Source organism: Mya arenaria, chromosome 14 (assembly GCF_026914265.1).
Source record: "Mya arenaria isolate MELC-2E11 chromosome 14, ASM2691426v1".
In the NCBI taxonomy this organism is placed as follows: domain Eukaryota; kingdom Metazoa; phylum Mollusca; class Bivalvia; order Myida; family Myidae; genus Mya; species Mya arenaria.
Genome location: NC_069135.1, coordinates 35,479,465 through 35,537,075, shown reverse-complemented (window position 1 = coordinate 35,537,075; position 57,611 = coordinate 35,479,465). Strand labels below are relative to the sequence as shown.

At 38.0% G+C, this 57,611-nt stretch overlaps 3 protein-coding genes across 3 annotated transcripts; 1 reads left to right on the top strand and 2 right to left on the bottom strand.

The window, feature by feature from the left end:
• The first annotated feature begins 14,429 nt into the window (after positions 1–14,429).
• LOC128218498 (sodium- and chloride-dependent glycine transporter 1-like) lies at positions 14,430–42,957 on the top strand. Its single transcript, XM_052926172.1, has 17 exons — positions 14,430–14,796; positions 15,675–15,812; positions 16,170–16,336; positions 20,913–21,055; positions 21,616–21,765; positions 23,104–23,272; positions 23,886–24,018; positions 27,865–27,999; positions 30,020–30,123; positions 32,319–32,443; positions 33,075–33,187; positions 33,467–33,595; positions 33,950–34,049; positions 34,515–34,615; positions 40,059–40,232; positions 41,205–41,372; positions 41,646–42,957. The coding sequence occupies exons 1-17, from the start codon at positions 14,776–14,778 to the stop codon at positions 41,787–41,789; spliced, it is 2,214 nt and encodes a 737-aa protein (XP_052782132.1). The 5' UTR covers positions 14,430–14,775; the 3' UTR covers positions 41,790–42,957.
• Positions 42,958–43,088: 131 nt separating this feature from the next.
• On the bottom strand, positions 43,089–46,463 carry LOC128218497 (collagen alpha-2(VIII) chain-like). Its single transcript, XM_052926171.1, has 2 exons — positions 46,407–46,463; positions 43,089–44,346 (listed from the first exon to the last, which is right to left on the bottom strand). The coding sequence occupies exons 1-2, from the start codon at positions 46,441–46,443 to the stop codon at positions 43,928–43,930; spliced, it is 456 nt and encodes a 151-aa protein (XP_052782131.1). The 5' UTR covers positions 46,444–46,463; the 3' UTR covers positions 43,089–43,927.
• Positions 46,464–49,101: 2,638 nt separating this feature from the next.
• On the bottom strand, positions 49,102–50,870 carry LOC128216413 (caprin-2-like). Its single transcript, XM_052922972.1, has 2 exons — positions 50,606–50,870; positions 49,102–50,195 (listed from the first exon to the last, which is right to left on the bottom strand). The coding sequence occupies exons 1-2, from the start codon at positions 50,868–50,870 to the stop codon at positions 49,777–49,779; spliced, it is 684 nt and encodes a 227-aa protein (XP_052778932.1). The 3' UTR covers positions 49,102–49,776.
• Positions 50,871–57,611: the final 6,741 nt, after the last annotated feature.

The window sequence follows — 57,611 nt, the reverse complement described above, 5'->3', positions numbered from 1 at the left end:
CCTTTTACAGACAAGAATAGCACACAACCTTATAGCCATCCCCATCTCTGGCTACCTTATTCCACTGACAAGATCATCTCGACATTACCACAGCTCCTCTTACAGATAAGTATAGCACACAACCTTATAGCCATCCCCATCTCTGGCTACCTTATTCCACTGACAAGATCATCTCAACATTACCACAGCTCCTCTTAGAGATAAGTATAGCACACAACCTTATAGCCATCCCCATCTCTAGGTACCTTATTCCACTGACAAGATCATCTCGACATTTTCACAGCTCCTCTTACAGATAAGTATAGCACACAACCTTATAGCCATTCCCATCTCTGGCTACCTTATTCCACTGACAAGATCATCTCGACATTTTCACAGCTCCTCTTATAGATAACTATAGCACACAACCTTAAAGCCATTCCCATCTCTGGCTACCTTATTCCACTGACAAGATCATCTCGACATTACCACAGCTCCTCTTACAGATAAGTATAGCACACAACCTTATAGCCATCCCCATCTCTAGGTACCTTATTCCACTGACAAGATCATCTCGACATTTTCACAGCTCCTCTTACAGATAAGTATAGCACACAACCTTATAGCCATTCCCATCTCTGGCTACCTTATCCCACTGACAAGATCATCTCGACATTTTCACAGCTCCTCTTACAGATAAGTATTGCACACAACCTTATAGCCATCCCGATCTCTAGGTGCCTTATTCCACTGACAAGATCATCTCGACATTTTCACAGCTCCTCTTACAGATAAGTATAGCCCACAACCTTATAGCCATCCACATCTCTAGGTACCTTATTCCACTGACAAGATCATCTCGACATTTTCACAGCTCCTCTTACAGATAAGTATAGCACACAACCTTATAGCCATCCCCATCTCTGGCTACCTTATTCCACTGACAAGATCATCTCGACATTTTCACAGCTCCTCTTACAGATAAGTATAGCACACAACCTTATAGCCATTCCCATCTCTGGCTACCTTATCCCACTGACAAGATCATCTCGACATTTTCACAGCTCCTCTTACAGATAAGTATAGCACACAACCTTATAGCCATCCCGATCTCTAGGTGCCTTATTCCACTGACAAGATCATCTCGACATTTTCACAGCTCCTCTTACAGATAAGTATAGCCCACAACCTTATAGCCATCCACATCTCTAGGTACCTTATTCCACTGACAAGATCATCTCGACATTTTCACAGCTCCTCTTACAGATAAGTATAGCACACAACCTTATAGCCATCCCCATCTCTGGCTACCTTATTCCACTGACAAGATCATCTCGACATTTTCACAGCTCCTCTTACAGATAAGTATAGCACACAACCTTATAGCCATCCCCATCTCTGGCTACCTTATTCCACTGACAAGATCATCTCCACATTTTCACAGCTCCTCTTACAGATAAGTATAGCCCACAACCTTAAAGCCATCCCCATCTCTGGCTACATTATTCTACTGACAAGATCATTTCGACATTTTCACAGCTCCTCTTACAGATAAGTATAGCACACAACCTTATAGCCATCCCCATCTCTAGGTGCCTTATTCCACTGACAAGATCATCTCGACATTACCACAGCTCCTCTTACAGATAAGTATAACACACAACCTTATAGCCATCCCCATCTCTGGCTACCTTATTCGACTGACAAGATCATCTCGACATTACCACAGCTCCTCTTACAGATAAGTATAGCACACAACCTTATAGCCATCCCTATCTCTAGATCCTTATTCCACTGACAAGATCATCTCGACATTACCACAGCTCCTCTTACAGATAAGTATAGCACACAACCTTTTAGCCATACCCATCTCTGGCTACCTTATTCCACTGACAATATCATCTCGACATTACCACAGCTCCTCTTACAGATAAGTATAGCACACAACCTTTTAGCCATACCCATCTCTGGCAACCTTATTCCACTGACAAGATCATCTCGACATTACCACAGCTCCTCTTACAGATAAGTATAACACACAACCTTATAGCCATCCCCATCTCTAGGTACCTTATTCCACTGACAAGATCATCTCGACATCTTCACAGCTCCTCTTACAGATAAGTATAGCACACAACCTTATAGCCATCCCCATCTCTAGGTACCTTATTCCACTGACAAGATCATCTCGACATTTTCACAGCTCCTCTTACAGATAAGTATAGCACACAACCTTATAGCCATCCCCATCTCTGGCTACCTTACTCCACTGACAAGATCATCTCGACATTTTCACAGCTCCTCTTACAGATAAGTATAGCACACAACCTTATAGCCATCCCCATCTCTAGGTGCCTTATTCCACTGACAAGATCATCTCGACATTACCACAGCTCCTCTTACAGATAAGTATAACACACAACCTTATAGCCATCCACATCTCTGGCTACCTTATTCCACTGACAAGATCGTTTCGACATTACCACAGCTCCTCTTACAGATAAGTATAGCACACAACCTTATAGCCATCCCCATCTCTGGCTACCTTATTCGACTGACAAGATCATCTCGACATTTTCACAGCTCCTCTTACAGATAAGTATAGCACACAACCTAATAGCCATCCCCATCTCTAGATCCTTATTCCACTGACAAGATCATCTCGACATTACCACAGCTCCTCTTAGAGATAAGTATAGCACACAATCTTGTAGATATCCCAATCTCTGGCTACCTTATCCCACTGACAAGATCATCTCGACATTTTCACAGCTCCTCTTACAGATAAGTATAGCACATAACCTTATAGCCATCCCCATCTCTAGTACCTTATTCCACTGACAAGATCATCTCGACATTACCACAGCTCCTCTTACAGATAAGTATAGCACACAACCTTATAGCCATCCCCATCTCTAGGTACCTTATTCCACTGACAAGATCATCTCGACATTTTCACAGCTCCTCTTACAGATAAGTATAGCACACAACCTTATAGCCATACCCATCTCTGGCAACCTTATTTCACTGACAAGATCATCTCGACATTACCACAGCTCCTCTTACAGATAAGTATAGCACACAACCTTATAGCCATCCCCATCTCTAGGTACCTTATTCCACTGACAAGATCATCTCGACATCTTCACAGCTCCTCTTACAGATAAGTATAGCACACAACCTTATAGCCATCCCCATCTCTAGGTACCTTATTCCACTGACAAGATCATCTCGACATTTTCACAGCTCCTCTTACAGATAAGTATAGCACACAACCTTATAGCAATCCACATCTCTGGCTACCTTATTCCACTGACAAGATCGTCTCGACATTTTCACAGCTCCTCTTACAGATAAGTATAGCACACAACCTTATAGCCATCCCCATCTCTAGGTACCTTATTCCACTGACAAGATCATCTCGACATTTTCACAGCTCCCCTTACAGATAAGTATAGCACACAACCTTAGAGCCATCCCCATCTCTAGGTACCTTATTCCACTGACAAGATCATCTCGACATTTTCAAAGCTCCTCTTACAAATAAGTATAGCGCACAACCTTATAGCCATCCCCATCTCTAGGTACCTTATTCCACTGACAAGATCATCTCGACATTACCACAGCTCCTCTTACAGATAAGTATAGCACACAACCTTATAGCCATCCCCATCTCTAGGTACCTTATTCCACTGACAAGATCATCTCGACATTACCACAGCTCCTCTTACAGATAAGTATAGCACACAACCTTATAGCCATCCCCATCTCTGGCTACCTTATTCCACTGACAAGATCATCTCGACATTTTCACAGCTCCTCTTACAGATAAGTTTAGCACACAACCTTATAGCCATCCCCATCTCTAGGTGCCTTATTCCACTGACAAGATCATCTCGACATTACCACAGCTCCTCTTACAGATAAGTATAACACACAACCTTATAGCCATCCCCATCTCTGGCTACCTTATTCCACTGACAAGATCGTTTCGACATTACCACAGCTCCTCTTACAGATAAGTATAGCACACAACCTTATAGCCATCCCCATCTCTGGCTACCTTATTCGACTGACAAGATCATCTCGACATTTTCACAGCTCCTCTTACAGATAAGTATAGCACACAACCTAATAGCCATCCCCATCTCTAGATCCTTATTCCACTGACAAGATCATCTCGACATTACCACAGCTCCTCTTAGAGATAAGTATAGCACACAACCTTATAGATATCCCAATCTCTGGCTACCTTATCCCACTGACAAGATCATCTCGACATTTTCACAGCTCCTCTTACAGATAAGTATAGCACATAACCTTATAGCCATCCCCATCTCTAGTACCTTATTCCACTGACAAGATCATCTCGACATTACCACAGCTCCTCTTACAGATAAGTATAGCACACAACCTTATAGCCATCCCCATCTCTAGGTACCTTATTCCACTGACAAGATCATCTCGACATTTTCACAGCTCCCCTTACAGATAAGTATAGCACACAACCTTATAGCCATCCCCATCTCTGGCTACCTTATTCCACTGACAAGATCGTCTCGACATTTTCACAGCTCCTCTTACAGATAAGTATAGCACACAACCTTATAGCCATCCCCATCTCTAGGTACCTTATTCCACTGACAAGATCATCTCGACATTTTCACAGCTCCCCTTACAGATAAGTATAGCACACAACCTTAGAGCCATCCCCATCTCTAGGTACCTTATTCCACTGACAAGATCATCTCGACATTTTCACAGCTCCTCTTACAGATAAGTATAGCGCACAACCTTATAGCCATCCCCATCTCTAGGTACCTTATTCCACTGACAAGATCATCTCGACATTACCACAGCTCCTCTTACAGATAAGTATAGCACACAACCTTATAGCCATCCCCATCTCTAGGTACCTTATTCCACTGACAAGATCATCTCCACATTACCACAGCTCCTCTTACAGATAAATATAGCACACAACCTTATAGCCATCCCCATCTCTGGCTACCTTATTCCACTGACAAGATCATCTCGACATTACCACAGCTCCTCTTACAGATAAGTATAGCACACAACCATATAGCCATCCCCATCTCTGGCTACCTTATTCTACTGACAAGATCATCTCGACATTTTCACAGCTCCCCTTACAGGTAAGTATAGCACACAACCTTATAGCCATCCCCATCTCTGGCTACCTTATTCTACTGACAAGATCATCTCGACATTTGCACAGCTCCTCTTACAGATAAGTATAGCACACAACCTTATAGCCATCCCCATCTCTGGCTACCTTATTCCACTGACAAGATCATCTCGACATTACCACAGCTCCTCTTACAGATAAGTATAGCACACAACCTTATAGCCATCCCCATCTCTAGGTACCTTATTCCACTGACAAGATCATCTCGACATTACCACAGCTCCTCTTACAGATAAGTATAGCACTCAACCTTATAGCCATCCCCATCTCTGGCTACCTTATTCTACTGACAAGATCATCTCGACATTACCACAACTCCTCTTACAGATAAGTATAGCACACAACCTTATAGCCATGCCCATCTCTGGCTACCTTATTCTACTGACAAGATCATCTCGACATTTTCACAGCTCCTCTTACAGATAAGTATAGCACACAATCTTATAGCCATCCCCATCTCTGGCTACCTTATTCCACTGACAAGATCATCTCGACATTACCACAGCTCCTTTTACAGATAAGTATAGCACACAACCTTATAGCCATCCCCATCTCTGGCTACCTTATTCCACTGACAAGATCATCTCCACATTACCACAGCTCCTCTTACAGATAAGTATAGCACACAACCTTAGAGCCATCCCCATCTCTAGGTACCTTATTCCACTGACAAGATCATCTCGACATTTTCACAGCTCCTCTTACAGATAAGTATAGCCCACAACCTTATAGCCATCCCCATCTCTGGCTACCTTATTCCACTGACAAGATCATCTCGACATTACCACAGCTCCTCTTACAGATAAGTATAGCATACAACCTTATAGCCATCCCCATCTCTAGGTACCTTATTCCACTGACAAGATCATCTCGACATTTGCACAGCTCCTCTTACAGATAAGTATAGCACACAACCTTATAGCCATTCCCATCTCTGGCTACCTTATTCCACTGACAAGATCATCTCCACATTACCACAACTCCTCTTACAGATAAGTATAGCACACAACCTTATAGCCATCCCCATCTCTAGGTACCTTATTCCACTGACAAGATCATCTCGACATTACCACAACTCCTCTTACAGATAAGTATAGCACACAACTTTATAGCCATTCCCATCTCTGGCTACCTTATTCCACTGACAAGATCATCTCCACATTACCACAACTCCTCTTACAGATAAGTATAGCACACAACCTTATAGCCATCCCCATCTCTGGCTACCTTATTCCACTGACAAGATCATCTCGACATTACTACAGCTCCTCTTACAGATAAGTATAGCATACAACCTTATAGCCATCTCCATCTCTAGGTACCTTATTCCACTGACAAGATCATCTCGACATTACCACAGCTCCTCTTACAGATAAGTATAGCACACAACCTTATAGCCATCCCCATCTCTGGCTACCTTATTCCACTGACAAGATCATCTCGACATTTTCACAGCTCCTCTTACAGATAAGTATAGCACACAACCTTATAGCCATCCCCATCTCTGGCTACCTTATTCCACTGACAAGATCATCTCGACATTACCACAGCTCCTCTTACAGATAAGTATAGCAGACAACCTTATAGCCATCCCCATCTCTAGGTACCTTATTCCACTGACAAGATCATCTCGACATTACCACTGCTCCTCTTACAGATAAGTATAACACACAACCTTATAGCCATCCCCATCTCTGGCTACCTTATTCCACTGACAAGATCATCTCGACATACCACAGCTCCTCTTACAGATAAGTATAGCACACAACCTTATAGCCATCCCCATCTCTAGGTACCTTATTCCACTGACAAGATCATCTCGACATTTTCACAGCTCCTCTTACAGATAAGTATAGCACACAACCTTATAGCCATCCCCATCTCTAGGTGCCTTATTCTACTGACAAGATCATCTCGACATTACCACAGCTCCTCTTACAGATAAGTATAGCATACAACCTTATAGCCATCCCCATCTCTAGGTACCTTATTCCACTGACAAGATCATCTCGACATTACCACAGCTCCTCTTACAGATAAGTATAGCCCACAACCTTATAGCCATCCCCATCTCTGGCTACCTTATTCCACTGACAAGATCATCTCGACATTACCACAGCTCCTTTTACAGATAAGTATAGCACACAACCTTATAGCCATCCATGTCTAGGTACCTTATTCCACTGACCAGATCATCTCGACATTATTGCAGGTCCTCTTACAGATTAATTGTGCCACAACCGACTACTACACATTCTCTTTCCTCCCAAGAGCTGTCTTCCATTGGAACAACCTCCCACCCAACATAGTGGCCTGCCCTACCCTGGAGCAGTTCAATCAGGCTATCTGCCAGATTGAACATGTCTCGCCACAGGGAGCTATCAAAACTTTTTTTACTTTTTAACCTAATCTGTACCTCCATATTTCAACTTATAAAAATACTGTTTCTTTCACAACTTTTACTAACATTCCTGTAGCTTGACGCGCAAATTTCTACTTCAACAGTAAGGGTTTGCTATTAATGGAAAATGGATGGACAGAACAAGACGATGCTGGTTGACTCAAGATTATTAGGTTTAATTTTGAAGTTCGCAAATATAAAACATGTCTGAAGAAAAAACACATGAAACTTTAAGTATAGCCAAGAAATGAAATTGAAACACGAGCGTGATCTTCTATGGAACGCCTCAACTCTCTTATGTTGTGACATCTTATGTTTATTTTTAACTGACATTCCATTATACATTGTATATAACAAACATGTTATTATGTCTAAATGAACTGTTATTTGTTATTTTGTCTGTCTAGCTTGTTATTATGTCTAACAAACATATTATCTGTCTAAATGAAAATTAGTATGTCGAACTGACATGTTATTATGTCTAAGGACACGATCTGATGTCTAAATAGCATGTTCGTTTGTCTAACTGTCAAATGACATGGTTTAATGTCTAATTAGCATGTTATTTTATCTAGCTCACGATGAATAATGGCCAACCGAGGTATTGTCAATATCCGTCTTATCACGTCAAGAGACGCTATGTTGCTGTTGAAAAAATACCAAGAGACTAAAGCTATTTGATAATCATTTGAGTATCAGGCGGCGATAATTAAAACAAAAATTTATATAATTATCTACATTATAAGAAAATGGTTATATATACATTTAAAAACACCTGGAAAGAATTTATGCTGTACGGAATCGTATAAGTCCCATCGCGTTCCCACCCCTCGTCTTTGAAAATGCCCAAGAAGAAACCCCCACGATATTTGTTTGCTCAAATGTTGCATATGCAAGGCGGGGAATCCACGTGACCAAATGGTAGGTTTCAGTGCAAGATGGCGTCACCAAAACGCTCGACTCGAGCCGAAAATCAAGGCAATACATATAATTATAAAAGTTTCTTTATTTTTTAACATAGCCTTTCATATGTCCACCTACCTAGTGTGTAATAGCATATCCATGTTTTCCTTGAAACTTTAACCGTTCTCGAGAACACTTCTGCAATGATTCCAAAATGTACGAAATCCGACTGGTAGGTTACAGTTCCATTTATCATTTTGGCTCGGATTTAGCAGAAAATGAGGTTGTAATTTGGGAAAATCGCAAAAACACTTAAGTTTTGTTTAAACATAACAGGCATATGCATTTGGCAACGAATATTTTAATGATTTTAAAAGATATGAGGACGAAAAGAAAATGATAGGTTGCAGCTCCGATTTTTGAAGAGATAGGTTGCAGTTCCATATAAAGGTTGTCGTCAAGACTGCAAATTATGTAATGTGATTGTATCACTGATATTGTATACAAGCATGGAGGAATTGAAATGTGACAAACTTTTTTTTTATGAATTAAAGATATATATATATATATATATATATATATATATATATATATATATATATATAGGATTATTGAATAATATCACGTTTAATATATAAATAAATGTTAAACATCCTGATATTATATACACGTCGTGTATATAATATCAGGATATTTAACATTTTTATTTATTTACTGCCGATATATTATTATGTGAAGTATTATGGATACAACTTTTTTACCACCTCAGATAAGTACATCCAATAATTTAACCATGCTAGATATTCTTATCTTGCCCACGGGCAAAGATAAAATGCCCGTATGGAACTCCTTTTTAATGGTCACCACATTGTAATTACCTCCCTTGTTGAAGACTGTCGTCTGTAGCATCATGGAAACCTTGTCTTGTGGCAATATTTAGAATGCTAGTTAATTATTTCTCGCTTCGAATGTCACCATAAAACAGTTTTCACGCACCATTCAAGAAATAATGGTTCACTCTCCTTAGGACTATTTAAAGACCGATTTTACTATTGATTTAATCGGAATCACTGCGCGCATATCCATGACAACCACGAATTATCTCATATCCATACGCAATTATTTTCACTATGCACAAAAGAGTTCCAGCAAAAAACTCATTTTTACTTAATTATTTTTAACTGAGGTGGGAGAAAAACCATCTACCATAGCCGCTCGCGTATGAAAGGGTAAACCTCGTTTCCGCAAAACACCCTACGCTCGGGACGGAATGAACCTATCTTACACTCTCGGCCATGGAAGAAACTTATAACCTTTATCCTGATCAAGTGTTAAAGATTTCTTTAGTTGAAGTTACCTTTAGGTTAACACAAGGTTTAATAAACAAAAAATACCAATCACTTGTTTGGTATTTGTTCATTTAAACTAAGGTGGTCTCAATTGGTCCAATGGAGGAATAAGCTAGGTTTAAACCACATCATCCTGCGATTAAACAATATTTTTGCATATAAAATGCATGTTGACATTGAAAACTAGTCGAGTTTAATTCGTTGATATTGTTCAAACGCAAGCAACAAAGTTAAACGTTATACTTAACTAAAATGACAAACATTGCCTTTCATGAGTTCTGCTTACATGAACTGGTGACCAAATATGTATTACATGTAATATGTAAGGAGCGATTTAAAAGTTCAAACGTAATTGGGTAATAAATATATATAGCTTTATTTTCCCCATTTTCTGGAGATGTACATGGTATATGGTAATACATACATAAGCATGAATATTTACAAACACAATACAAATTTGATAGTACATAGTAATGAAAGAAAGTCACAGTAACATAAATTGCGACAAGTTTGTTTTATACGCATTAAGTTGGTCTCGTTTATAAATTATAATTTAGCCGCTGCATACAAGTCTGATCTTACAAACGATAAAGAACAATGATAATGCATCGGCTAAAATCAATAGACTATTTCCTATTAATTTAAGCAATATTTCTTCGAAAGCGAAATAGAAATAGCTGTTTAAGGATTAGCTCATTTTGTCTAGTGGCATTGTCATTGGTGAAGTGCACGCATCTAAATGCGTCTTAGTTTAACACATCATTGTATAATTTAGCACAGTTGATAAGGAAGTCCGGGTATAATTGTACATCGAGTACCTTTATCAAATGTTCGTCGATTTTGCCAAGTGTGTATATAATGAAGGACTGTCTCGATATCGTACTAAGTAAGTCATACATCGGTCCACTCAAACTTTTAATCGCCACCAGGAATAAATGTCGCGAATAGCTATTGTTATTTGAGCAACACTCGAACATCAAGTGCTCGAGCTCATGGCTGCATTGTCGATGGCATAAACGGCAATCAATCGGCTGGTCTGGGGGACGCTGGCAGCGAGAGGGAGAGGCTCTCGGGACGAGCTCTCGCGACGGACCACACACTTGATAGGCACAGATGCGGATAGATCTGTTTAAACAGATCAAAGTCAGAGCTTATGTCCATTCTCGCTTTCCATGCATTCACTTCGTGGTTGTAGACAGCTGTTTTGCAGACACGTTTCCAGATGTACTTGTTTGGGAATGACACTTTGACTAGGTTCAATATATAATATTACAACACACACACATATATATATTAAAGCTAAAATATCAAATGTAAGAACGGCATCAGCATAACATGAACTTTTTACTATGATATTTACAGTGAAAATGGATATATTTGTCGTGTTTTTTTGTTATGAGAATGGCACATGAGTCTTTTCCGATGATCTTTGTTGGAACCTGTTTCGACAAATTTCATCTAGCCTTTTCCCAACGTACACCTAAAGTTTCCCTTTGTATTGCATTTCTGTCTGTGGGTGCTGTCGCTTTCTTTCTGCGTGAGGCCAGTCTTGACCTCACCTTGTGATCAAACGAATGCTCACTGAACACTTCTTTTGTTTTGTTGTATCGCTGCCATTTTTTTTGGTTGGCTGTTTAGATATCCTGCATTCATTTCGTTTAGGTTGATGAAGGGAAAGACTCTCTTATTCGTGTCATTGGTCTAAAAGATAAAAATGCATTCCATATGATATATCGAAAATTGCAAAACATCGATTTACACGTAATACAATAAAAGTATACTAGTGTGCAGATTTTATCACAGATAATGGTTTAACAATTCAACTCTAAACGTGTAATACATCAATTTGTCACAGAAAACAAATCATTAATGATGGTAACCTTATAAATTTGTAAGCAGAAAAATCAAAAGTATAAAAACAGCAGTCTCGATGTGATTTTCAATGATTTTATAATTTTAGATTATGTTATAACTATGTAAAACGAACAATGGTATAGAAAAATATCAGTTGAGTTTGATGGGAACCTATATGTTTGGCTTGAACACTAAAACTAAGTCAAAGAATCTGCAGTCCAGACGGCAACCTAAATATGGAACTGCAACCTATCTCTTCAAAAATCGGAGCTGCAACCTATCATTTTCTTTTCGTCCTCATATCTTTTAAAATCATTAAAATATTCGTTCCTAAATGCATGTGCCTGTTATGTTTAAACAAAACTTAAGTGTTTTATGCGATTTTCCCAAATTATAACATCATTTTCCGCTAAATCCGAGCCAAAATGATAAATGGAACTGTAACCTACCAGTCGGATTTCGTACATTTTGGAAACATAGCCGAAGTGTTCTCGAGAACGGTTAAAGTTTCAAGGAAAACATGGATATGCTAATACAAACTAAGTAGGTGGGCATATGATAGGCTATGTTAAAAATTAAAGAAACTATTATAATTATATGTATTACCTTGATTTTCGGCTCGAGTCTAGCGTTTTGGTGACGCCATCTTGCACTGAAACCTACCATTTGGTCACGTGGATTCCCCGCAGTGATATGTTTTGTACAATAATTTGTGCCGCATTTTTCTCCAGACAAACGTATTAAAAAAAAAGAAACACCGAAGTAAATGTCAAATCTCTCAAATTTATTTTTATTGAATTTCTAAAGTTTATAATATTATTCTTATGCAAAGTACTACAAAATTGAAAAATAATTATAAAAATTGTAACAACAAATGTCGCTTTTTTCTTGGGCAATATTTGAGACGAGGTGTAGTATCGCGATGGTCCTAATCAATATTGAAAGGATGTTATTATTTTGAGTTATTTTAGATGTTCGTTCTTGAATGAGAAATATTTTAAACAGCAAGACAAGAAGAGTGCATTAAGTCGAGGGAGGCTATACTTACATGTAGGTGTACATATAATTTTCTTCTCTTATAACACGTATACAAATATAATTGTCAAATGAGCGTGTTATAATGTGCAAAGCACATGCCTTTTTGTCCACAATATATGTTAAATTGCCAAATGAACTTGTTGTTATATTGACCGTATTATGCACCAGTCAATTGTAACCACGCCCCCCCCCCCAGGTCCGGGGGTATACCGGGGAAAGCCGGGGAAATGCGCCGTGTTTTGACCTTTCAGGTGGTCCCGCAGTGCCGGGTGAATGCGATGGCGGTTAGACATAATTACATGTCAGTTTGACATAATCACATGGCGGTTAGACATAATTACATGCCAGTTCGACATTATCACATGTCAGTTCGACATAATCACATGTCAGTTCGACATAATAGAATGCGATGTCAAACATACGACCGTCGTAGCGTTCCATAGTCTTCATTATATTTAATGCGTTCAAGATGAGTTCACCAGTTTTTTCGACACGTTTTGCATTAAGGTAAAAGGTTACTACCCTTAAGACCAAAGGCGATATGTGTGCTTTGGTATCAGGGACAGGGAGTGACGTTAAGCATGGGTCTATATTTATATATTTACACCTCAACTTCCATTCCTTAAATGACTGCCTTTCGGCAATTGCGTTTATCAATCGATGAACGCAACATCTTCGGATATGTTCCGATCGCAATTCATCGCATAACAATATACATGAAAACTGTTGATCTTGTTAATGTTTGAATTGTTTGAATTGTGTCAGCAGGTCCAGTAAATTATAAATCAACGTTTTAGAAAGTGTTAAGTTATCATATTTTGAAACGTATTGTTGCCAATAGTGTTTCAATTTTACGTTTAAAAGTGATTCGGACTACGCAATCATTCCTTAATTAAACAATTTAGATCTGAAATAGAGAGGTTAGCTAACGTTAGCATTCGATGCAAGCGGGTATTCAAATCGCAAAAGTTAGCTGCAAGCACTTCATAGTTACTTGACCTAGGGAGACGTAAAAAGAAAGCCAACAATTTTTCGCATATATATTGCTATTAATAAATGCAAATGCATATATTTATTTATTGACATGTACATGTAAGTAGAGATTCCCGTAGCTGCCGTTTGATGAGCATACACGATAACGATTTTTGATCAGAAAAGCGATTTTCTTTCAAATAACTTTTGATTTAATCAGATCACTTGACTATTAAGTTTGAACAAACTTTACAATGGACAACGTATCTCTTAATAACCGGATGTAGTTATCACTTTTCTTCTTATAGACTGCGCTATGATTTCGCCTTTAATTTCACGTGATACCTATTCGATAAAATGGGGGGAAAAAGTACATGTACACTGATTTTCTTTTTTGAACTGGGTGCATTTTATTTCACGGGGTACTTAACAGTGACGAACAAATACGAATTATGTTGAACAACGCATACTTAGTTTATTCCTTCCTGGAGATTAAATGGAGCAGGGAGATAACTCAAATTTGCCTTAAACATATACAAACAGTAGTTTCATACCATTGTTTTTTCTGTTATAAATTATTTATATCCATATTTGTATATTTTGTTTCGCCTTCAAAACACACGCATCTAATAATTAAGAGTACAGCATAGCGTGCAATTATCTTGCTTTAAATCTAATCTATCGATAATCAATATGATTAACTAACAAATAACAATACGGCTGTATACATTGGGTATGGACTAATGTTGTATCGTCTGGGTATTGGGGTGAATCGTCATTCTTCACATCACACCCACAAAGCGAAATATAAGATCACAAAAAAGCCCACAAAATTTCCATGTAACGCGATAAGGTTTTGGAAGGTTTGAATTCATAATTACAGCGTTGTGTCATACTGGATATATTCAAATGCTCTACTTAAGTTAAGTTTGGTTGAAAGGAAGTGAACAGGTGATTTAAGTTGGAATACAAGTTGCACAATGTGAAAAACACGAAAGACAACGAAACAATAACACGCCACAGTATTACATATAGCCTTATATGGAAAAACCTTTGATCTCTATTTAAAAATGCCTGGATTAAAAGGAGGGGTATGAACTACTTGTTACTTTATTATCTCATTTATAGTATTTATAAAGTTTTGTATTGAATTGGACTTATTGGAGCGTTTACATTTGTTGTATACATTTATACTGAAATGTTTGATATGGTCGATTCAAAATGAATATGGTCGTGCCTTAAGGCAAATTTATATTGTAAACATTATGAACTGTTTACATCCTGATCTTGCTTGATTTAATTCAGCACTAATTAAGTACCTGAGGGCCATGGGTTTGACGTACTTTGCCTTAATTCATCCCCCTGTTGGGAACATGTTTTCTATCGTCTACCTCTATTTCAGTGTAAAACATATTTTAAATAAGAAATCATCATCATCATCATCATCATCATCGTCATCGTCGTCGTCGTCTTCATCGCCGTCGCCATTGTCATCATCATCATCTCATCATCATCTTCATCATCTTCATAATCATCATCTTCATCATCTTCATCATCATCATCATCATCATCATCATCATCATCATCATCATCATCATCTTCGTCATCATCACCACCACCACCACCACCACCACCACCACCACCATCTTCTTCATCACCATCTTCATCATTATCATCACATTTCTTTATTTCTTTTCATCTCCTTGATATTATTACCAACAACATTGTCAGACATTTATTGTCGGACTAATATACAATTGTTTAACAGCACTGTACGCCTTTTGATTTTATTTACAAAGATTTGACAGATATATACATGTACTAGTTGTTTAAGTGTTGTTATGTTTGTTTTGATGTTCGTTCTTGTCCGTATTGCAACATATAAAACTTTTCAAAAATAGATGAACTCTAAATGTTCCCCTGATCTGGTACTTAGTTTCAATTACCTGAGCTACTTCTCCCCCGACAGTCAAGGGAGGGTAAGGGCGTGGCCGGAGACCAATCATCCATCGACTCTACGGGCTCCGTGACCATCAGCCAGGTCAGCTTTGACCCAATACCTGGCGGTCCCCATGATAACAAGGCATTTGACGTCGGTACATCCAGGGTAAGATTGCTTAGTGCAACATGAGAAATAAGTGTTAAAACAATAAAAGATAAAGAAAAAGTTTAGGCAATATCAAAGCAATATGGACGATTATGTTTACATAAACGACACCACCACCACCACCACCACCACCACTACAACCAACAACAACAACAAGAACAAAGGAACTGTCATTTGTCTTCTGTGTAAAATTATAAAAGGTTGTGGTACCAAATTATCATTGTATTTTTTCTGAAGTCAAACTAATGACAATTCTATAAACCTCCTTAAATTACCAGATTACACTGCAAATACAGTTTTTAAAATTCTTATGCCAAAATTATTAACCAACTCCACATTATCCCCCTTCCCATATAGGCCACACTGGATACCGTGGATACAGTGGACAGCCGGAAGCAGCTATATGGTGTGGATGAGAACGAGGAGCGCGGCAACTGGAGCGGCAGGTTCGACTTCCTGTTGTCGCTCCTCGGGTATGCCGTCGGCCTCGGCAACGTCTGGAGGTTTCCATACCTCTGCTACAGGTAACTTCATAACTATAGCCGTAAAAGTTAAAGTTTATCTAGTTTTAACAACTCGATGCTTTTTAAATAGATCTGGAGTAAAGCTGTAACGCAATGACCGAAAAAAATCGCCGGCATCCGATTAAGAATATGTTGTAAAAAGTACTGGTTCCGGAAAATCCGTCGAATTGGCTTGGGGCGAACGCATAACTCTTCAAGCAATCTTACTGGTACCCTTTATATGAGAGCTTAACCACTTAAGAATGAATGAAGGACAGTCTGACCACGTACAATAAGAGGTCGGGAATCATATGGCCGTGATAATGTCAATCGACTTCTTAAAGTGACACTGTTATTCAAAATCATTTCATACACATGTATAACAAAGATAAATTTTGAGTGATGTCCCTTTAATTTCCTACTAAATATTGCATTTATGAAAATTATTAATTACTGATAACAAGATTGTAACCGTGTATTTATTAGCTGAAAACACAAAAATATTAAATGATTGGTGAGTGCTAATAGATTTACATTGATCTTGAATTGTCTCATGAGATAGAAATACCCTGTTTTCAGCACCTTTCTTTCAAATTAAACTCAGTATCCTTCATAAGAACCATTGTTTTCAACATTTATTTATCATTTTAGGTATATCAAAACAATTGTTATTAATTATGGTAAATCTTATTTAGGAGTAAGAGTACATCTTAAAACTGCACTCTCACAGATTAATCGTCTTGACAACTTTTTTATGTTTTGTCTTGGAACGAGCCAATTTTTGCGAAATTCCATGGAAACCAGTTATATAAGACTGCTGACAAAAAAATTAGATCGCAGATTTTTATATTAAAGTTAAAAAAATGATGTTTTTATGCATTTTTTCTTAAACCGTTAGTAACTGTTAAAAACATTAATTTTCGAATGGAAATATGAAAATCTACGATATGATATTTTGTCTGCAGTGTTATATCACAGGTTGTTATATACTTGCGCATAAATTGGCTCATTCCAAGACAAAAATAAATAAATAAAAAGTTGTTAAAACGGTAAATCTCAATCGTAACAACTCGGCCATCTCCGGCAAGCTTCGAGATAGACCTCGTAAATAGTAGTAAGGATATACGAAAGTGCGATGCGGCTGCCGGCGATTAACACCGTTTCAATCCGCGTAAAGAAGGCCCATTGTAACAACAAGGAGATGGATTGTGTTAAATTAAATGTGCTTGTTTAAGAGAAAATATTTATTGTAACCTCAAAGAATGTTCGTTTTATGAATATTTAGATGTTTCCTTATGGTTGAAGCACTCTATATCCTCTAGAAAAATCGTGAGCACACAGAAAATGTACTTGACAGTCATTGAAATGATCATACGGTTCATGGCATGCATGAATCTTTACATCGGATTAAATGCATGCATGGACTAAATGTCAACATTTTCTCAACAGTTATAGGAATACCCTATGAAATGTAAGTTTTAAGTCAAACTTTGCCGTGTTATTTTTCACACCATGCCTTGCCATTAAAACAACATTACTATTCTGTAAAATCATTGATTGCATTGTGCAGAGTTTTGTGGATTGTGGTAGGATGGGTGTGAGCTTGGCACCCAGTCACCTTTACCAGCTGAAATCTATGCATGCCTTTACTTCAGCATTATTGGGTTTGGGCTGCAGATTTTTTTTGTATAAACAGTTCTGTGGGGTTAGGGTGGGGCGGTGACTATCCACGCAGTAAGCTCAATTGTTAGAGTACCAGTACAACGTTCATGTGGATATGCACCAGACAATTGTAACCACGGCCCCCCAGGTCTGGGGAATAGTGGGGACTTTGACTTTCAGTACAGCCAACCCCGGCTAAAATCCCCACCCTGCGCGGACGATCCAATGGCAAAATCCCTGCCAAATGCCCCCACACCCCAGGGACTCTAGGTAAGGTCCATTACCCTCTATATTTTAAGCGAAGTTAAAACCACCGCATTCACCCAGCACTGCAGGGCCACCTGATAGGTAAAACACGGCCCATTTCCCCGGGTTAACCCCAGTATTCCCCTAAACCTGGGGGGGGGGGGTACAATTGACTGGTGCACTAAGTTGACAGAACTTGTCTTAAAATTGTATTTGTTCAAGGCAGATCATGCTTCACTTTACCTCCTAGGCTGTGGATAAAACCCACTCATTAGAAGTTTCCTTACACATTATATTTGTCTTAATCTTTAATTATTAGTCTCAATATCTTTGAGTAAATTGTCATTTTTTATTAAAAACAACAACACCAAAAGAGTAACTGATAAGATACTCAACCGATTTATTTTTTTGTAAATAAAAGCCATAACAAATAATTAGCCAGGTTACTAAGCTTTTCAGCAATGTATACCAGACTTTTTTCAATAATACTTAATCTATTTTGAATAATTAGCCTTTAGATCACTCTTCACCAAATGACTCTTTTATGTCCAACTACATAAAATGCAAACAAGAATAATTACAGTTTGGATCAACATGTCTCTTTATTTTATTTTTAATATTAGTCAAGTAATAACAGAGCCATCTGTATGCAATCCAATGTAAAATTAATGATAAATTAGGTTTTGCTCCCATTTTTACTTTCATTTCTGTGCCAAGCCCTTTTAAGTGCATTGAGTCTTTTGGGAGACTTCACAATATTTCTGGCGTTTAATCCCCATATATGGCTTTAAGTTGCCATACAAATTTCTTCATTACAAAAAATACTGTATGTCTCCACTTTAACCATAAACACACAAAGAGAGGACTATTTTAAGCATTACCATGTGTCAGAATTAAAGATCTTTCTTTGCATTTTATTTGTCTAAATGTATTACCGGTCTCTTTAGCAATATCCTTGTGCCTCTTTGAGTACTTGGCTAGACAGTTTGGTTTTTAATACATTGTTTTGAATGTTTTATTTGTACACAACAATGATGATGATGATGATGACACTATGCCATGCCAAAACCTCAACACATTTTCTTCAAACAAAAAAGGACAGTCATTCAGAATAACTTTTATTACATCAATAAAGTATCTTGGAGGGGCTTGAACCCACAACCTTGGATTTGAGGCTTATCCTCTAGACCACTTTCACCTTTTCACATTTTAAAGAGCCCAGTTTTCAATATGGCATTTGCAAGGATGTGCCCTATTAAAGGCTTTTCTAAAGTCTTAAAAATTTAACTGAACAAAATAGTTCTCCTTTATTTGGTCTGCCAATGCCATCTGTTTCTGTTTTTGTAGTTATCTTCCCTCCTTAATATAGGAAAACCACTTTAAGCGTAGATAAATCCTTTACCATATAACCCTTTTAAAATATGTGTCTGGGTGTATCTAATAATCACAGGCCAACAGATGACTTTTATCAGCAACTTCACATCAGTATTGAGTCATCAAATATTTGAGATGACAAGATGTTTCACTGAATGCTTTGTTTCCATCTTGCACTCATTTCCCCAAGGTAGGCGTTGCAGTTGTGTTAGATGATTTCCATGCATTGCAGGTCAATCCTCATACAATGGCATTTTTGATTTCATTCGGATTCCAGTGCCTGAAATAGAAAACATAAAATACAACAGAAATAATAGGAATTATATTGTCAGATCAATTATTTTAAAAGCCTGTACAACAACAGAAAAGTATTCACAAAATATTAAGTGCAACACCAATTTAAAGCTGCATCCCCACAGTTTTACTGTTCTGCCACCTTTTTATTTTTGTCTTTTAACGAGCCAATTGGCAATTATTGTGCAAATGTATGGAAACCAGTGATATAGCACTACCATTACCTCATCCGCCTTTTTTCATTAGAACAAGCCAGGAATTCAGAGGCGGCTGCACCACTGGTACCATACTGCTCTCTGAAAATGACAATAAGATTAAAATTTAAATGTCTGCATTTCATTGGCACAGTAAAATATAAGCATTTTTCAATGTTTCTGCATCACCACCACCGGTGGATATCAAAGAATTTAACCATGAAGTTCAAACTGGGACCAATAATAGTAGTCTTACTCCCAGCTTGAAAGAAATGTGTGCTGGTTCAAACTCATTTTGCTAAACCACTTGAATGAAGATCTAATTTAGAGAGCTATATTAGTGAACAGGCATCAATTGTTTCATTACATTAAGCTGTTCGATACCAACACTCACGGACATATAAACCATACATCCTTGGTTAAAAGAATGTAAATTTTAATTATAAAAAAAATATCAAGTTAATGAAATGAAATGTATATCTCTTAGAATCTGTCAAATGGAAGGAGACTTTACCCCACCCACTAAGAATTAATGACATTTCCATTTAGTTTCTCATTAGGGCTCTTTTAAAACCATTTTTATATTTTAATAAAATACAATAATATAAAAATAACACTTACACACAAATAAGTGGTAACAGTTACGCTCCTCATTCTGTCTTTGGTCTAACATATCTCTTGGTTGTTTGAACATCTTCTTGGTCGGCCATGATGGACTATTTTCTTACGACCCGTATTATATCCGAGGCCATATCTTGATAATAGCCGAGGAGTTCCGATTGGGTAAATCTGTGAGAGTGCAGCTTTAACTTGATGGTACATTTCAGAAATGGTGGAGGTGCGTTTCTCATACCGTTCGCCATTATGATGGTTATAGTTGGCATGCCCCTGTTTTACATGGAAGCCTCTATTGGACAGTTTGCCAGTCGGGGACCAATGACCTGCTGGGGCTTTTCTCCCGTCTTTAAAGGCAAGTATCGCGATACTTTAGGTTGTAGTCATGTTTTTAATGAATTGCTTTAAAGCACATTGTAGTTGTAAAACATAAAAATACACATCGTATTAAGCTGAGACATTATATACTGGAGAACCGACAATTCTCTATGGAAGCTGTGTTTAAAGCAGCAATCTCACAGATTTACCGCTTTGACCATTTTTTTAAATTTCTGTCATGGAATGACTCATTTTTTTGCGTAACTATCTGAAAACCAGCGATATAAGACTGGTAACAAAAGACAAGATCGCACTTTTTCATATTTACTTTAAAAAAAAAAGCGTTACTGACGCCATCTGATTTTTTGTCAGCAGACTTATATCACTAGTTTCCACGCATTTTCGAAAAATATGGCTCGTTCCCAAATAAAAAATCAATATAAACGTCAATCTGTGAGAGTGCAGCTTTAACGATACCCCACATTTTACAGGCGTAGGTATAGTGATGGTGTTGGTGTCAGCCATGACGTCCATGTACTACAACATGGTGCTGGTCTGGGCCATCTACTACATGTTCCCATCCTTCCACTATTACAGGTGTAGGAATAGCGATGGTGCTGGTGTCAGCCATGACGTCCATGTACTACAACATGGTGCTGGCCTGGGCCATCTACTACATGTTCGCATCCTTCCGCTCCGTCCTCCCCTGGACCGACTGTGATCCCAGGACCACGAAGAACAACGAATGTAAGACCATCCATTCGGAACTCCTCGGCCATTTTACATCGAAAACAACCTCGGATGTATACGGACGGTTTACAATGTCAGAAATTGGTACACTTTAACTACGCTGCAAGTAGGTCGCTTAGTAATTTCAATTTAGCAGTCTAACTTAATGACTAAACTCATGGGAAACTTAAATTAGTTTGCGGTAATATACTTTACTGGTAATGAATTTAAACGGTCATTTTTACGAACTACTTATACTGACGTACCGGCATACATCTAAGGTGGATTGCGATGTAAAAAGGCCAAGGAGTTCCGAATGTAAGACCATCAACAGTACATGTTAAAGCGGCACTCTCACCGTTTTGACAAATTTTATTTATTTTTGGTCTTGGAATGAGCCAATTTTTGCGATAATGTCTGAAAACTAGTCATACAAGACTGCTGACAAAACAAATCGCAGATTCTTTTTTCATATTCATGTTCGAAAATTGATATTTTCATGGCTGAAACGCTATAGGAAAAAATAGTTTTTCGGCAGTTTTCCAAATAATTCAGATCTGTACTATTGTGAATCATCTTATATGACTGAATTGAAGGCATTGATGCCATGGACAGCTAAAACTGAGATAAAAAAGAAGAAGAAAAAAAGTCAAAACTGTCAATCTGTAAAAGTGCAGCTTTAATGATTGAAAGTTACATTTTAATGCATGCGCAAATATAATCAAGAGTCTAGACACCAGATGATACAACAGCAAGATAAAAAGAAAATTATCAAAAAACTTGCATAAAATTGATATTGTTTCGTTCATCGCTTTGATTCTTTCTCACTGATGTATCACATCGATTTCGAAACATGCATCTATCGCAGTTTTTGCGGGTTTTTTTTAATTATAACTTCACAAGAGTTGTCTACCGCTTCAATACCAGTAAGTTTAACAATATCATCGGTATATTTATCTGCACTAATAAACAGGTTTATGATTTCAATAACCATTATAAGCTATTTCTTAACAAGGAAACTCCGAGTTGACAGCAACATGATATTCATGTAAAATGATGAATTATCGGCCTCTTACTAGCTTGCATTGATAATTATAGGCTTGTTTTGAGGAAACACTGTTATTGCTGATTTGAGGACAATCTGGTGTCTATTCCCTGAAAAACACAAATAAAGAATTTATCAGAAATTTGAGTTAAGAAGTTTAATGAAAATCAAACGGATGAAGAGACGGACGCAACACGGACGGGTTGACGAAGGCATGGATTACGGAGAGAGAGACGGCCATGGAACGAAATCATACTGTATAGAAATGCACATGGATACATCATTTAACAAAACGCCTTTATAACGTGCAGGGTGTTCGGGTAACGTGCCTCGGGCGGCTTGTACGGAAGACTCCCAGGTTAAGGCGGCTAATGGCACGTGTTGGAGCGCGGAGGGTGACATGGTTGGCGTCTGGGACGATGACCTTCTCAAGGACCACGAGGGCATATACAGGCGCTCACCCGCAGAGATCTACTGGAAGTACGTTTATTATCTCAAAACTGTGTCTTTTATTCTTCTCATTTGTGATCAAATAAAAAACATACATTAAAATTAGGCCATATCCATCCGACTCTTTTCAGTATCGAGAAATGTCCTCGTGCACTAAATGTTAATGTGTGTCATCTTAATATATTTAACGGATTTACTGTATAAACGAACCTTTATAACATGAGTTTAAATAATAAAATCGTTTAAACATTTTACAATTAAATTACTTAACGTCATACGTTGGTCCCCCGACTGCTGAAACACATTATAATATAAGTCAGTCAGGTAACGGCGGCCGTCTTGGATTTTGGCGGCCATATTGAATGAATTCGGAGTGGGTCCTGAGCTTTCTCAAATTATATTTACATTTTTTGCAAGTAAATTTCAAAACGCAACATGCACAATTTCTTTCATAATATGACCGGGCTATTGTGTAGAATATTAATGACTAAGATCGTTTCATACAATCCGCACCTCTCAATCATTTCAATTTACCAAGCATATTTCCACTAAACGAAATATTTACAATGAAAAAACAAGAACACCGACCATTCATAATTGTTTTCAGCGTAATTCTTATCTCTGATTCCTTTTATTATCTCAGTAATGTCGTGCTGCAGTTGAGTGATGGTATAGACGATTTCGGAGAGCCTCACTGGTACCTCGTGTTGTGCCTCCTCCTCGCCTGGATCACTGTCTTCTTCTGCCTCATCAAGGGCATCAAAACCACCGGAAAGGTAATCGGAAAAGTAACGTGTGTTGAGCTATTTTGGCAATGATATGTGTAGTGAGGTTTATGGGCAAGGTAACTTGTGTTGAACTTTATTTGGAATGGTATATGTAGTGAGGTTTATGGGCAAGGTAACTTGTATTGACCTTTATTGGCAATGGTATATGTAGTGAGGTTTATGGGCAAGGTAACGTGGGTTAACCTTTATTGACAATGGTATATGTAATGAGGTTTATGGGCAAGGTAACTTGTGTTGACCTTTATTGGCAATGGTATATGTAGTGAGGTTTATGGGCAAGGTAACGTGTGTTGACCTTTATTTGCAATGAAATATGTAATGAGGTTTATGGGCAAGGTAACGTTTGTTGACATTTATTAGGAACAGTTTATGAAGTGATGTTTATGGGTAAGGTAACACGTGTTAACCTTTATTGCCAATGGTTTATGTAGTGATGTTTATGGGCAAGGTAACTTGTGTTGACATTTATTAGAAATAGTTTATGAAGTGATGTTTATGGGCAAAGTAACACGTGTTAACCTTTATGGGACATGGTTAATGTAGTGTTGTTTATGGGCAATGTAACACGTGTTAACCTTTATTGGGAATGGTTTATGTGGTGATGTTTATGGGCAAGGTAACACTTGTTAACCTCTATGGGCAATGATTTATGTAGTGATGTAAATGGGCAAGGTAACACGTTTTAACCTCTATGGGCAATGTTATATGTAGTGAGGTTTATGGGCAAAGTAACACGTGTTGACCTTTATGGGCAATGGTTTATGTAGTGATGTTCATGGGCAAGGTAACACGTTTTAACCTCTATGGGCAATGGTATATGTAGTGAGGTTTATGGACAAAGTAACACGTGTTAACCTTTATGGGCAATGATTTATGTAGTGGTGTTAATGGGCAAGGTAACACGTTTTAACCTCTATGGGCAATGGTATATGTAGTGAGGTTTATGGACAAAGTAACACGTGTTAACCTTAATTGCCAATGGTTTATGTAGTGATGTTTATGGGCAAGGTAACACGTGTTAACCTCTATGGACAATGATTTATGTAGTGATGTTAATGGGCAAGGTAACACGTTTTAACCTCTATGGGCAATAGTATATGTAGTGATGTTTATGGACAAAGTAACACGTGTTGACCTTTATGGGCAATGGTTTATGTAGTGATGTTTATGGGCAAGGTAACACGTTTTAACCTCTATGGGCAATGGTATATGTAGTGAGGTTTATGGACAAAGTAACACGTGTTAACCTTTATGGGCAATGATTTATGTAGTGATGTAAATGGGCAAGGTAACACGTTTTAACCTCTATGGGCAATGTTATATGTAGTGAGGTTTATGGACAAAGTAACACGTGTTAACCTTTATTGCCAATGGTTTATGTAGTGATGTTTATGGGCAAGGTAACACGTGTTAACCTTTATGGGCAATGATGTATGTAGTGAGGTTTATGGACAAGGTAACGTGTGTTGACCTTTATTTGCAATGGTATATGTAGTGAGGTTTATGGGCAAGGTAACACGTGTTAACCTTTATGGGCAATGGTGTGTGTACTGAGGTTTATGGGCAAGGTAACGTGTGTTGACCTTTATTGGCAATGATATATGTAGTGAGGTTTATGAGCAAGGTAACGTGTGTTAACCTTTATTTGCAATGGTATATGTAGTGAGGTTTATGGGCAAGGTAACGTGTGTTAACCTTTATTGACAATGGTATATGTAGTGAGGTTTATTGTCAAAGTAACGTTTGTTCAATTTTCAGTTGGCATGTGTATTGAGGTGAGGTGTACGGGCAAGGTAACGTTTGAAGAGCTTCATTGGCAATGTTATGTGTAGTGAGGTTTATGGGCAAGTTAACGTTTGATGAGCTTCATTGGCAATGTTATATGTAGTGAGGTTTTTGGGCAAGGATACGTGTGCTCGGCTTTATAGGAAAGATCACTTGTAGTAACCTTAATTGGCGAGGTTAAATCCAGTTACAATGTATTATTTGCAAGATAATGTAAAGCTTTATATGCAGTGTACTAAGCCCCATATATAATGCAATGTGTGTTAATCTTTATATGAGACGGAGTGTATGTGAAGCTTATATCCAATGCTTATTAGGTTGGGCTTCATATCAAATCCATGAGCATTGAGATAATGAGTGTTGAGCTTTTTGAGCAAGTAGCATGTAGTGATATATTTGGCAAGGTAGCGTGTAGTGAAAGATTTGGCAAGGTAGCGTGTAGTGATAGATTTGGCAAGGTAGCGTGTAGTGATAGATTTGGCAAGGTAGCGTGTAGTGGCAGTTTTGAACAAGGTAACGTGTTGTTATTGACTTGACAAGCTATTGTTTAGTGATAGTTTAGGACAAGTAGGGTATGGTAATATTTTTGGACAAGGTAGCGTGTAGTAAACGTTTAAGACAAGTAGAGAGTAGTGATACTTTTGGAGAGAATTAACGTGTAGTGATAGTTTAGGCCAAGGTAACGTGTAGTGATAGTTTTAGGCAAGATAGCGTATAGTGATAGTTTGGGCAAGATAGCGTATAGTGATAGTTTGGGCAAGATAGCGTATAGTGATAGTTTAGGACATGGTAGCGTATAGTGATAGTTTATGACATGGTAGCGTGTATTGATTGTTTAGGACAAGATAGCGTACAGTGATAGTTTGGACAAGATAGCGTATAGTGATAGTTTGGGCAAGATAGCGTATAGTGATAGTTTAGGACATGGTAGCGTATAGTGATAGTTTCGGACATGGTAGCGTATAGTGATTGTTAAGGACAAGGTAGCGTGTAGTGATTGTTTAGGACATGGTAGCGTATAGTGATAGTTTAGGACATGGTAGCGTTTATTGATTGTTTAGGACAAGATAGCGTATAGTGATTGTTTGGACAAGATAGCGTATAGTGATAGTTTGGGCAAGATAGCGTATAGTGATAGTTTGGGCAAGATAGCGTATAGTGATAGTTTAGGACATGGTAGCGTGTATTGATTGTTTAGGACAAGATAGCGTATAGTGACAGTTTGGGCAAGATAGCGTATAGTGATAGTTTGGGCAAGATAGCGTATAGTGATAGTTTGGACAAGATAGCGTATAGTGATAGTTTAGGACATGGTAGCGTATAGTGATAGTTTAGGACAAGGTAGGTGTATTGATTGTTTAGGACAAGGTAGCGTTTAGTGATTGTTTAGGCCAAGGTAGCGTGTAGTGATTTTTTAGGACAAGGTAGCTTATAGTGATGATAGTGGACAAGGTTGCGTGAAGTGAGCTTTATATGTAGTGTCAAATTTAGCGCACATTGAACAAATTGAAATATTAACACGCTCGCTGATCAAACTTCTGAGACATTGTTAAACATTTGAAATTTCTTCTGCCTAGAATGTTATCTAGTTTATCTGTTATGCAAACTATCAAGCATAGATTTATTGCAGAATTGTCTATAAGCCATTTGTATCTGTGTTTTAGCGCAATAAGAAAAAAAGAATATATACATGTTCGCCTTTAATTTGTTTAGCATGCATCAAAATCATATCTAAGAACTTTTCACCTCTTAAGATAGCTGTTATTCTTTTGACAAACTGTTCAAGTCTAAATTACAAGTTGAAATACGAATAATACTTATTGGGATTAAGTGTAACTTTTTACACAAACAACATACGTGACGTTAAGTCACTAACCTATTGTGTCGAACATTTGGGTATTTTCTAGGTTAAAATGTTTGAAGATAAGCCTTTGGGAGGGGGGACTTCTCTTCTCTTTTCCCGACAATGTCATCTAAGGGTATTGTTAAGTCATTTGATAAGGGTTTGTTATAAAACAAAAATCAATAAATTGCATTCTGTTTCCACAGGTCGTGTATTTCACCGCGATATTTCCCTACGTGGTATTGATTATCCTGTTTTTCCGCGGAGTGACGCTGCCTAACGCCGGAGAAGGAATCAAATTCTTCATCTTTCCAGTCTGGTCCAAGCTTCTCGAAGCAAGGGTATGTTGTGGAATTGTTGTTTCACGTGTGTTCCTTACTTGAGAATGATAATTTCACGTGTGTTCCTTACTGGTAGAACGATAGTTTCACGTGTGTTCCTTACTGGTAGAACGATAGTTTCACGTGTGCTCCCTACCGGTGGAACGGTAGTGTAACGCGTGTTACTTATTGATGGAACGATAGTTTCACGTGTGTTCCTTACTGGTGAAACGCTAGTGTCATGTGTGTTCCTTACTAGTGGAACGGTAGTGTAACGTGTTTTCCTTACTGGCTGAACGGTAGTGTAACGCGTGTTCCTTACTGGTGGAACGGTAGTGTAACGTGTGTTCCTTATTGGTGGAACGGTAGTGTAACGCGCGTTCCTTACTGTTGGTATGGGAGTGTAACGCGTGTTCCTTACTGGTGGAACGGTAGTGTAACGCGTGTTCCTTACTGGTGAAACGGTAGGGTGACGCGTGTTCCTTACTGGTGGAATGGGAGTGTAACGCTTGTTCCTTACTGGTGGAATGGGAGTGTAACGCTTGTTCCTTACTGGTGGAATGGGAGTGTAACGCTTGTTCCTTACTGGTGGAATGGGTCCTTACTGGTGGAATGGGAGTGTAACGCGTGTTCCTTACTGGTGGAATGGGAGTGTAACGCGTGTTCCTTACTGGTGGAAAGGTAGTGTAACGCGTGTTCCTTACTGGTGGAATGGGAGTGTAACGCTTGTTCCTTACTGGTGGAATGGGAGTGTAACGCGCGTTCCTTATTGATTGAATGGGAGTGTAACGCGTGTTCCTTACTGGTGGAACGGTAGTGTAACGTGTGTTCCTTACTGGTGGAACGGTAGTGTAACGCTTGTTCCTTACTGGTGGAATGGGAGTGTAACGCTTGTTCCTTACTGGTGGAATGGGAGTGTAACGCTTGTTCCTTACTGGTGGAATGGGAGTGTAACGCGTGTTCCTTACTGGTGGAATGGGAGTGTAACGCTTGTTCCTTACTGGTGGAATGGGAGTGTAACGCGTGTTCCTTACTGGTGGAATGGGAGTGTAACGTGTGTTCCTTACTGGTGAAACAGTAGTGTAACGTGTGTTCCTTACTGGTGAAAAGGTAGTGTTACGCTTGTTCCTTACTGGTGGAATGGGAGTGTAACGCGTGTTCCTTACTGGTGGAATGGGAGTGTAACGTGTGTTCCTTACTGGTGAAACAGTAGTGTAACGTGTGTTCCTTACTGGTGAAACAGTAGTGTAACGTATGTTCCTTACTGGTGAAACAGTAGTGTAACGCGTGTTCCTTACTGGTGAAACAGTAGTGTAACGTGTGTTCCTTACTGGTGGAACGGTAGTGTAACGTGTGTTCCTTACTGGTGGAATGGGAGTGTAACGTGTGTTCCTTACTGGTGGAATGGGAGTGTAACGCTTGTTCCTTACTGGTGGAATGGGAGTGTAACGCGTGTTCCTTACTGGTGGAATGGGAGTGTAACGTGTGTTCCTTACTGGTGAAACAGTAGTGTAACGTGTGTTCCTTACTGGTGAAACGGTAGTGTTACGCTTGTTCCTTACTGGTGGAATGGGAGTGTAACGCGTGTTCCTTACTGGTGGAATGGGAGTGTAACGTGTGTTCCTTACTGGTGCAACAGTAGTGTAACGTGTGTTCCTTACTGGTGAAACAGTAGTGTAACGTATGTTCCTTACTGGTGAAACAGTAGTGTAACGCGTGTTCCTTACTGGTGAAACAGTAGTGTAACGTGTGTTCCTTACTGGTGGAACGGTAGTGTAACGTGTGTTCCTTACTGGTGGAACATTAGTGTAACGCGTGTTCCTTATTTGTGAAACAGTAGTGTAACGCGTGTTCCATACTGGTGAAACAGTAGTGTAACGCGTGTTCCTTACTGGTGAAACAGTAGTATAACGCGTGTTCCTTACTGGTGGAATGGGAGTGTAACGTGTTTTCCTTACTGGTGAAACAAGTAAGTTAGTACATACACTGTTAGTGTTATAAGCAATATACGTACTTCTTTCTAAATATAATGTTCACCCAGGTGTGGAAGGATGCAGCGGTTCAGATCTTTTTCTCCATGTCGATAGCGGGCGGCGGACTGGTCACTCTCTCAAGCTACAACCGTTTCCATAACAACATACTCAAGTAAGAAACCTTAATAACCGTTTCATGATATATTTTAACAACGAATACATATCTAGCAAGTGGTAACAACAGTGACCTGTATGCTAATCTCGGAGACACGTTGCTAGGCGCACGTTGGTGTTGAGGCAACGGAAAACCACCTGGAAACACATGACGTTATGGCTAACAAGCGTAACGTCAACTAACGCTAATGGCGCCAATGGAGAATCTACTTGTTTAATGCAGTACCGACCTGTCGATTTTTTCCAAACATCAAGTAAATAATTATGAATACGAGAACGAACCACATGTGCATTTTTCTGGGATCGTGACTCGTTCTTAAGTCGAAGTCAAACCGACCTCCCGAACTGTGCCGTAGCATGAAGTGCTTAGTTTTGGTGTGTTCCGGCGTAAGTACTATACATGTAGCTATTGTTGCATGCGCCATTATGTTCTTAAGGTGTGTTTTAGCAACGAAGTGTACTTGAAATGCTAGCAGATCTCAAAATATGCACACGTCCGATTCTGGAGAAAAGCTCCTGGCGCAAGAGTTATCACAACATTGAAACGAACTCGTAGCCAACCTGTAGTTAGAGAGTTCTTACACGGTACCACGTTCTCTGACATTTTCTCTTCGAAACATGTCCGTTTAATAAAAATACTAAAACAAATATAAATCATACTCACGTTTGTAGAAGTAAACACAAGACACAGCTACACCACGGCTCGACGGCTCATTTTCTTTGCACCAACGATAAGTGGTCGAGTTGGCGTTTAGTGGCGGTGGTACCGTGTTTGGGCAATACAGTATGCCAATCGTTTGCCCTGTCATTTATTATTCAGTGATAACATAACATAACATAACATAACATAACATAACATAACATATAGTTTATTGTATTCGAAGGCGTCCGGCCCATAATACAGTTATTCATAAATATACGTTTAACAACATAGATATAATACAATGATGAACAAGACATATTTTAAAGCAATGAGATATCAATAATATTCTTGCAAACTCCTTTAAACAAATGTTTAAAAATGCAAAGAATCGACATGCTTGTACATCAATATTGCATTCATAAGCTTCTGGTATAAGAATAAGATGCATATATAATAATAAGGCACAGGTGAATAACACTATAACGAGTTATCATTACGTTTAAGAAATGTTTCTCTTGTTATAAAAGCGTTGTGAATATATTTTGAAATCAGTACAATACTATTTATTGACACTTCTGACATAATGTTGTAGAAAACTGCTTGCGTGGGAATAGACAAAATCCAGTTAGGTTTGAAATATTCATTTCGCAAATTTGCATACAACGGACAAATCATGAACATGCGGAATTCGTCTTCAATGACATATATATGTTTGGACAAACAATATGGGCAAAATCTAAATTCTCGCTCAATATTCAGGTGTCGACCCTTTTCAATCATCAGCGGGTGACTTGAGCACCTAAAGTTGGACAAGTGTCTTTTCAATATATACGATAGATCACATGAACAATATCGTTCAGGATCAAGAGCAGTTTTGAAATGTTTGTAATGGACTGCCTTAGGTGAAGCCTCTATATATGAATACAGTTGTTGTACAACACAATCTTTAAGTCTTTCAATAAATAGCCTTAAGAAATGTTCTTGGTTTCCAATCTCTTGTGAAATCCACGCATAACCAAAACCGTTCTCAAATAATAATTTCTTCACACTTGTTGCCCATGTTGTACGACCTGATTCATCCAGTGATTTAAGCATAAGATAACTCTGTCGTGGATAACGGTTTTCTGGCATGTGTATCAGTTTTAACCAGTACTTAATGCATCGTGTTGAATATTGTATGGACATAGGGTTTCTTCCACACTCACTTAATGCAAAAAAGTTAGCAACAGACTGGTTTAAACCACAAATCCGTTTACAGAAGTCAATATGGACTTTCTCCGTACATTCAGAATAACCGTATCCCCATATATCGGCACAATAACACAAAATAGGTTGTACAATTGAGTCAAACAATTTAAAAGCGTCTTTCTGGTGTAAATAACCAAAATGTTTTTGATATCATAATATATTTGTAATGGCTTTTGTCGCCTGTTTCGCTAGTGTTTCTCTAGTCAGTGATGGCTCCTTGTATATCAAATCGTTTGCATTACTTTGTCGAGAACAGTATTGCATTGATATTTCAATTTCATTCTTCTTTTTTTACTTTGTAGAGATACGATCATCGTGGTTCTTGGTGACTTTTTCACGTGCATATTCGCGGGCTTCGTTATTTTCTCTTACCTGGGATTCATGGCGGGTCAACAGGGCACCACTGTGGACAAGGTGGCGCAGGACGGTACGGGAACTCCCATTAAACTTTTGGGATACACATTCTTATAATTGCCAATAATGTTTGGAAAGTAATAATTGTGCTATGTGTAAAGTGACACTCGCACACATACAATACATTCACATACATTTGCATAACAAACAATAGTTTTGAATGATAAACCTTTATCAACTTGCTAAATAATGCATTTATGGAAATTACGAAATCAATGATAACAAGATTGTAACCGTGTATTTAATAGCTAAAAAACGCACACATATTAAAAGACTGGTGTGTGCTAAAAGATTTACAATGATTAACTGTATATCGTCTCATAAGGTAGAAATGCCGTGCTTTCTGCACATTCCTTTTAAATTAAACTCGAAATCCTTCATAAGAACCATTGTTTTCGATATCCAAATATCCTTTTCGGTAAATGAAACCAATTGTATTAATTGTGGTCCATCTTATTTGGGAGTAAGAGTGCATCTTTATAGATTTAAAACGGACAGTGTTCCTGACAATGCATGAGTTCTAACTGCTAAGGCTTTTGTAGCATCGTGTTTACTATTACGTGAACTTAAAGAAGATTTACGATGTTTTCTTCTTGTACGAATTGCAAACCATCAAATGATACTACCTTCTGTGGTATTTTCAGGGGCGGGGCTAGCGTTCGTAGTTTACCCGGAAGCGGTAACCAACCTGCCAGCGCCGCCATTTTGGTCCATATTGTTTTTCTTCATGTTAATAACGCTGGGCTTGGACAGCCAAGTAAGTTGTATGTCATCGCCGTAAAGTATTGTTAAAGTTCTAAATATAACAGGCCATGAAAAAAATACACAAAGTGGGGTTCGAGTTCACGGCCCCTTTAATGAACGGTACACTCACTTAAGATACTAGATTAATATAACTTCTTGTACTTTTTTCAAGGGCATTTATAATGCAACCGTCTAGAAAATAAAATACGAAAACAAACATGAAAAACGAACTGCTTGAAGGCAGCATTTTTACAATTCTGAAAACATATAACCATTTATGTCACATTCCCAGTTCGCGATGGTTGAAACTGTGTTGACCGGATGCATGGACCAGGTGCCGTCCCTTCGTCCCCGGAAGACGCTCGTCATCCTCACCATCTGCGCCCTCTTTTTCCTTCTTGGACTGCCCCTCACGTGTTCCGTGAGTACATGTACTCTCAAATTATTATTAAAGTGTACGATCTTCTTCATAAAACACGCTTATATTAAAAAATAATAAAACTGCGTTTCGATGCGAAAATATTTTCCAATTATCCGATAACGAAATTATTTTTCCATTATTACAATTTATATGAAATTGTCATTTAAAAAAAGGCTACTGTTATCTCGAAATAAATTTCGATATAACGAATGTAAAATAAGTATTTCAAACGAAACAAAGTGCGTGTATTACGTCATATCAGGGGCTCCGGGCCTACACATGTAGGTGAATATAACGAAATATGAAAGAGAGGAATGTACCTTTTATAACTTACGGACACTTACGCTTTTTCAGGGAGGCATGTATCTTTTACAACTTATGGACAATTACGTTGGTGGATGGACACTGCTCATTATTGGCTTCGCTGAAAATATAGCCATTGCGTATTGTTACGGTAAGCATTATGTATATCATCAGATCGTCGTTTTCTGCAGTATGAATTTGACGGATTTATGAAGCAAGACAATGCTGTTCTTTCATCCTCGGCACACCAGCGTATCATAACCTATATGATACCCTGGGAAAATCAGCTTCCGCCTGATTGGTTGAGAAGTTACGGATGTAATCTCGGTCCAAAGGAATCGTATGATATCACGGCTTAAAATCGTTTTAAGCAGGATATTGTTAAATATGCCGGTAATTTTTCACAAAGGAGATTCTTTCCTTTTTGTCATCGGCTATTTCATTGGTCAAAAAATGCTTATGAATATTCAAGATTTACGAAGTTTCCCTAGCCAATTTGCCCAAGGTATCATATAGATTATGATACGCTGGAGTGCCGATTATGAATTTTTGCAAGTATGCTGAAATATATTTAAAGCTTGTGTTTTGTATCCATACAGTGTGAAATTATTTTCAGGCGTGCCGCGATTTTGCAAAGATCTTGAAGTGATGTTAGGATTTGAGCAAAAGTTGTTCTGGAAGATATGTTGGTATGCTGTCAGTCCTCTTTCCGTCCTTGTAAGTTTTCTAGTATTTATTTCATTGATTAATGTCAAACGTTATTTTTGAATAAGCACCTGGTTGTAGATATATTTTGGGTGAGAACGCCCGTTTTATTCTACTTCATTTTCGTATACATATCACTATACTGCCCGAATGATTCAAGCTCAGCTACGCATACGCCACACAAAATCCAGTTGTTTAATTTCAGTTATGCTTGGCATATCACAAAATCGCCGATGTAGTTTCATATTCACAGAAAACATAAGTATGCCCGAATACTTCGAGTTCAGCTTGACATATATCTAAAAAACATAGGTATAATTCCAGTGTAGCTACGCTTATATCAAAGAGACTTCAGTGCATTTCTAATCTTAATATGCATAAATTACAAGTAGGATTGTACAATTCCAATTCGACTTCGTATTTATCACCATAACGCCTATGTTATTCGGGTTAAGCTTTATTGTATCACAAAATTCCGATTTAGAATCAGTTCAGCTAAACGCATATATATCACAAGAACACCCGTTTAATTCGAGTTCTGCTATGCATCCATCACAGAACGTCCGTAACATTCCAGTGCAGCTTAACGCATAAGAACGCCCGTAAAATTCCAATTCATCTGAACGCATAAGAACCGCTGTAAAATTCCCGTTCAGCTTAACACATAAGTACGCCCGTAAAATTAAAGTTCAGCTTAACGCATAAGAACACCCGTTTAATTCGAGTTCTGCTATGCATCCACCACAGAACGTCCGTAAAATTTCATTTCAGCTTAACGCATAAGAACGCCGGTAAAATTCCAATTCAGCTTAACGCATAAGAACGCCCATAAAATTCCAATTCAGCTTAACGCATAAGAACGCCCGTAAAACTCCAATTCAGCTTAACGCATAAGAACGCCCGTAAAATTCCAGTTCTGCTATGCATCCACCACAGAACGTCCGTAAAATTTCATTTCAGCTTAACGCATAAGAACGCCCGTAAAATTCCAATTCAGCTTAACGCATAAGAACGCCCGTAAAATTCCAATTCAGCTTAACGCATAAGAACGCCCGTAAAACTCCAATTCAGCTTAACGCATAAGAACGCCCGTAAAATTCCTACTCAGCTTAACGCATAAGAACGCCCGTAAAATTCCAACTCAGCTTAACGCATAAGAACGCCCGTAAAATTCCAATTCAGCTTAACGCATAAGAACGCCTGTAAAATTCCAATTCAGCTTTACGCACAAGAACGCCCGTAAAATTCCAATTCAGCCTAACGCATAAGAACGCCCGTAAAATTCCAATTCAGCTTTACGCACAAGAACGCCCGTAAAATTCCAATACAGCTTAACGCATAAGAACGCCCGTAAATTCCAATACAGCTTAACGCATAAGAACGCCTGTAAAATTCCAACTCAGCCTAACGCATAAGAACGCCCGTAAAATTCCAGTTTAGCTTAACGCATAAGAACGCCCGGAAAATTCCAATACAGCTTAACGCATAAGAACGCCCGTAAATTCCAACTCAGCTTAACGCATAAGAACGCCCGTAAAATTCCAGTTCAGCTTAACGCATAAGAACGCCCGTAAAAGTCCAATACAGCTTAACGCATAAGAACGCCTGTAAAATTCCAACTCAGCTTAACGCATAAGAACGCCCGTAAAATTCCAGTTCAGCTTAACGCATAAGAACGCCCCTAAAATTCCAGTTCAGCTTAACGCATAAGAACGCCCGTAAATTCCAATACAGCTTAACGCATAAAAACGCCTGTAAAATTCCAACTCAGCTTAACGCATAAGAACGCCCGTAAAATTCCAGTTCAGCTTAACGCATAAGAACGCCCGTAAAATTCCAATACAGCTTAACGCATAAGAACGCCCGTAAAATTCCAATTCAGCTTAACGCATAAGAACGCCCGTAAAATTCCAGTTCAGCTTAACGCATAAGAATGCCCGTAAAATTCCAGTTCAGCTTAACGCATAAGAACGCCCGTAAAATTCCAGTTCAGCTTAACGCATAAGAACGCCTGTAAAATTCCGGTTCAGCTTAACGCATAAGAACGCCCGTAAAATTCCAGTTCAGCTTAACGCTTAAGAACCCCCGTTAAATTCGAGTTCAGCATCGGCTCTACTATTTCAGTTCATCTTAGTACACATCACATCATCGCCTCTACTATTCCAGTTAATCTTAGCACTCATCGCATCATCGGCTCTACTATTCCAGTTAATCTTAGCACTCATCACATCATCGGCTCTACTATTTCAGTTTATCTTAGTACGCATCACATCATCGGCTCTACTATTCCAGTTAATCTTAGCACTCATCGCATCATCGGCTCTACTATTCCAGTTAATCTTAGCACTCATCGCATCATCGGCTCTACTATTCCAGTTAATCTTAGCACTCATCGCATCATCGGCTCTACTATTCCAGTTAATCTTAGCACTCATCACATCATCGGCTCTACTATTTCAGTTTATCTTAGTACGCATCACATCATCGGCTCTACTATTCCAGTTAATCTTAGCACTCATCGCATCATCGGCTCTACTATTCCAGTTAATCTTAGCACTCATCACATCATCGGCTCTACTATTCCAGTTAATCTTAGCACGCATCACATCATCGGCTCTACTATTCCAGTTAATCTTAGCACTCATCGCATCATCGGCTCTACTATTTCAGTTAATCTTAGCACTCATCACATCATCGGCTCTACTATTCCAGTTAATCTTAGTACGCATCACATCATCGGCTCTACTATTCCAGTTTATCTTAGCACTCATCACATCATCGCCTCTACTATTCCAGTTGATCTTAGCACTCATCACATCATCGGCTCTACTATTCCAGTTAATCTTAGTACTCATCACAGCATCGGCTCTACTATTTCAGTTAATCTTAGCACTCATCACATCATCGGCTCTACTATTCCAGTTCATCTTAGCACTCATCACATCATCGGCTCTACTATTCCAGTTAATCTTAGTACGCATCGCAGCATCGGCTCTGCTATTCCAGTTAATCTTAGCACTCATCGCAGCATCGGCTCTGCTATTCCAGTTAATCTTAGCACTCATCGCAGCATCGGCTCTGCTATTCCAGTTAATCTTAGCACTCATCGCATCATCGGCTCTGCTATTCCAGTTAATCTTAGCACTCATCGCAGCACTCATCACATCATCGGCTCTACTATTCCAGTTTATCTTAGTACTCATCACATCATCGGCTCTACTATTTCAGTTAATCTTAGCACTCATCGCATCATCGGCTCTACTATTCCAGTTAATCTTAGCACTCATCACATCATCGGCTCTACTATTCCAGTTAATCTTAGCACTCATCACATCATCGGCTCTTCTATTCCAGTTAATCTTAGTACGCATCACATCATCGGCTCTATTATTCCAGTTAATCTTAGCACTCATCGCATCATCGGCTCTACTATTCCAGTTAATCTTAGCACTCATCGCATCATCGGCTCTACTATTCCAGTTAATCTTAGCACTCATCACATCATCGGCTCTACTATTCCAGTTAACCTTAGCACTCATCACATCATCGGCTCTACTATTTCAGTTAATCTTAGCACTCATCACATCATCGGCTCTACTATTCCAGTTAATCTTAGCACTAATCGCATCATCGGCTCTACTATTCCAGTTTATCTTAGTACGCATAGCATCATCGGCTCTACTATTCCAGTTAATCTTAGCACTCATCGCATCATCGGCTCTACTATTCCAGTTAATCTTAGCACTCATCGCATCATCGGCTCTACTATTCCAGTTAATCTTAGCACTCATCGCATCATCGGCTCTACTATTTCAGTTAATTTTAGCACTCATCGCATTATCGGCTCTACTATTTCAGTTTATCTTAGCACTCATCACATCATCGGCTCTACTATTCCAGTTAATCTTAGCACTCATCGCATCATCGCCTCTACTATTCCAGTTAATCTTAGCACTCATCGCATCATCGCCTCTACTATTCCAGTTAATCTTAGCACTCATCACATCATCGGCTCTACTATTCCAGTTAATCTTAGTACGCATCACATCATCGGCTCTGCTATTCCAGTTAATCTTAGCACTCATCGCATCATCGCCTCTACTATTCCAGTTAATCTTAGCACTCATCACATCATCGGCTCTACTATTCCAGTTTATCTTAGCACTCATCACATCATCGGCTCTACTATTCCAGTTAATCTTAGCACTCATCACATCATCGGCTCTACTATTCCAGTTAATCTTAGAACTCATCACATCATCGGCTCTACTATTTCAGTTAATCTTAGCACTCATCGCAGCATCGGCTCTACTATTTCAGTTAATCTTAGCACTCATCGCAGCATCGGCTCTACTATTCCAGTTAATCTTAGCACTCATCGCATCATCGGCTCTACTATTCCTGTTAATCTTAGCACTCATCACATCATCGGCTCTACTATTCCAGTTAATCTTAGCACTCATCGCATCATCGGCTCTACTATTCCAGTTAATCTTAGCACTCATCGCATCATCGGCTCTACTATTTCAGTTAATCTTAGCACTCATCGCAGCATCGGCTCTACTATTTCAGTTAATCTTAGCACGCATCACAGCATCGCCTCTACTATTTCAGTTAATCTTAGCACTCATCGCATCATCGGCTCTACTATTTCAGTTAATCTTAGCACTCATCGCATCATCGGCTCTACTATTCCAGTTAATCTTAGCACTCATCACATCATCGGCTCTACTATTTCAGTTAATCTTAGCACGCATCACAGCATCGCCTCTACTATTTCAGTTAGTCTTAGCACTCATCGCATCATCGGCTCTACTATTTCAGTTAATCTTAGCACTCATCGCAGCATCGGCTCTACTATTCCAGTTAATCTTAGCACTCATCACATCATCGGCTCTACTATTCCAGTTAATCTTAGCACTCATCACATCATCGGCTCTACTATTCCAGTTAATCTTAGCACTCATCGCAGCATCGGCTCTACTATTTCAGTTAATCTTAGCACTCATCGCAGCATCGGCTCTACTATTCCTGTTAATCTTAGCACTCATCGCATCATCGGCTCTACTATTCCAGTTAATCTTAGCACTCATCACATCATCGGCTCTACTATTCCAGTTAATCTTAGCACTCATCGCAGCATCGGCTCTACTATTTCAGTTAATCTTAGCACTCATCACATCATCGCCTCTACTATTCCAGTTAATCTTAGCACTCATCACATCATCGGCTCTACTATTCCAGTTAATCTTAGCAGTCATCACATCATCGGCTCTACTATTCCAGTTAATCTTAGCACTCATCGCATCATCGGCTCTGCTATTCCAGTTAATCTTAGCACTCATCGCAGCATCGGCTCTGCTATTCCAGATCATATTTATTCACATCTCTACAAAACCCGTTTTATTCTATTTAATTCTCGTTTATATCACAAAATCCCCCACTTCTTTTTCAGTTTATCTTCGTGTTTACGTTTGTGGACTACGCTCCGTCGACGTACGGTGATTACCACTACCCGGCGTGGTCGGACGCGCTCGGCTGGATCCTCGCCTGCCTCGTCATTGTCCCCATCCTCATCACAGCCGTATTCAAGTTGTCCAAGGATGATGATCCGGTCTCACCACTACAGGTACGTGTCCACAGGCTGCCAGTTTAATACTCTGGTATAAACTTGGCAAATGTTACATTGAATGTGAGATAGTTGTGGGTATATTGTATGGCTGCCTCGTGGAGTAGATACGCGTGCGCTTGTTGTGTGTTCGTCGGTATGTACTTCGAAATGAAGTGCACGTTTTTGTTTGTGTATGTGTGAGTTGATGTATACTTGCAAGGACTACATTGCTTTATATTAATCTAGTATGCATTAATTTTATAAAGAAGGCATGCATCAACAGTAAAAAAACTTGTTTGAAGGTTACTTGATACTCATATTCCTCTACTTGCCAAAGGTCAGAAAGCTTATGCAACTGCGTTTGTGTGTGCGTACGTAAACACACGCTTGGAACGCGATATAGTTTTCAGTTAAATATATTTATGAGAATTAGGTTTTTTTCGGAAACCAGCCAGACCCGCCCATGCATGTCTTGATTATAGCCATTTAAGTTTTCAGAAGATACACGCAGATAAAAACAACAACAACAACAATTGTTCTGGGTTCTTCTCAAGTCTGTAGAATGTGTACTTTGGTTAGCATTACTCATGATTATATATGAATTCACTTTATTGTATTTTATTTAGTTGCTATGAGTGTCAATGCTTACGAGTTACCATCTGATATTATATATTCACTATATATTATTTACTTTTGTTAATAATCAGTTCCAATGTTCATGATTTGTGAATAACTATCTGAAATAAATACTGGTTAATCCAAATTGTCAAAATTGCTATAATGCAGCTTGTGATTTAACAATTGAATACACATGATCCACCTGTTGCATTTGATACAATTACTGTTTTGGAGCAACCATAAATAAACATGGTATTCATGGGTAAAGCAATATAGTTTATACATTTGTATCTTACATTTTGTATTGGACATATTTGTTTATAAACTGTTAATGAAATGATAAATTTCTTAATTGCAAAACTTTCACTATAGAAACTGAAGAACTCGATTACGCCTTCGGAGGAGTGGGGCCCCTTCCTGGTGAAACACCGACTGCTTATCGAGGAGAAAGGCTACGTGGAGGGATTCGTCGTGGACCCTTACTCCAAGAGAGACAAAAATATCGGCAACAAACGGCACTTCAGCAAATCCAACTTATCGGTAAGATACTGGTATATCAGAATTCTACATGGCATAAGTCTTTATTTAAACATATTACTGAAAAAATACACTGACATTTTATTTGAGCGTTAGACCATGGCTAAAATAATCATTTATGCCGATGACTTTTGCGTTAAAAACTTTTTTACACAGAAAAGTGCCACACTACATCGTCTAGAATGTTGCAAACTGTTCAGATTCCGGAATAAAGCAAATCCACGAACTCATTTCAAATTATTGCTTTACGTTTGTTTTGTCCTTTATACAACTCAGATCTCGTCAAATATATCGAAAGTTCCGAGCAAGGCGTCCAGCATGGTCTCCTTCCAGCGTTCCATGAACAGCGTCGCCTACAGCAACGGCGGCCTTTCTGTAGACTCAGTACCTTCCAGGCTAACATTGGAATCCAACGTGTGACCAACCAGGGTGGCTTGCTTATGATAAGCTGATAATGATGTGCATGTTTACGACATGCTGACATCTGAATAAAACTATTAAAAAGGCAAGCTCAGCATACCTTCAAGAATCTCACAATGTTGCCACTACATGTACAAATATTATTTAACCCTATCGTACAGCATCTGACTAAGCTAGTTATCTCAGGATGAGCATGTTTATTGTATTATATAAAAAGCTATCGCTTGATCCGGTATGGTCGTACGGAGCTTAGACTGTTTTAATTTTGACACTCTCTGTAAATAAGTCATTTTTACGTTTCAACGCATAAGCGCCTATTTTTATGATATAAATGCATGTTCCTCTATATTTGGAAATGGATTAGAAATCTCAACATCTGTGTTCCAAACATGGTTACTTCACATATAGAAATATGTGTACCATTGAGATATGTTTCACCGCGTGATCACATGAGGAAATATATTTTCAGAGATCACGAGTGATATGTAAATCACCAAAATTTAAGTCAATGTGGAGTTTAACATCATACTCGAAAGTACCAGATTTCAGTGAAAAGTAGTCTCTGAAACATACTATACCTGGAATATATTTGATTTGCAAAAATAACTTCATGTAAGAGTATGTAATATTTTGCGTATATAAACAGTTAAAAACACGTACAAAACACGGATATGAAAGGGAAAACTCCTATAAACTCCGTTAAGTTAGATTTAGACCTCATTGGAACAACGTTTTTTCTTGCACCGAAATTCAGCAATGTTTCTGCTCCTGTAATGTTTACAAGACGGCGTTTATTGGAACATGTCGCGATCAAACTTACGTCATTTTATTTATTTTTATGAAAGCAATGCGCGAACCATTATCTATAAAGAGCAGTAAAATTAACAAAACCGAATGGAAATTACAGCAGTGAAAATAAAGATATTTCACTTGTACTCTTGAACCTCTGATCACAACACAAGATCCCACTCTCGCGCAACATCGTGCCAACGAGAGTGGTTAATACCAGTTGTAATAGCTTGTTTCACAATCGTTGTAAAATATAATAAGTCTCAACTAACTTCTGATCAAATCAAAAATGAAAATAAGCGACACATATATCATCTTCGTCCATTGTATTAGCTGACGTTCCTGTTATTAACCAGACACCCGAAATGTTGCAAATAAATTATAAAAAAATAATGACGCCATGTTCTAAAGATAAATTCACAACAAGAGGCCATTTATATGAACTTGTTTGTGTGTTATGTTCGTGCTGTCTTTCAAAACATTTCATCATTACACTGACAAGGACAATGCACAATTAATTAAACGAGTTTTATTGACAACTCAGCCTCCAAAAAGCAATTCCTGACGAGAGTTTTATTAAAAGACAACTCTGCTGCTGCTGCTGCTGTTGCTGCCGCCGCTGCTGCCGCTGACACCACAATCATCACCACCACCACCACGACCACCACCACTTCCAATATTAATACCACTTCCACCACCACCACTACTACTACTACTACTACTACTACTACTACTACTACTACTAATAAATTTCCTTTATTTCGAGCGCCAGTAAGTCTATTTCTGCTTGCAACATAACCGGATGGTTTATATTATCTGGACTATATGTGCTGCTTGATTGTTTAAACCAACTGTTTAATGTATTAGCACCGGAAAAGTCTGAGAAGTTGTACAATTTACCCATAGTTTGGGCTATTACAATGGCTAAATGTGCGATTCAACATATTTCTTAGTTTATTTAAACATCCGTGACCATTCATGATTAGCTTTCGTTATGTGATTAGTTTTGTTTTGTGTTATCTTTGCTTTTCGTTTCAAACAGTATGTCACCGACACATAAAACATTATGTTGTCACTATATCTTTGAGATCATAAAGAAACTATGCATTATTACTTTTAATTTTACACTTGTATGCGATTAAAATAAATGAATACAAAGTTTGAGTGTCTGTATTGAATACAGATATCTAAACACACATATGTTAACTGTACATTACACTTAGTCACAGGTAAACGTTAGTAGGTATGTACTACCAAATGATCAGAGCCTTGCTACCACACTTCAACATATGATACTGTTCGTTTTCCTTTACGTAATCCACCCTCCCTGCATGTGCAGTCCCTACTCCCTATGGGTATCCATTAACCCTGTGAAGCAAGGCCCCAGAGAAGGAACTTCTTTGCTTAGAAGCACTGAGGAACTGGTCGTCCGTACTTCCTGATCGACACTCAATCCACAGTCTCTCGTTCTGCAGCAGGAGAACAACAGCGCTCGCCGTCTCGCAAACGGATGTTTCACCGACATACTTCAGATCCTTTACAACAACAACGTCGTTCTCTTTCATGAAAGCGTAGTACCAGTGTCTAGTGTTATAAAGACAGAAATGTGCTGAGAAGAAGTAGATTCCGGAGACGGGTGCCGTGAAGATCCCTGCCCCACTGTCGTACGCCTCGCCGATGTTGAACAGCGGATTGCTGAACACGAGGACCTGGCCCGTAGCAAGTGACTTGTCCACAATCGTGTGAGCATTAAACGCCACAACAGTGTCTGGAATAGGAACTATAATGTAAGATTGCTGTAAATGAGGACCTGACCGTTAGCCAGTGTCTTGTGGTTTTTAAAAGCGATAACAGGATCTCAAATATGACATATAATTTACATTTCAGGTCTTTGTATTAACAAAGTTGTTCTGAAATTAAAATACATTCAAAAACCGTTAATCCGTAGTCGTCGGTTAAACGATAAATCGGATCAACAATTATATGAAAATGTTAATGTTCGTAAATTATTGGTTGCGTAAAATAATAAGTCGTGAACACGCTTACATGTTGCATTTCGTTTTAGTGTTCGTTCAGAATACATGTAAAGTGAATAGTTGTTTTATAAATGACAACTTATTTGTTATTATACTTATTTTTAAACAACATTATGATGTAAAACAGATTGACAGCACGTGCATGCATTCTTAAAATAGCCCGGTTTATATAAAACATGTTTAAATAGCACTGAAAATACACTTAGTGCTACATTATCTTCGCAAGCCGATCGCAGTATGATTTGAAAATTAGGAGATGACAGAGTTCGTATTTTTTGGCCAACCAAAGTTATTTAATTTCGACTTAAAAAATAATTCTCAAGTGGAAGAAAATCAACATTAATACCGTTTTGTTTTTTAGTAGAACCTGTTTATTTGCTAGCTGCAAAAAGCATTTAGCTTCTCATGCCACTTGAGCAATGTAAAGTCTCATCCGAAATTGCAAACGTCTATTACTACCAATTACCTTCGCATAGAACTTTTTGAGAAAAAAATCAAGAATAAAACATTTTTTACAATATGGTGCAGAAATATGGGGTATCCGATATATTGGAACGGGTTGAACTTACATATTTATAATAAATGCTCAAATTCAAACGCTCGGCGTTAAACTACATTATAATAGAATAAACACTTATTGGTTGATATAGAAGAAAAAAGTATAACTTTTTGGGAGATATTATAAGTATCTTCCATGACCGAAAGTGTAAAATAGGTTCATCCCAACCTGGGCGCTGGGTGTTTAGCGGAAACGAGGTTAACCGAGACTGCGCGAGTTTCCGCGAAACACCCTGCGCGAAGGTTGGGATAAAATTTTCTTACAAGAGCGGCTATGGTAGATGCTTTTTCTCCAACCTCAGTTAAAGAAAATAAAGTTAAAACGAATTTTTTTGCTGGAACTCTTTTGTGCGTAGTGAAAATAATTTGCGTATAGATATAGATATGTGATAATTCGTATTTTTCATTGATATGTGAGTAGTGATTCAGATTATGTAAATAGTCAAATCGTTATTTACATAGTTCTGAGGCGAGTGCAGCATTATTTCTTAAATGCAGCGTAAAAACTTTTGTTTGGTGCCATTTGAAACGAGAAATGATTAATTATGATTTTAAAGATTTCCACATGACAAAGTTTCCATGATGCTATAGACGACGGTCATCAACAAGGGAGGTAATTGTGTGAAGACATTTAAAAGGAGTACCATACGGGTTCTTGTTTTATCTTTGCCCTTGGCCAAGTTAAGAATTTTTTGAAAAGGTTAACAAACAATGTAAAGCAAAAGCTAAATGGTATATTTTTAAATGATTGGGTGTCGAATATATAAAAAATGCAAGTAACAGTATATATAAAAAATGCAAGTAACAGTATTTTTCATCGAATATTTAAAGAATAATTTGGCCTTGAAAATCTTAGTTAAATGCCAAACAAAATAATCCTTATTTATTAGATTCAGAACAAGAAATCAAATGATGCGTATTGGCATAGAATAACACTCAATGAAAGAGTAGGTAATCATTGCAATAATAATACAGGTGACAAATTTCATTTTTTATTTAAATGTTACCTTTTAAATACCGAACGTAATCAATGTCTAAAAACCTTATTTCTAAAAATACCTTATTTCTAAAAATACCCCAATAAATATATGTAAGAAAACAATATGAAATTGTGACCAAAACATAAATTTGATTTAGCGATGAATTCGGATAAACGGCGTTCTGATTAACGGTGATTAAATGCAGTTTATAACAAAGAAATTTAATTAATTTTTAGTTTACAAACGGGAAATACCTGATTTGCTCGTGTTATCAGTAATATAAGTCTGCATAGCGCCGACCGTCTGCTTCATAGCGTTCATGTCACCCAGACCAGTAGTGACCTGATCACGTGCCTGCTGCATCTCCTTTTGCATGGCCTCCACGCTGAGCTCCATGCGCACCATTTTCTCGAGCAGTTGCTCCACTAGGGAGAGCCACGACTGCGGCTCCACCGGAAGTGAGGCGGCTATCCAGACGCTGGCAATTACAAGGATCAGCTTTGCTAGTTTGTAAGCCATGTTTTCTCCATTCAAGATACAGAGCGACTGCCGGTTACAACGTCTCTACCTGCCGATCTCAACTTGAGCATATAAGCTGAGGCCCATACATATTAAAATTGACCCGAGTACATGAGCCAAACTTTTGTGATTCTGCTATTGAATCTTTGGCCCAATGTGACTGATAATGATACTTATGTGATCTGAAAAGAGACATCATTTTAATGTCTTTAAATGGCTCCGAAAATATATATTTTTTTTATATTCAAAAACGACTTGATGCAGAAATTTAAATTCAACGTACCTGGTCTCTGCTCTTCGTGTGCGGTTATTTTGCTGGTTTTGCCAGGAATCATGGCATTTAACAGAAGCAACCTTAGATAATTTATCTTTATTAATGATTCCAAACGACGAAAACAGTTTGTGCATTTTTGTAATCCATGTTATTACACATTATGGCTAGATATATTCTGGGTGTTTTATACAAGGCTGCAGTGGGTTTCCTGAATCTCTATAATTTTGTCAGTCATCGCATATCACAAGAGAACCACAAGAAACGCGTCTTCCATCAAATCTAACAAGCTCTGCCTCCCACTGGTTGCTTGGGTTTCATCACTGTTGTTATCAAAATAATTTAAGGATCTTTGTATTGCGTATATTTGATAGAGTGTCACAGACAGTGAAAAATATAGTGTGAGCAGAGTCTGTATTAAGATTTATCAACTAAATAAACACATAAAAAAGGAAAGATAACAGCAAACGAAACCTATTTGTTTAGATACAAATATGTTGAGACCATTTTGGTAGGATACAGGTAATTTACTAACACCCGGCAAAATTGCGGTAAAACAGAAAAACTTCAACAACTGCCTTAAAACGTGTCTAAACAGACACAAGACGTGATTAAAGTACTCTTGGGAATATTTTGAGACAATTTTACATTGTATTGTGTCCAAATTACGACATAGACATTCTGCAATTATTTATAGATTAAGTTGCCCCTCTCACGTTAACGTTCGTTGCTATGGTGATAATTACTAGCGTCTTATTTTTAATTTTGTTATGTTGTTTCTAAAAATGAACAAAATGTATGTAAAGCTATGTTTGTTTAAAGAATTGTGTATCAATATTAAAAGTTGAGAATGTTATGTCATTGATCCCAAAACTTCCGAACACCCCTCGTATCGCATTGTTGTTGTCATTTTATCATCGTTGGCATATGTTCGAAGAAAGAAATTCTCAAAGTATAGTTCTCAATATATATTTAAATACGTTAAAATAACGTCCTTATGAAAACGAGCTCATGTTTTTCTAGAAACGCCCGCGAAACCTTCTTATTTATGTATAATTTTGGAAGATGCAGTATAATTCAGTCAGAGTCGATCCTTTGGACCCTTTCTTTATACAACGCATAAATAAAATACATCTGGGTTGCATGTAATAATGTTCAGCTTTTACTAAAATGTATCATATGTGGGGCTCGAACAACTGACAGCCGGAATACTTGCTACTTCCAATAGAGATATCTGTGTCCTAAGCTTTACCTTCCTTTTAAAACCAATGGGATCAAAAGAAGCATTATTTACTGAGATTTTTGTGATTGTTAGGACGAGCGATATCTGAGTATCGATCAAGGCGTCCAGTATGGTCTCCTTCCAGCGTTCCATGAACAGCGTCGCCTACAGCAACGGCGGTCTTTCCGTGGAATTCAACGTGTGACCAACCAGGGTGGCTGGCTAATGGCAATCTGATAATATTGTGCATGTTTAAAACTTGGTGACATGGGAGTTAAACTAGTTAAAGGCTATTACAGCCTACCTAAGTTTCAAGAATCTTACAATGTGACCACTAGATGAACAATTCGTCTTAAAGCTAAAGCTCGCGTACAGCATCTGACTCAACTAGCTAACTCAGGATAAGCATATTCATTGTATTATATAACAAGCTAACGCTTGACGGTATGGTCGAACCGAGCTTAGAATCTTATTATATTATCACTTTGTAAATAAATGTTTTGTGGTTCGAAATATTTAGGAATGGATTAGTAATCTCAACATCTGTGTTCCAAACATGGATACTTTGCATATAGAGATACTTGTAAGATTGAGATATGTTTCACCGAGTGATCACAAGAAGAAATGTTGTTTGTTTGTGATTGAGAGTGATTATCTGTATCTTACACCGAATTGATCAAGAGAAAACTCCTTTTAACTCCGTGAAGCTCGGTTTTGACCTCATTGGAACTACGTTTTTTCTTGCACCTAAATTGAGCAATGTTTCTGTTCCTGTTATGTTTTCAAGACGTCAATTCAATTGGTGTTTATTGGAACATTGCATGAGAAACCTTACGTCATGTCGTCATTTTACGTAACGTTTAGTTAAGCAATGCGGGAGCCAATATATATAAAGAGCAGTAAAAATAACAGCAGTAAAAACAATATGATGTTTCATTTGTATTTTTCAATCTCGAATCAAATTATGAATGTTAATGCAAATAAGCGACACACATATCGTATTCGTTCATTGTAAGAACTGAGGTCCCAGTAATTAACAAGAAAACCGAAATGTTGTAAATACATTATAAGAAACCAACAGTATTTTGTATGAGCACCGGAAGACTCGGAGAAGTTGCATGTACAATTCACTCATTATTCTGTAAATATTTATTAGAAATCAGTACAAAAGCGAGCGTACAATGGCTAAATGTGCAATTCGATATATTTCTTAGTTATTTAAAGTTAAATGTATCCGTTCCAGTTCATGATTTTTTATATGAGCTGGTGTATTGTATGCTATCTTTAATGGTAATTTCAAACAGTATGCCGCCGGCATGTAACACATTGAGTTGTCATTTTATCTTTTAGATGATAAAGAAACTATGCATTATAGCTTTTTAACATAACACGTAAATGTGATTAAGATTAATAAATACAAACTTTGAGTCTCGTTATTTAAGACAGATATCAAAACACACATATGCCAACTGTATATTACACTTAGTCACTGGTAAACGTAAGTAGGTAGGTACTACCAAAGATCAGAGCCTTGCTGCAACACTTCAACACACGACAATGTTCGTTTTCCTGTACGATATTCACCGTTCGTGCATGTGCCATCCTCACTTCCCTACGGGTATCCAATGACCCTGTGAAGCAAGGCGCCAGAGAAGGAACTTCTACGATAAGAATCACTGAGGAACAGGTCGTCCGTACTTCCTGATCGACACTCTATCCATAGTCTCTCGTTCTGCAACAGGAGAACCACCGCGCTCGCCGTCTCGCACACATAAGCTTGACCGTCATACTTGTAACCCTTTACCACAACGACGTCGTTTTCTTTCATGAATGCGTAGTACCAGGCTCTAGTGTTATAAAGACAGAAGTGTGCGGAGAAGAAGTAGACCCCGGAGACGGGTGCCGTGAATATTCCAGCCCCGCTGTCGTACGCCTCTCCGATATTGAACAGAGGATTGCTGAACACGAGGACCTGACCCTTAGCCAGTGACTTGTCCACAATCGTGTGAGCGTTGAACGCCACAACAGTGTCTGGAACAGAAATAAAATACAAGATTGCTGTACACTATGACATTTGGCAATGCTTGCGAAAAGTCCAAAGTCTAAGTTCAGACACAGGCGCAGAGAAGCACTTTAATAAAATTACAAAGACTCGTCTTTATGCCATTTGTTTTACCAAACATAATGGGAATAATCGTAAATTTAAAATGATAATAAAATTCGGCAAATTTCATCACCAATACTCAAACAGAAAGAAAATAACAATGAAATGAAGATTTGAAGTTTGCCCATTTGCGTCTCAACTGAGGCTTGCGACTCTACGTAATCATGGTCCCTTCTGGGATAGGAAATATAATTAAATCGATGACAATACATCAGATGAGGGCTTTTTATTTACAAAGATGTTCTGAAAACAAAAGTGCTGAAGATGTAAGAAATACCTGATTTGTTCATGTTGTCTGTGAAATACGTCTGCAGAGCCCCGACCGTCTGCTTCATCGAAACCACGTCATTAAGACCGGAAGTAACCTGGTCACGTGCCTGCGTCATCTCCTTGTGCATGGCCTGCACATTGAGCTCCATGCGCACCATTTTCTCGAGCAGTTGCTCCACTAGGGAGAACCACGACTGCGGCTCCAACGGAAATGAGACGGTGAGACAGACGCCCACCAATATGAGGAATAGGTTTGTTAACTGGTAAGCCATCTTTTCTCTTGTAAGGATGCAGAGCTACTTGGACCGTATCTTCCCCAGCCTTTTCTATATATTCAAATGGGCTGAGGCCCGTACTGACTAAATTTGTTTATATAAAGTAACATTGTTGAACGTCGGGTGGAAATAAAAGTGTTTAACAAATATTTGCAATACACGTTGTTTTTGGCAGAAACCCGTGGACACTTTATTCGAATTTGAAATATGATGTACCGTACTCCAGGTACGTTTCCCGAAGACGAGAAAGTAAAATGTATATATACCTTAAAATAAGTATACATGTAGATGATTCCTGTTGAGCATTAATGATTCCGCTATAAAGTTGGTTCTTAAACGTTCTCTTGAAGCAGTAGAGCCTTGATCAATGACCTATGCATAAATTTCCCAAACCTTTTCGGGGACGTAGACATTTGATTTCTCTAAACCAGAACTATAGACACAAAGTGAGATACTTTAAGATCCTGGTGCGATACCCCTACTATTTTTCTTAAAATATAATAATGACTCTCTTACGTAAATATGCGCATTGTTTAAGTCATTTAAATCATGTTCCTTTATTTTTGCTTTAAATTATGACAGCTGTTTAAATTTAAGCACAATCGACACAATTCACATTCTCGATGTTAGGGCCTCTTATTTGATTTTGCTTGCTGATTTTGCCGTGTTTATTACGTAGGACAAATATTTGCCAACTGAAGAAGTCAACTCTTTATTACGAAACAGAAAAATTCTAAACGTTTTGTCATGAGTTTCAAACTAAATAATAAGCTTTTTGATGAATTAATCTGCTTTTCGTGCTGGATTCCGGATATTTTAAGATACTATTATAGTTATTTCGTGCTTACCATAATTGCAATAGCATGCAACGGAATTCAAAATACATGTAGGTTTGCAACGATAGCAGCAATTACTATGCATCACATGAATAAGAATCCTTTCTTTTTATTCAACCGTGTGTTGCTTTACATTACCCCTTTATATTGAGAAATACCATTATATGTAAACAATATATTAATGCTTGTTTTTGTTTTTTTCAAAGAGAGATAAAAACATCGGCAAGAAGCGATAGTTCAACAAATACAATTTGCTGTTTATAGGGCAACTCTTATTATTATTATTTGGTGGATCCGTGATCTAGTGGTAACACACATGACTGTCAATCCAGGGGTTGCAGGTTCGATTCCCCGCCGCACCACTAAAAACAATAATCGTATTCCGGGCTGGACTTTAAATAGGGGTCCCGTATAACAGTGCTATACTCTGGTGCACGTTGAAGAAACATGGTAGCTCTAACCAGTGTTACATTCTGGCTGTGCACTATGCTTCAAAAACCTAAAATGAGTAACAATCTTATCGGAGCACTCACCGAATGGGCAAGGCCCGAGTGCGAGTATAAAAAGGCTTAAAACACACACAACATATTTATTTGAATTGAAGACATTATCATGAAACATAAAAATGACATTTTCTTTTCATCTGTCTCAAAAATAAGAAAATGCGGCACGTTAGCACATTTATAATAATTTGTCTTTTGAGATATAAAACGTTATTCACAGACCATAGCCATAATTGTTGGAGTTTCGCAACATGTTCAGGTTTTAAAACATGAATAATGTATTACTTATTAAAATAAGACCACTTCCAATTTAAAGAATCAAAACCCTTATTCAACAGTCATTAAAGTATTTTTGCCTGTAGACATTGAAGATCTCGTCGAATAGATATCAAAATTTTCGAACAAAGTGTCCAGCGTGGCCTCCTTTCGGCGCTAAATGAACAGCGTCGCCTAGAGTAACGGCGGTCTCCCCTTGGATTCAGCACCCTCCATTGTGACTGGAGTCAAACATATGACCTAACAGGCTGGCAAGCCTCAATCAGATAGTGCTGGACGTAACGTCAAAAGGTCAGGCCAAGTCGAAAATCGTAACATTTGATTATATTTGTTTTACATATTTTCCTTATTACTCTATCAAATAATTAAATTTCATATACCTATATTCAAAAATTAAAAGCGCATCTATTTCAAATACAATAATTTTGAACAACTCTTAGAGAACACATCATTTTAGTGGCCATTTTCTACAAAAAAATGAGGATGACGTGTAACTTAAATTTGCGAGGGAAACGACGAAATACGCGTTTAAAACGTTAATAATCTTTTATTTTGCGTTAATTTATGTCGGATTCCTTAGCAGACGTCATTTAGTATTTGACGTCATTTCCAACTGTTTCCGTTCAAATTCAAACAACATGGTGGCAGATCAAGAGAAAGGTAAAATTAGTGACACTTGCGTTCTAAAGTGTTGTTCTTTCGTTTTTTCAACTTTAAGACCATATTATTCGGTTGCATTCTAAATGATACCACTGTTCTCTGGCTAAAAAAATACGTTTTTGTCATAGATTACCTAGCATATTTGTAATTTCAATATCAGTTAGTTGATCGGTTTTATTAGAATTATTGTTATGTCTTAAAATACACTTTGAAGCCGTAAATCGTGTCTTATAACTTTAGCGACGCTTTAACTGCTTAATACTTAAACTTGTTTTTGTGCCGTAACAATGAAAAATAATTATGCATGAAAATTCATTTTTTTATGTTATAGCCACACAGAAAAATGGTAATTTTGTATTAAAAAACACGAAATATATTCGTTTTTTTCATATGTCTTAAAAATGTCCGCCGACGTTCTGAAAAACGTTAAAACGTAATACAACAAATATAAGCTTTTCTGCATTACCAGGTATACAATTGATTTAAAACTATGAAAATTTGGTGCATTTTTTCAAATATGAATTTGTTTCAACATAATGTAATGTATTTCAGGCTCATCATCTAGGAAGAAAAATAAACATAAGCTCTCACTTGAGGAATACAAACAAATTAAAACAGAAAAACAGCATCAAATGAGGAGAGAAATAAACAAAACATATTACAACAAAACGAAATGCAACTGTTACAAATTATATTTACATGAACCCTGTGCCATCATGATACGTAAACAAAGACAAAGGAAAAAAAAGACATGGCTGAAACAGAATTGAAAAAAAAACGGCAAAAGGTTTAAGTTATACTAGCGTGATCTTCAAAAAAGACGTCGATTCAACGTCATTTAGGCGTTACATATTTTAGCCTGGCCTTTTGACGTTACGTCATGACGTTGCATAATGTTACTCTCAGGACTGGCGTAATATAATTCTCACCTCTGAAATGACATGCAATCTCGAGTCAATCGGATAGTTTTGACATTGTCTAAATCTATTCCTAAGGTTTCAGTTATATAAGTTTGATGTCGGATAGTATTGATATTGTTTACATCTTGTCCAACGCGGTATTAGTCTGACCAGCCAGGCAAGCTCGGGTCATTCGGATAGTGTTGACATTGTCTAAAACTCTTCTGAAGACTTACGTTATTAATTGATTAATTACAGTTTTGGAGCCACCGTCAACGAAACTGGTAAACATGGGTAAAGCAGAATAGTTCATACACTTGTATCTTTTGTATATTAACTGTATATGATGTGTTTCATTTCTTAAACTAATCTCAATAGAAACTGCGGAACGAGATTACGCCCTCGCAGGAGTGGGGCCCCTACCTGGTAAAACAGGAAAACTTATTGAGAAGAAAGGCTATTTTGAGTGATTTGGCGTGGACCCTTACTCTGAGAGAGACAAAAATATCGGGAACACGTAACACTTCAGCAAATCCAACTTATAGTTAAGATTCTGGTATATTAGAATTACACATGGCTTCTCTTGTTTTTAATAGGCTTTAATTAAATAGATCACTGAAAAAAATAGCGTTCGTAAAAGAATTGTTCATGCCTCTCACCTTTGAGTTTAATAATTTATCCATAAAATGGGGTCACATAACATTGTCTAGAATGTTGCAAACTATCAAATCCACTAACTCATTTCGCCAAATATATCGAAAGTACCGAGCAAAGCGTACAGCATGGTCTCCTTCCAGCGTTCCATGGACAGCGTAGCCTACAACAATGGCGGCCTGTGTGTAGACTCAGTACATTCCAGGCTAACATTGGAATCCAACGTGTGATCAACCAGGGTGGCTAGCTAATGGCAATCTGATAAATCGCGGTTGTCATGGATATGCGCGCAGTGATTCAGATTATGTAAATAGGCAAATCGTTCTTCTATCTGGGGTGAGTGCCGCATTATTTCTTGAATGCAGCGTGAAAACTTTTTATGGTGCCATTTGAATTGAGAAATAATTAGTTTAGATCTAAAATATTGCCACAAGACAAAGTTTCTATAATGCTACAGACGACGGTCTTCAACAAGGGTGACAATTGTGTGATTTCAATAAAAAGGAGTTCCATCGTCTGTAGCATCATGAAAACTACTACTACTACAACTGATACTACTACTACTTCTACGACTGCTGCTACTGCTACTGCTACTGCTTCTTCTGCTGCTGCTGCTGCTACTACTACTGCTGCTACTACTACTACAACTTTCACTTATAATTATGTCAATGTTTATTAGAATTCGATGTATATACCAGCGAATAATAGCTGAACTTGCAATTTGACATATTTCTGCTATTTTAGGACCATCTGGCGCGTAGCCCCTTTAAGCATGCATATGTGGCCATTCATGATTCTCTTTTATATGATTCATTTCCTTTGATGTGATCGTTGTTGTTCAGTTCAAACAGTATGCCGACATATTACGCGTTGCATTTACACTCTATCTGTGAGATTATAAAGATAATATGTTTTGTCACATTTTTACATTCTTCGTTCATGTGATTAATATGAATCAATACAAATTTTAGGTGTTGATACACATATATGTAAACTGTTCATAACACAGGGTCACAATAGTAAACGTTACTACGTTACCACTGTCTTTCAACAACACTCCAACGTATGGTAATGTTTGTTTTTCTATATGATATTCACCCTCCCTGCATGTGCAATTCTTAATTCTTACGGGTATCCATTTATCCCGTGGAGCAAGGCCCCAGAGAAGGAACTCCTCATAACAGAATTATTTTCGAACTGATCGTCGGTGTTTCCCGATCGACACTCTATCCACAGTCTCTCATTCTGCAATAGGAGAACCACTGCGCTCGCTGTTTCGCACACGTTACCTTGACCGTCATACTTGTGGCCCTTTACCACAACAACGTCGTTCTCTTTCATGAAAGCGTAGTTCCAACTTTTGGATAATTGAAGACAGAAGTGTGCTGAGAAGAAGACCCCGGAGACGGGTGCCGTAAAGATTCCTGCCCCACTGTCGTACGCCTCCCCGATGTTGAACAGAGGATTGCTGAACACGAGGACCTGGCCATTAGCAAGAGACTTGTCCACAGTCGTATGAGCGTTGAACGCCACAACAATGTCTGGAACAGAAATATATTGTCAGATTTACAAAGGGACTGCTGTACGTGACAAACCTTTGGCCATGCTTACAAACACTCACAAGTCTGGGTTTAGACTCAGGCTCAGGGAAACAATACCTAAATTAAATTACAAACTCATTCCTTTTAAATAATGGGAATAATTGTACAATTTCAAACAGTAGTAACATTCAGCAATTTTCATTCACAATACTCAAAGAGAAGGAAAATAACAATGAAATTGAAGATGTGCATTTTGCCCATGTAAGTCTGAACTGACCCTTGTAACTGTTCGTAATTATGGCCCCTTCTGAGATAGAATATATCATTAAATCGATGACAATATCCCATTTCAGGGCATTATATTTACAAAGATGTTCTGAAATTTAAATAAAGACCTTACCTGAAATAATCAAACTTTAGACAACGAAAAGCTCTGAAGTTTGTAAGTACATAAATTATAATACCTGATTGGTTCATGTTGTCATTGAAGTACGTCTGAAGAGCCCCGATCGTCTGCTTCATAGAAGAAGAAGAAGAAGAAGATTTTATTAACTATAAGCTTACAGCCCATCAGTTACATATAATATAAACATGTACAGTATATAAACATTTCCGATAGAACAACTTTCAAAACCAATCATAATGTATAAACAAAGTAAAGTTATATCACATTTGCTTAAAATAATGAAAAATAGTTAGTGGAGAAAAGTGTCTAATATCTAAACTGACGTATTTCAAAGCCCTTATAGACAAAACAACATTATGTTCTAATAGTAGTTACATTTTCGCTCGAAATCAGTTCGATAAATTTAGGAATATTTGGACTGCGCCAATAATATCGCTTAATGTATAAGATTCATAATTCATGATATAAAGGACATTCTAAGAGAAAATGGAATTCATCTTCAAGTGTATTACAAAGTTGGCATTTTCGTTCATTTCTTGGAATTATTTGGGGCTTGTGCCATCTGTCCATTTCTATTTCTAATCTGTGTGATGCTACTCTTAGTCGTGTTAAAGCTGTTCTGAATTTATTGTTTTGTATGGTGTCTTAATATGACTGATAATTAAAATTTGCAAATAGTATGTATGTTGACGCTCTTGATGTCTCTCGTAATTCTTCATTCCATTTTTGCATGAAACAATCTCTAGCCCTCATCTTAAAGGTGTGTATAAAATATTTTGTATTTACAACCCCTTGGTTAAGCCAAACTTCAGCGAATCCCATAGATTCTAACAGATTTTTAACTTTAATTGCCCAATTTATTTCCGTTGCTTTGTTTTGTATATCAGTTAACATCGAGTTATATGTAAGTCGGATGAATTTTCTTTCATCCGTCATTGTTATTTTCATCCAAAAGCGGATGAT

Coding starts and splice junctions, on each gene's coding strand:
- LOC128218497 (XM_052926171.1), bottom strand. CDS start 46,443: ATGCAGACTTATATTACTGATAACACGAGCAAATCAG. Junction 44,347..46,406: donor TGATAACACGAGCAAATCAG/GTATTTCCCGTT, acceptor TTCCTATTCCAG/ACACTGTTGTGGCGTTTAAT.
- LOC128216413 (XM_052922972.1), bottom strand. CDS start 50,870: ATGGCTTACCAGTTAACAAACCTATTCCTCATATTGGTGGGCGTCTGT. Junction 50,196..50,605: donor AGACAACATGAACAAATCAG/GTATTTCTTACA, acceptor TTTCTGTTCCAG/ACACTGTTGTGGCGTTCAAC.
- LOC128218498 (XM_052926172.1), top strand. CDS start 14,776: ATGCCTGGATTAAAAGGAGGG. Junction 24,019..27,864: donor GCATCAAAACCACCGGAAAG/GTAATCGGAAAA, acceptor CTGTTTCCACAG/GTCGTGTATTTCACCGCGAT. Junction 41,373..41,645: donor TCAGCAAATCCAACTTATCG/GTAAGATACTGG, acceptor TATACAACTCAG/ATCTCGTCAAATATATCGAA.